This window comes from Zea mays, chromosome 1, assembly GCF_902167145.1.
Source record: "Zea mays cultivar B73 chromosome 1, Zm-B73-REFERENCE-NAM-5.0, whole genome shotgun sequence".
NCBI classification, from domain to species: Eukaryota; Viridiplantae; Streptophyta; class Magnoliopsida; order Poales; family Poaceae; genus Zea; species Zea mays.
In genome coordinates this window covers 193,272,930-193,344,782 of record NC_050096.1, presented here as the reverse complement: position 1 = coordinate 193,344,782, position 71,853 = coordinate 193,272,930, and the positions used below count along the sequence as shown (strand labels likewise).

The 71,853-nt window shown below is 46.5% G+C and overlaps 2 protein-coding genes, 1 long non-coding RNA gene and 1 pseudogene across 5 annotated transcripts; 2 read left to right on the top strand and 2 right to left on the bottom strand.

Annotated features, from left to right (window-relative positions):
- Positions 1 to 37,222: 37,222 nt before the first annotated feature.
- On the bottom strand, positions 37,223 to 38,173 carry LOC118476094 (uncharacterized). The gene is made up of 2 exons (XR_004855417.1): positions 38,023 to 38,173; positions 37,223 to 37,584 (listed from the first exon to the last, which is right to left on the bottom strand). It is a non-coding gene; the product is annotated as an uncharacterized lncRNA (long non-coding RNA).
- Positions 38,174 to 40,088: 1,915 nt separating this feature from the next.
- LOC103642143 (Pentatricopeptide repeat-containing protein mitochondrial) lies at positions 40,089 to 45,639 on the top strand. Of its 3 annotated transcripts, none has more exons than XM_020546609.1 (3): positions 40,089 to 42,291; positions 42,818 to 43,137; positions 45,142 to 45,639. In XM_020546609.1, exon 1 carries the CDS (start codon positions 40,368 to 40,370, stop codon positions 42,285 to 42,287), a length of 1,920 nt encoding a protein of 639 aa, XP_020402198.1. In that variant the 5' UTR covers positions 40,089 to 40,367; the 3' UTR covers positions 42,288 to 42,291; positions 42,818 to 43,137; positions 45,142 to 45,639. The 3 variants fall into 3 exon arrangements, with proteins under 3 accessions (XP_020402198.1, XP_035820090.1, XP_035820089.1); XM_035964197.1 differs by having other exon boundaries at positions 42,818 to 45,035; XM_035964196.1 differs by having other exon boundaries at positions 40,089 to 43,137.
- Positions 45,640 to 47,630: 1,991 nt separating this feature from the next.
- On the top strand, positions 47,631 to 51,730 carry LOC100274964 (Plant intracellular Ras-group-related LRR protein 4). The gene is made up of 3 exons (XM_008670882.4): positions 47,631 to 48,929; positions 49,835 to 50,748; positions 50,849 to 51,730. The coding sequence occupies exons 1-3, from the start codon at positions 48,254 to 48,256 to the stop codon at positions 50,990 to 50,992; spliced, it is 1,734 nt and encodes a 577-aa protein (XP_008669104.1). The 5' UTR covers positions 47,631 to 48,253; the 3' UTR covers positions 50,993 to 51,730.
- Positions 51,731 to 54,533: 2,803 nt separating this feature from the next.
- Positions 54,534 to 55,663, bottom strand: LOC109941778 (wall-associated receptor kinase 3-like; annotated as a pseudogene).
- Between the last annotated feature and the right edge of the window lie 16,190 nt (positions 55,664 to 71,853).

The following is a 71,853-nucleotide window of genomic DNA, read 5'->3' as shown; positions in this document are numbered from 1 at the left end:
TTGAAATTTTCTCCCCCTGTTTCAAATGCTTTTCCTTTGACTAAACAAATCCCCCCTCAATAAATTTCTACTCTTAGTGCTCAAGAGGGTTTTGAGATATCAATTTTGAAAATACTACTTTCTCCCCCTTTTGAACACAATAGGATACCAATTGAAAGTCATTAGTTTTAAAATTAGGTGGTGGTGCGGTCCTTTTGCTTTGGGCTCATGCTCTCTCCCCCTTTGGCATAAATCGCCAAAAACAGAATCATTAGAGCCCTTTGAACTACTTTCTCCCCCTTTGGTAAAAGACATATGAGTGAAGATTATACCAGAGACAGAGAGTTGCTTGGAGCGACGGCGAAGGATGAGTCATGGAGTGGAGTGGAAGCCTTTGTCTTCGCCGAAGACTCCAATTTCCTTTCAATACACCTATGACTTGGTTTGAAATGTTCTTGAAGACACATTAGTCATAGTATATGAAAGAGACATGATCAAAGGTATATTAATGAGCTATGTGTGCAAAATATCAAAAGAAATTCCTAGAATCAAGAATATTTAGCTCATGCCTAAGTTTGTTAAAGGTTTGTTCATCTAGTGGCTTGGTAAAGATATCGGCTAATTGATCTTTAGTGTTAATATATGCGATCTCGATATCTCCCTTTTGTTGATGATCCCTTAGAAAATGATACTGAATGGCTATGTTTTTAGTGCGGCTATGCTCAACGGGATTATCCGCCATGCGGATTGCACTCTCATTATCACATAGAAGAGGAACTTTGGTTAATTTGTAACCATAGTCCCTAAGGGTTTGCCTCATCCAAAGCAATTGCGCGCAACAATGGCCTGCGGCAATGTACTCGGCTTCGGCGGTAGAAAGAGCTACGGAATTTTGCTTCTTTGAAGCCCAAGACACCAAGGATCTTCCCAAGAACTGGCAAGTCCCCGATGTGCTCTTTATATTGATTTTATACCCCGCCCAATCGGCATCCGAATAACCAATTAAATCAAAGGTGGATCCCCTAGGATACCAAAGCCCAAACTTAGGAGTATAAGCCAAATATCTCAAGATTCGTTTTACGGTCGTAAGGTGAGTTTCCTTAGGGTCGGCTTGGAATCTTGCACACATGCATACGGAAAGCATAATGTCCGGTCGAGATGCACATAAATAGAGTAGTGAACCTATCATCGACCGGTATACCTTTTGATCTACGGATTTACCTTCCGTGTCGAGGTCGAGATGCCCATTGGTTCCCATGGGTGTTTTGATGGGCTTGGCATCCTTCATCCCAAACTTGCTTAGAATGTCTTGAATATACTTCGATTGGCTAATGAAGGTGCCCTCTTGGAGTTGCTTCACTTGAAATCCTAAGAAGTACTTCAACTCCCCCATCATTGACATCTCGAATTTCTTTGTCATGATCCTACTAAACTCTTCACATGTAGATTCGTTAGTAGACCCAAATATAATATCAACATAAATTTGGCATACAAACAAATCATTTTCAAGTGTTTTGGTAAAGAGTGTAGGATCAGCCTTTCCGACTTTGAATCCATTAGTGATAAGGAAATCTCTAAGGCATTCATACCATGCTCTTGGGCTTGCTTGAGCCCATAAAGCGCCTTAGAGAGTTTATAAACATGGTTAGGGTACTCACTATCTTCAAAGCCGGGAGGTTGCTCAACATAGACCTCTTCCTTGATTGGTCCATTGAGGAAGGCACTCTTCACGTCCATTTGGTAAAGCTTGAAGCCATGGTAAGTAGCATAGGCTAATAATATACGAATTGACTCAAGCCTAGCTACGGGTGCATAGGTTTCACTGAAATCCAAACCTTCGACTTGTGAATATCCCTTGGCCACAAGTCAGACTTTGTTCCTTGTCACCACACCATGCTCGTCTTGCTTGTTGCGAAACACCGATTTGGTTCCTACAACATTTTGGTTAGGACGTGGAACCAAATGCCATACCTTATTCCTAGTGAAGTTGTTGAGCTCCTCTTGCATCGCCACCACCCAATCCGAATCTTGTAGTGCTTCCTCTACCCTGTGTGGCTCAATAGAGGAAACAAAAGAGTAATGCTCACAAAAATGTGCAACACGAGATCTAGTGGTTACCCCCTTATGTATATCGCCGAGGATGGTGTCGACGGGGTGATCTCGTTGGATTGCTTGGTGGACTCTTGGGTGTGGCGGTCTTGGTTCTTCATCCTCCTTGTCTTGATCATTTGCATCTCCCCCTTGATTATTGTCGTCACCTTGAGGTGGCTCATCTTGTTGATCTTCTCCTTCATCAACTTGAGCCTCATCCTCATTTTGAGTTGGTGGAGATGCTTGCGTGGAGGAGGATGGTTGATCTTGTGAATTTGGAGGCTCTTCGGATTCCTTAGGACACACATCCCCAATGGACATGTTCCTTAGCGCGATGCACGGAGCCTCTTCATCACCTATCTCATCAAGATCAACTTGCTCTACTTGAGAGCCGTTAGTCTCATCAAACACAACGTCACAAGAAACTTCAACTTGTCCAGAGGACTTGTTAAAGACTCTATATGCCCTTGTGTTTGAATCATATCCTAGTAAAAAGCCTTCTACGGTCTTAGGAGCAAATTTAGATTTTCTACCTCGTTTAACAAGAATAAAGCATTTGCTACCAAAGACTCTAAAATATGAAATATTGGGCTTTTTACCGGTTAGGAGTTCGTATGATGTCTTCTTGAGGATTCGGTGTAAATATAACCGGTTGATGGCGTAGCAGGCGGTGTTGACTGCCTCGGCCCAAAACCGATCCGAAGTCTTGTACTCATCAAGCATGGTTCTTGCCATGTCCAATAGAGTTCGATTCTTCCTCTCCACTACACCATTTTGTTGTGGTGTGTAGGGGGAGGAGAACTCATGCTTGATGCCTTCCTCCTCAAGGAAGCCTTCAATTTGAGAGTTCTTGAACTCTGTCCCGTTGTCGCTTCTAATTTTCTTGATCCTTAAGCCGAACTCATTTTGAGCCCGTCTCAAGAATCCCTTTAATGTCTCTTGGGTATGAGATTTTTCCTGCAAAAAGAACACCCAAGTGAAGCGAGAATAATCATCCACAATAACTAGACAGTACTTACTCCCGCCGATGCTTATGTAAGCAATCGGGCCGAATAGGTCCATGTGTAGGAGCTCCAGTGGCTTGTCAGTCGTCATGATGTTTTTGTGTGGATGATGAGCACCAACTTGCTTTCCTGCTTGGCATGCACTACAAATCCTGTCTTTCTCAAAATGAACATTTGTTAATCCTAAAATGTGCTCAACCTTTAGAAGCTTATGAAGATTCTTCATCCCAACATGGGCTAGTCGGCGGTGCCAGAGCCAACCCATGTTAGTCTTAGCAATTAAGCAAGTGTCGAGTTCAGCTCTATCAAAATCTACCAAGTATAGCTGACCCTCTAACACTCCCTTAAATGCTATTGAATCATCACTTCTTCTAAAGACAGTGACACCTACATCAGTAAAAAGACAGTTGTAGCCCATTTGACATAATTGTGAAACGGAAAGCAAATTGTAATCTAAGGAATCTACAAGAAAAACATTGGAAATTGAATGGTCAGGAGATATAGCAATTTTACCCCATCCTTTGACCAAACCTTGGTTTCCATCCCCGAATGTGATAGCTCGTTGGGGATCTTGGTTTTTCTCGTAGGAGAACATCTTCTTCTCCCCTGTCATGTGGTTTGTGCACCCGCTATCGATGATCCAACTTGAGCCCCCGGATGCATAAACCTACAAAACAATTTTAGTTCTTGACTTTAGGTACCCAAATGGTTTTGGGTCCTTTGGCATTAGACACAAGAACTTTGGGTACCCAAACACAAGTTTTTGACCCCTTGTGCTTGCCCCCAACATACTTGGCAACTACCTTGCCGGATTTGTTAGTTAAAACATATGAAGCATCAACAGTCTTAAATGAAATACTATGGTCATTTGATGCACTAGGAGTTTTCTTCTTAGGCAACTTAGCATGGGTTGGTTGCCTAGAACTAGATGCCTCACCCTTATACATAAAAGCATGGTTAGGGCCAGAGTGAGACTTCCGAGAATGAATTCTCCTAATTTTGCTCTCGGGATAACCGGTAGGGTATAAAATGTAACCCTCGTTATCCTGAGGCATGGGAGCCTTGCCCTTAACAAAGTTGGACAATTTCTTAGGAGGGGCATTAAGTTTTACATTGCCTCCCTGTTGGAAGCCAATGTCATCCTTAATGCCAGGGCGTCTCCCATTATAAAGCATACTACGAGCAAACTTAAATTTTTCATTTTCTAGTCCATGCTCGGTAATTTTAGCATCTAATTTAGCTATATGATCATTTTGTTGTTTAATCATGGAAAGATGATCATGTATAGCATTAATATCAACATCTCTACATCTAGTACAAATAGTGACATGCTCAGTGGTAGATGTAGAGGGTTTGCAAGAATTAAGTTCAACAATCTTAGCACGCAATATATCATTTTTATCTCTAAGATCGGAAATTGTAATATTGCAAACATCAAGTTCTTTAGCCTTAGCAAGCAATTTTTCATTCTCAATCCTAAGGCTAGCAAGAGAAATGTTTAATTCTTCAATCTTAGCAAGCAAATCATCATTATCATTTCTAAGATTGGGAATTGAAACATCACAAACATTTGAATCAACCTTAGCTAACAAATTAGCATTCTCATTTCTAAGGTTGTCTATAGTCTCATGGCAAGTGCTTAGCTCACTAGATAGTTTTTCACATTTTTCTATTTCTAGAGCGTAAGCATTTTTAACCTTAACATGCTTTTTGTTCTCTTTAATAAGGAAGTCCTCTTGGGTATCCAAGAGATCATCCTTCTCATGAATAGCACTAATCAATTCATTTAATTTTTCTTTTTGTTGCATGTTTAGGTTGGCAAAAAGAATGCGCAAGTTATCCTCCTCATTGCAAGCATCATCCTCATCACTAGAGGTTTCATATTTAGTGGAGGATCTTGATTTTACCTTCTTCTTTTTGTCGTCCTTTGCCATGAGGCACTTGTGGCCGACGTTGGGGAAGAGAAGACCCTTGGTGACGGCGATGTTTGCGGTGTCCTCGTCGGAGGAGGAGTCGGTGGAGCTCTCGTCGGAGTCCCATTCCCGGCAAACATGGGCATCGCCACCCTTCTTCTTGTAGTACTTCTTCTTCTCCTTTCTTCTCCCCTTCTTGTCGTCGCCCTGTCACTGTCACTAGAAATAGGACATTTTGCTATAAAGTGACTGGGCTTGCCACACTAGAAATAGGACATTTTGTCGAGCTTGGAGGCATCGATGGGTGTTCGACTTGGAGTAGATTCCTCCTTTTCTTCCGTTGCCTTGAATGCGACCGGTTGTGCTTCGGACGTGGAGGGGCCGTCAAGCTCGTTGATCTTCTTTAAGCCTTTGATCATCAATTCAAAGCTCACAAAATTCCCGATTACTTCCTCGGGAGTCATTAGTGTATATCTAGGATTGCCACGAATTAATTGAACTTGAGTAGGGTTAAGGAAAACAAGTGATCTTAAAATAACCTTAACCATTTCGTGGTCATCCCATTTTTTGCTCCCAAGGTTGCGCACTTGGTTCACCAAGGTTTTGAGCCGGTTGTACATGTCTTGTGGCTCCTCCCCTTGGCGAAGTCGGAAGCGACCGAGCTCCCCCTCGATCGTTTCCCGCTTGGTGATTTTGGTCACCTTGTCTCCTTCGTGCGCAGTCTTTAACGTGTCCCAAATCTCCTTAGCACCTTTCAACCCTTGCACCTTATTATACTCCTCTCGACTTAGAGAGGCGAGGAGTATAGTTGAGGCTTGTGAGTTGAAGTGTTGGATTTGGGCCACTTCGTCCTCATCATAATCTTCATCCCCTATAGATGGTACCTGTACACCAAACTCAACGACATCCCATATACTTTTGTGGAGTGATGTTAGATGAAATCGCATCAAATCACTCCATCTAGCATAATCTTCACCATCAAACGTTGGTGGTTTGCCTAATGGGACAGAAAGTAAAGGCGTATGTTTAGGAATGCGAGGATAGCGTAGGGGGATCTTACTAAACTTCTTGCGCTCATGGCGCTTAGAAGTAATGGATGGCGCGTCGGAGCCGGAGGTGGAAGGTGATGAAGTATCGGTCTCGTAGTAGACCACCTTCCTCATCTTCTTTTTCTTGTTGCCACTCCGATGCGACTTGTGGGAAGAGGATTTCTTCTCCTTCCCCTTCCCCTTGTTGCGGGACTCTTCCGATGAAGCTTTCCCGTGGCTTGTAGTGGGCTTGTCGCCGGTCTCCATCTCCTTCTTGGCGTGATCTCCCGACATCACTTCGAGCGGTTAGGCTCTAATGAAGCATCGGGCTCTGATACCAATTGAAATTCGCCTAGAGGGGGGGGTGAATAGGGCGAATCTGAAATTTACAAACTTAATCACAACTACAAGTCGGGTTAGCGTTAGAAATATAATCGAGTCCGAGAGAGAGGGTGCAAAACAAATCGCAAGCGAGTAAAGAATGTGACATGCGGATTTATTTTACCGAGGTTCGGTTCTCGCAAACCTACTCCCCGTTGAGATGGTCACAAAGACCGGGTCTCTTTCAACCCTTTCCCTCTCTCAAACGGTCCCTCGGACCGAGTGAGCTTTTCTTCTCAATCAATTGGAACACAAAGTTCCCACAAGGATCACCAAACGATTGATGTCTCTTACCTCAATTACAAGTGAGTTTGATCTCAAGAAAGAATGAGAAAGAAAGCAATCCAAGCGCAAGAGCTCAAAAGAACACAACAAATCACTCTCACTAATCACTAAAGCCTTGTGTGGAATTGGGAGAGGATATGATCACTTTGGTGTGTCTTGTATTGAATGCTTAGCTCTTGTAAGTAGTTGGAAGGTGGAAAACTTGGATGATTTGAATGTGGGGTGATTGGGGGTATTTATAACCCCAACCACCAAACTAGCCGTTTGGTGGAGGCTGTTGTCGCATGGCGCACCGGACAGTCCGGTGCGCCAGCAACGTCACCTGGCCGTTGGGTTCCGACCGTTAGAGCTCTGTCTTGTGGGCCCGCCTGGCTGTCCGGTGGCGCACCGGACAAGTCCTGTAGATTGTCGGAGTGCCACCCGCGCGTGCTCTGATCCTCTACGTGCGCAGGCGCGCATTTAATGCGTTGCAGTCGACCGTTGCGCGCGAAGTAGTCGTTGCTCCGCTGGCTCACCGGACAGTCCGGTGTGCACCGGACATGTCCGGTGAATTTTAGCGGAGCGGAAATCCGAAGCTGGCGAGTTCAGAGTCGCTCTCCTCTGGGGCACCGGACACTGTCCGGTGGTGCACCGGACAGTCCGGTGAATTATAGCGAAGCGCCTCTGAGAATTCCCGAAGGTGAAGTGTTCAGCTTGGAGTCCCCTGGTGCACCGAACACTGTCCGGTGGTGCACCGGACAGTCCGGTGCGCCAAACCAGGGCACACTTCGGTTGTCCCTTGCTCTTCTTTGTTCGAACCCATTTCTTGGTCTTTTTATTGGCTTAGTGTGAACCTTTGGCACCTGTATAACTTATAGACTAGAGCAAACTAGTTAGTCCAATTATTTGTGTTGGGCAATTCAACCACCAAAATCAATTAGAAAATAGGTGTAAGCCTAATTCCCTTTCAACTTCTAAGCACCATGAGCACAAGAAGTTTAGTAAGATCCCCTTACGCTATCCTCGTATTCCTAAACATACGCCTTTACTTTCCGTCCCATTAGGCAAACCACCAACTTTTGATGGTGAAGATTATGCTAGGTGGAGTGATTTGATGCGATTTCATCTAACCTCACTCCACAAAAGTATATGGGATGTTGTTGAGTTTGGTGTACAGGTTCCATCCGTAGGGGATGAAGATTATGATGAGGACGAAGTGGCCCAAATCCAACACTTCAACTCCCAAGCCTCAACTATAATCCTCGCCTCTCTAAGTCGAGAGGAGTATAACAAGGTGCAAGGGTTGAAAAATGCTAAGGAGATTTGGGACACGCTAAAGACCGCGCACGAAGGAGACGAGGTGACCAAAATCACCAAGCGGGAAACGATCGAGGGGGAGCTCAGTCGCTTCCGACTTCGCCAAGGGGAGGAGCCACAAGACATGTACAACCAGCTCAAAACCTTGGTGAACCAAGTGCGCAACCTCGGGAGCAAGAAATGGGATGACCATGAAATGGTCAAGGTTATTCTAAGATCCCTCATTTTTCTTAACCCTACGCAAGTTCAATTAATTCGAGGAAATCCTAGATATACACTAATGTCTCCTGAGGAGGTAATAGGGAATTTTGTGAGCTTCGAATTAATGATCAAAGGCTCAAAGAAGATCAACGAGCTTGATGGCACCTCCACGTCCGAAGCACAACCGGTCGCATTCAAAGCGACGGAGGAGAAGAAGGAGGAGTCTACATCAAGTAGACAACCAATCGACGCCTCAAAGCTCGACAATGAGGAAATGGCGCTCGTCATCAAGAGCTTCCGCCAAATCCTCAAGCAAAGGAGGGGGAAGGACTACAAATCCCGCTCCAAGAAAGTTTGCTACAAGTGTGGTAAGCCCGGTCACTTTATAGCAAAATGTCCTATTTCTATTGACAGTGACAGGGGCGACGACAAGAAGGGGAGAAGAAAGGAGAAGAAGAAGTACTACAAGAAGAAGGGCGACGATGCCCATGTTTGCCGGGAGTGGGACTCCGACGAGAGCTCCAACGACTCCTCCCCCGATGAGGACGCCACAAACATCGCCGTCACCAAGGGTCTTCTCTTCCCCAACGTCGGCCACAAGTGCCTCATGGCAAAGGACGGTAAAAAGAAGAAGGTTAAATCCAAATCCTCCACTAAATATGAGTCCTCTAGTGATGATAATGCTAGTGATGAGGAGGATAATTTGCGTACCCTTTTTGCCAACCTAAACATGCAACAAAAGAAAAGCTAAATGAATTAATTAGTGCCATCCATGAGAAGGATGACCTCTTGGATACCCAAGAGGACTTCCTAATCAAGGAAAACAAAAAGCATGTTAAGGTTAAAAATGCTTATGCTCTAGAAGTTGAAAAATGTGAAAAATTGACTAGTGAGCTAAGCACATGCCATGATGTTATCAACAACCTTAGAAATGAAAATGCTAGTTTAATTGCTAAGGTTGATTTAAATGCTTGTGATGTTTCAATTCCCAATCTTAGAAATGATAATGATGATTTACTTGCTAAGATTGAAGAATTAAACATTTCTCTTGCTAGCCTTAGGATTGAGAATGAAAAATTGCTTGCTAAGGCTAAAGAACTAGATGTTTGCAATGCTACAATTTCCGATCTTAGAGATAAAAATGATATATTGCGTGCTAAGATTGTTGAACTTAATTCTTGCAAAACCTCTACATCTACCACTGAGCATGTCACTATTTGCACTAGATGTAGAGATGTTGATGTTAATGCTGTACATGATCACCTTTCCATGATTAAACAACAAAATGATCATATAGCTAAATTAGATGCTAAAATTGCTGAGCATGAACTAGAAAATGAAAAATTTAAGTTTGCTTGTAGTATGCTCTATAATGGGAGACACCCTGGCATTAAGGATGGCATTGGCTTCCAACAAGGAGGAAATGTCAAACTTAATGCCCCTCCTAAGAAATTGTCCAACTTTGTTAAGGGCAAGGCTCCCATGCCTCAGGATAACGAGGGTTACATTTTGTACCCTGCCGGTTATCCCGAGAGCAAAATTAGGAGAATTCATTCTAGGAAGTCTCACTCTGGCCCTAACCATGCTTTTATATATAAGGGTGAGACATCTAGTTCTAGGCAATCAACCCATGCTAAATTGCCTAAGAAGAAAACTCCTAGTGCATCAAATGATCATAACATTTCATTTAAAACTTTTGATGCATTTTATGTGTTAACTAACAAATCCAGCAAGGTAGTTGCCAAGTATGTTGGGGGCAAGCACAAGGGGTCAAAAACTTGTGTTTGGGTACCCAAAGTTCTTGTGTCTAATGCCAAAGGACCCAAAACCATTTGGGTACCTAAAGTCAAGAACTAAAATTGTTTTGTAGGTTTATGCATCCGGGGGATCAAGTTGGATCATCGACAGCGGGTGCACAAACCACATGACAGGGGAGAAGAAGATGTTCTCCTCCTACGAAAAAACCAAGATCCCCAATGAGCTATCACATTCGGGGATGGAAACCAAGGTTTGGTCAAAGGATTGGGTAAAATTGCTATATCACCTGACCATTCCATTTCCAATGTTTTTCTTGTAGATTCCTTAGATTACAATTTGCTTTCCATATCTCAATTATGTCAAATGGGCTACAACTGTCTATTTACTGATGTAGGTGTCACTGTCTTTAGAAGAAGTGATGATTCAGTAGCATTTAAGGGAGTGTTAGAGGGTCAGCTATACTTGGTAGATTTTGATAGAGCTGAACTTGACACTTGCCTAATTGCTAAGACTAACATGGGTTGGCTCTGGCATCGTCGACTAGCCCATGTTGGGATGAAGAATCTTCATAAGCTTCTAAGGGAGAGCACATTTTAGGATTAACAAATGTTCATTTTGAGAAAGACAGGATTTGTAGCGCATGCCAAGCAGGGAAGCAAGTTGGTGCTCATCATCCGCACAAGAACATCATGACGACTGACAGGCCACTGGAACTCCTACACATGGACCTATTCGGCCCGATTGCTTACATAAGCATCGATAGGAGTAAGTACTGTCTAGTTATTGTGGATGACTATTCTCGCTTCACTTGGGTATTCTTTTTGCAGGAAAAATCTCATACCCAAGAGACCTTAAAGGGATTCTTGAGACGGGCTCAAAATGAGTTCGGATTAAGGATCAAGAAAATTAGAAGCGACAACGGGACGGTGTTCAAGAACTCACAAATCGAAGGCTTTCTTGAGGAGGAGGGCATCAAGCATGAGTTCTCTTCTCCCTACACGCCACAACAAAATGGTGTAGTGTAGAGGAAGAATAGAACTCTATTGGACATGGCAAGAACCATGCTTGATGAGTACAAGACTTCGGATCGGTTTTGGGCCAAGGCGGTCAACACCGCCTGCTACGCCATCAACCGGTTGTATCTACACTGAATCCTCAAGAAGACATCATACGAACTCCTAACCGGTAAAAAGCCCAATATTTCATATTTTAGAGTCTTTGGTAGCAAATGCTTCATTCTTGTTAAAAGAGGTAGAAAATCTAAATTTGCTTCTAAGACTGTAGAAGGCTTTTTACTAGGATATGATTCAAACACAAGGGCATATAGAGTCTTTAACATGTCCTCAGGACTAGTTGAAGTTTCTTGTGACGTTGTGTTTGATGAGACTAACGGCTCTCACGTAGAGCAAGTTGATCTTGATGAGATAGGTGATGAAGAGGCTCCGTGCATCGCGCTTAGGAACATGTCCATTGGGGATGTGTGCCCTAAGGAATCCGAAGAGCTTCCAAATGCACAAGATCAACCATCCTCCTCCATGCAAGCATCTCCACCAACTCAAGATGAGGATGAAGCTCAAAATGATGATGGAGAAGATCAAGGAGTTGAGCCACCTCAAGAGGAGAGCATTGATCAAGGGGGAGATGCAAATGATCAAGACAAGGAGGATGAAGAACCAAGACCGCCACACCCAAGAGTCCACCAAGCAATCCAACGAGATCACCTCGTCGACACCATCCTCGGCGACATCCATAAGGGGGTAACCACTAGATCTCGTGTTGCACATTTTTGTGAGCATTACTCTTTTGTTTCCTCCGTTGAGCCACACATGATAGAGGAAGCACTTCAAGATTCGGATTGGGTGGTGGCGATGCAAGAGGAGCTCAACAACTTCACTAGGAATGAGGTATGGCATTTGGTTCCGCAACAAGCAAGACGAGCATGGTGTGGTGACAAGGAACAAAGCCCGACTTGTGGCCAAAGGATACTCCCAAGTCGAAGGTTTGGATTTCGATGAAACCTATGCACCCGTAGCTAGGCTTGAGTCAATTTGTATATTATTGGCCTATGCTACTTACCATGGCTTCAAGCTTTATCAAATGGACGTGAAGAGTGCCTTCCTCAATGGACCAATCAAAGAAGAAGTCTATGTTGAGCAACCTCCCGGCTTTGAAGATAGTGAGTACCCTAATCACGTATGCAAACTCTCTAAGGCGCTTTATGGGCTCAAGCAAGCCCCAAGAGCATGGTATGAATGCCTAAGAGATTTTCTTATCACTAATGGCTTCAAAGTCGGAAAAGCCGATCCTACTCTATTCACTAAAACTCTTGACAATGATTTGTTTGTATGCCAAATTTATGTTGATGACATTATATTTGGGTCAACTAACGAATCTACTTGTGAGGAATTTAGTAGGATCATGACAAAGAAATTCGAGATGTCGATGATGGGGGAGTTGAAGTACTTCTTAGGATTTCAAGTGAAGCAACTCCAAGAAGGCACCTTCATTAGCCAAACAAAGTATATTCAAGACATTCTAAACAAATTTGGGATGAAGGATGCCAAGCTCATCAAGACACTCATGGGAACCAATGGGCATCTCGACCTCGACACGGAAGGTAAATCCGTAGATCAAAAGGTATATCGGTCGATGATAGGCTCTTTACTCTAATTATGTGCATCTCGACTGGATATTATGCTTTCCGTATGTATGTGTGCAAGATTCCAAGCCGACCCTAAGGAAGCTCACCTTACGGCCGTAAAACAAATCTTGAGATATTTAGTTTATACTCCTAAGTTTGGGCTTTGGTACCCTCGGGGACCCACATTTGATTTAATTGGCTATTCGGATGCCGATTGGGCAGGGTGTAAGATTAATAGAAAGAGCACATCGGGGACTTGCCAGTTCTTGGGAAGATCCTTGGTGTCTTAGGCTTCAAAGAAGCAAAATTCTGTAGCTCTTTCTACCACCGAAGCCGAGTATATTGCCGCAGGTCATTGTTGCGTGCAATTGCTTTGGATGAGGCAAACCCTTAGGGACTACGGTTACAAATTAACCAAAGTTCCTCTTCTATGTGATAATGAGAGTGCAATCCGCATGGCGGATAATCCCGTTGAGCATAGCCGCACTAAACACATAGCCATTCGGTATCATTTTCTAAGGGATCACCAACAAAAGGGAGATGTCGAGATTGCATATATTAACACTAAAGATCAATTAGTCGATATCTTTACCAAGCCACTAGATGAACAAACTTTTAACAAACTTAGGCATGAGCTAAATATTCTTGATTCTAGGAATTTCTTTTGATGTCTTGCATACATAGCTCATTATTATACCTTTGATCATGTCTCTTTCATGTGCTATGACTAATGTGCTTTCAAGTATATTTCAAACCAAGTCATAGGTGTATTGAAAGGGAATTGGAGTCTTCGGCGAAGACAAAGGCTTCCACTCCACTCCATAAATCATCCTTCGTCGTCGCTCCGAGCAACTCTCCGTCTTTGGTATAATCTTCACTCATGTTTTTATTTGCCAAAGGGGAGAAAGTAGTTAGGAAAGGGCTTATATTTCACTCAAATCTGTTTTTGGCGATTCATGCCAAAGGGGGAGAAAGTATTAGCCCAAAGCAAAAGGACCGCACCACCACCTAATTTTAAAATACGATTTTCAAATTGGTATCTCATTGTGTTCAAAAGGGGGAGAAAGTAGTATTTTCAAAATTGATGTCTTAAAACCCTCTTGAACACTAAGAGGAGAAATTTATTGAGGGGGAGTTTTGTTTAAGTCAAAGGAAAGTATTTGAAACAGGGGGAGAAAATTTCAAATCTTGAAAATGCTTCTCGAAATCTTATTTCATTTATCTTTGACTATTTGCAAAAGTATTTTTAAAAAGGTTTACAAAAGAATTTGCAAAAACAAAACATGTGGTGCAAGCGTGGTCCAAAACGTTAAAAATAAAGAAACAATCCATGCATATCTTATGAGTATTTATATTGGTTCAATTCTAAGTAACCTTTGCACCTACATTATGCAAACTAGTTCAATTATGCACTTATACATTTGCTTAGGTTTGTGTTGGCATCAATCACCAAAAAGGGGGAGATTGAAAGGGAAATAGGCTTACACCTTTTCCTATTTGATTTTGGTGGTTGAATTGCCCAACACAAATAATTGGACTAACTAGTTTGCTCTAGTCTATAAGTTATACAGGTGCCAAAGGTTCACAAAAAGCCAATAAAAAGACCAAGAAAAGGGTTCAATAAAAAGAGCAAGGGATAACAAGTGTGCCCTGGTCTGGTGCACCGGACTGTCCGGTGTGCCACCGGACAGTGTCCGGTGCACCAGGGGACTCCAAGCTAAACTTCGCACCTTCAGGAATTCTCAGAGGCGCTTCGCTATAATTCACCGGACTGTCCGGTGCCCCAAGGGAGAGCGACTCTGAACTCGCCAGCTTCGGGAATCCGCTCCGCTAAAATTCACCGGATATGTCCGGTGAGCCAGCGGAGCAACGGCTACTTCGCGCGCAACGGTCGACTGCAACGCATTAAATGCGTGCCTGCACGCACAGAGGAGCAGAGCACGCGCGGGTGGCACACCAGACAGTCTACAGGACTTGTCCGGTGCGCCACCGGACAGCCAGGCAGGCCCACAAGACAGAGCTCCAACGGTCGGAACCCAACGGCCAGGTGACGTGGCTGGCGCACCGGACAGTGTCCGGTGGCGCACCGGACTGTCCGGTGCGCCCGTCGACAGCAGCCTTCACCAAACGGCTAGTTTGGTGGTTGGGGTTATAAATACCCCCAACCACCCCACATTCAAGTCATCCAAGTTTTCCACCTTCCAACTACTTACAAGAGCTAAGCATTCAATACAAGACACACCAAAGTGATCAAATCCTCTCCCAATTCCACACAAGGCTTTAGTGATTAGTGAGAGAGATTTGTTGTGTTCTTTTGAGCTCTTGCGCTTGGATTGCTTCTTTTTCTCATTCTTTCTTGCGATCATCTCAATTGTAATCAAGGCAAGAGACACCAATTGTGTGGGGGTCCTTGCAGGAAGTTTGGTTCCCAATTGATTGAGAAGAGAAGCTCACTCGGTCCGAGGGACCGTTTGAGAGAGGGAAAGGGTTGAAAGAGACCCGGTCTTTGTGACCACCTCAACGGGGAGTAGGTTTGCGAGAACCGAACCTCGGTAAAACAAATCCTTGTGTCTCACTTCTTATTCGCTCACGATTTGTTTTTGTGCCCTCTCTCTCGGACTCGTTTCTATTTCTAACGCTAACCCGGCTTGTAGTTGTGCTTAAGTTGTTAAATTTCAGATTCGCCCTATTCACCCCCCATCTAGGCGACTTTCAGGTATAACCTGTTGTCCGTTAGTCAACTTTGTAATATGGGTTATAATTGCTTATTCACAAATGTAGATGTGTCTGTCTTTAGAAGAAGTGATGGTTCATTAGCTTTCAAGGGTGTACTAGACGACAAACTTTATTTAGTTCATTTTGCAAAAGAGGAGGCCGGTCTAGATGCATGCTTAATTGCTAAGACTAGCATGGGCTGGTTGTGGCATCGCCGTTTAGCACATGTGGGGATGAAGAACCTTCACAAACTTCTAAAGGGAGAACATGTGTTAGGTCTAACAAATGTGACTTTCGAAAAAGATAGACCTTGTGCAGCTTGTCAAGCAGGTAAACAAGTGGGAAATGCTCATCACAGCAAGAACGTGATGACTACATCAAGACCCCTGGAGCTGCTGCATATGGACCTCTTTGGACCCGTCGTCTACCTTAGCATCGGGGGAAGTAAGTATGGCTTAGTAATTGTTGATGATTTTCCCGCTTCACTTGGGTATTCTTTTTGCAGGATAAAACAGAAACCCAAGGGACCCTCAAGCGCTTCCTAAGGAGAGCTCAAAATGAGTTTGAGCTCAAGGTGAAGAATATAAGGAGCGACAACGGGTCCGAGTTCAAGAACCTTCAAGTGGAGGAGTACCTTGAGGAGGAAGGAATCAAGCACGAGTTCTCCGCTCCCTACACACCACAGCAGAATGGTGTGGTAGAAAGGAAGAACAGGACGCTCATTGACATGGCAAGGACGATGCTTGGAGAGTTCAAGACCCCCGAGCGATTTTGGTCGGAAGCCGTGAACACGGCTTGCCACGCCACAAACCGGGTCTACCTTCATCGCCTCCTCAAGAAGACGTCATATGAGCTTCTAACCGGTAACAAACCCAATGTGTCATATTTTTTTTGTTTTTGGGAGCAAATGTTATATTCTAGTGAAGAAAGGTAGAAATTCTAAGTTTGCTCCCAAAGCTGTAGAAGGGTTTTTGTTAGGTTATGATTCAAATACAAAGGCGTATAGAGTCGTCAACAAATCATCAGGTTTGGTTGAAGTCTCTAGCGACGTTGTATTTGATGAGACTAATGGCTCTCCAAGAGAGCAAGTTGTTGATCTTGATGATATAGATGAAGAAGACGTTCCAACAACCGCAATACGCACCATGGCAATTGGAGATGTGCGGCCACAGGAACAGAAGGAGCAAGATCAACCTTCTTCCTCAACAATGGTGCAACCCCCAACTCAAGAAGATGAACAGGTTCATCAAGAAGAGGCGTGTGATCAAGGGGGAGCACAAGATGATCATGTTATGGAGGAAGAAGCACAACATGCCCCTCCAACTCAAGTTCGAGCGACGATTCAAAGGAATCATCCCGTCGACCAGATATTGGGTGATATTAGCAAGGGAGTAACTACTCGCTCTAGATTAGTTAATTTTTGTGAGCATTACTCTTTTGTCTCTTCTATTGAGCCTTTCAGGGTAGAAGAGGCCTTGCTAGATCCAGACTGGGTGTTGGCCATGCAGGAGGAGCTCAACAACTTCAAGAGAAATGAAGTTTGGACACTGGTGCCATGACCCAAGCAAAACGTTGTGGGAACCAAGTGGGTGTTCCGCAACAAACAGGACGAGCACGGGGTGGTGACAAGCAACAAGGCACGACTTGTGGCAAAGGTTATGCCCAAGTCGCAGGTTTGGACTTTGAGGAGACTTTTGCTCCTGTGGCTAGGCTTGAGTCAATTCGCATATTGTTAGCCTATGCCGCTCACCATTCTTTCAGGTTGTTCCAAATGGATGTGAAGAGCGCCTTCCTCAATGGGCCAATCAAGGAGGAGGTGTACGTAGAGTAACCCCCTGGCTTTGAGGATGAACGGTACCTCGACCATGTGTGTAAGCTCTCTAAGGCGCTCTATGGACTTAAGCAAGCCCCAAGAGCATGGTATGAATGCCTTAGATACTTTTTAATTGCTATTGCTTTCAAGGTTGGGAAAGCCGATCCAACTTTATTCACTAAGACTTGTGATGGTGACTTATTTGTGTGCCAAATTTATGTCGATGACATAACATTTGGTTCTACTAACCAAAAGTCTTGTGACGAGTTTAGCAGGGTGATGACTCAAAAGTTTGAAATGTCGATGATGGGCGAGTTGAACTACTTCCTTGGGTTCCAAGTGAAGCAACTCAAGGACGGGACCTTCATCTCCCAAACAAAGTACACGCAAGACTTGATCAAGCGGTTTGGGATGAAGGACGCCAAGCCCGCAAAGATTCCAATGGGAACTGACGGACACGTCGACCTCAACAAAGGAGGTAAGTCCGTTGATCAAAAAGCATACCGGTCTATGATAGGTTCCTTGCTTTACTTATGTGCTAGTAGACCGGATATTATGCTTAGTGTATGCATGTGTGCTAGATTTCAATCCGATCCAAGGGAGTGTCACTTAGTGGCTGTGAAGCGAATTCTTAGATATTTAGTCGCTACGCCTTGCTTCGGGATCTGGTATCCAAAGGGGTCTACCTTTGACTTAATTGGATATTCAGACTCCGATTATGCTGGATGTAAGGTTGATAGGAAGAGTACATCAGGGACGTGCCAATTCTTAGGAAGGTCCCTGGTGTCTTGGAGTTCTAAGAAACAAACTTCTGTTGCCCTATCCACCGCTGAGGCCGAGTATGTTTCCGCAGGTCAGTGTTGCGCGCAACTACTTCGGATGAGGCAAACCCTCCGGGACTTTGGCTACAATCTGAGCAAAGTCCCACTCCTATGTGATAATGAGAGTGTTATCCGCATGACGGATAATCCTGTTGAACACAGCCGCACAAAGCACATAGACATCCGGCATCACTTTTTGAGAGACCACCAGCAAAAGGGAGATATCGAAGTGTTTTATGTTAGCACCGAGAACCAGCTAGCCGATATCTTTACCAAGCCTCTAGATGAGTCAACCTTTTGCAGGCTGCGTAGTGAGCTAAATGTCTTAGATTCGCGGAACTTGGATTGATTCATAGCATCCATGTGTCTTATGTCTTTGATCATGTTCCGTTATGCATATTGTTGTTTATTTATGGTGCTCAAGTTGTACAAGCACTCCCCGGACCTCACAAGTCCATTTGCAAATGGTGCACATTTTTAGGGGGAGCTGTGCTACAACTTGACCCTTTGAGACTAACCATGTGCTTGAGTGTTCTTAAATTACTCTCAAAGGTGTATTGAAAGGGAAAGGTGGACTTGGACCATGAAAGACTTCCACTGCACTCCGATGAGAGGGTACCTAACTCCAAGTTCATCTCCATACTCTTATTGCCTTTTATTCTTATTTGAATATTTTGGTGAGTGTCACACCCGGTTTTGGAAGGCAAACCGAATGTGAACTATGTACGTGCCAGGATCAGAACTCACGTACACAGCGATTACATAAATGAACATCATTGCACAGTGCTCGAATAATAACATAAAAGAGTATTAACTTATTACATCACAGAGTCATAGACATCCACAAAGTCATCGTCTTAACAGTTAAATCAAAGTGCTAACGAAACGCAGTAAAGATAAGGCCTTCACAGGCAGCTGACTGGGGGTTGCCACCAACCCACACCTAGAAGTCGTCGTAGTCTTGGAACTCCTGGAAGTCTCCTTCCACGGCTTCACCTTCTCCTGAGCAGTGGTTACAATGCGGACAACCTGGTGTTTTATGGTAAAGCAAGGATGAGTACACATCAACGTACTCAGCAAATGTCCCGTTTGGCTGAAGTGGACTAGCTTTATGTGGGGTTAGGCTCAAGCAGTTGCTTTTAGTTGGTCAAGTATTTATCATTAGTAGAAGCCAGATTTTGGCATTAACCAACCCGTAAACCATTTCCTCATCGAGGAACAACTTCATCATAGTCGAACCAAAACCATAACATAATCCTTGTATCTCGAACCATCTGTATCTCTAATCAAAGAGGATCCCAAGGCTGCTCTTAACCGTGAGCACGGCTGATATACCAGTTTCACTACCCTCTGCAGAGGTTGCACACTTTACCCATGAGCCATGATTCCCTTTCTACCCGGGGAGAGCTAATCCCCATTGACCACTACCTAGGTGGTCCGGCAGGGCATCACTACGTAGCTTTTACAAAGATTCCCTAGAGGTCATAGCTGCCCGTTAGGTTTCTCCAGTTTGATAAACACAGTACCCCTCCCCGCAGGAGAGTGACTAACAAAGAGCAAAACGAAAGAACCTCGGCACTCAGCCTCGGCAGAGCAAGCACTGTGCCTGGACCCCATTGACGGCACAACAGCTAAGCAACTACACCCCTAGTTCCTCTAATTAATTAGCTAAGGGCATCCCATTTCACCCTCATGGTTGCACTGTTATCCCGGGTGGTCTCTCAACGAACAGGTCCTTACGGAGAGGTACTCAGGAAACGGCCTGAGCCCCCTAGAGTATCACAAGGTCATCAACATCATCGGGATAACAGTATCATAAATAGTCACATCATGTTCATTGATTAAGTTAAGGCAATAGCAGAGAGCTAACCATATCAACCCAGAAGGTCATCAAGGATAAAGTAAAGTGTAAAGCTAGTCAATCCTTAGGTTTCAAGTAAGTAATGCGGGGTGGTAAGTCATAAATAAATAGGACATAATGGGTCAGAGGACACTTGCCTTCACCAAACTGCTGATCAGGGACTTCCTCTGCAACCTCCTCGGGAAACACAGACTGCTCGTTGTCTACGTAAAGTAATCATTCACACTATGCACTTGGGAAGATAACAAACAAAAGCAACATACCAAACATATGCAGTAGAGAGATCACAAGTTCATGGTAGAAAAGGGATAGGCACTCTGGTGTTCCCTAGGTTTAGGGTAGAGGACTATACAAAGTGATTCTTTATCCACTAATCAGGTTTAAGTCAGTGGTGGGATTAAATCATCACATGGTTTTAAGCTCCCAAACCTAGGTGTTTAAGTCCCTAAACTTAAGTACTCCAACTTTTATTAAAGTCTACCAACATCTAATTATCTCAAATAGGGTTCCAATAACCTTAATCCTATCCTAATGATTAATCATTAATTGGTACATGGAAACAGCAGGGAAACATTGTTTAAATAGATAGACAAAACATCATGAGCATTTTGCAATTTGAAGCACCTAATTTGGAGTTCATATGACAAAGTTATGGATTTTACAAGTTTAGGGGTTAAAAATATACCCTAAATACCTATTTTGAATTAAATAAATGGCCCAGGGACCTAACTGAGAGAAACCAGGGACGGCGGGTTCAAATTCTAGAAAACCGGGGGTCTCTTTAAGAAAACGCGCGGGCGAAGGGGTATCGGGCTACTACGGCCGTCAGATCTAAGGCGAACGGCCAGGATTAGATCCTGCGGGCGGGCGCGCGAGCGCGCGGCGGCCTGGGCGGCTGACAGGCGGGGCCGGGCGGGCAGCGCGAGCACGCGGCTGACAGGCGGGGCCCAAACGGCAGCGCGGGCACGAGCGGGCTGACAGGCGGGACCGGCGGGCAGCGCGAGCGCGCGGGCGGGCTGACAGGCGGGGCCCAACTGGCAGGGAGGCGGGGTGTGGGGAAAGCAGGCCTGGGCCGCTGGATCTCCGGCGGACGGCCAGGATTAGGCTCGGCCTAATTAAAACGGGACCGCCCGATCTGGGACGGACGGTGGGGATCGGGTGGCCGGCTTGGGCTTCTCCTACGGCTAGCTGGGGCGGCGGCGCTCGTCCCCGCGGCGGAGGACTCGCCGGAGACGAGGGGCACGGGCGCTTGGCGGGTCTCTGGGGCGACCTGAGTGGCCGGGAAGGTCGGGGAGGGCACGGGGAATCCTCTGGTGGGGTCTGGGTCGGGGCAGGGGCACCGGAGGGGGGCGGTTCACGGCGGAGCGGCTCGGCGGCGGCATAAATCTACTCCGGCGAGGAATTAAACGCAGCGAAGAGCAAAACAAAGGTCGATAGGGGCGGGAGAGGTTCTTTACCTCAAGGCGGACTCCGAGGACTCCTCGGTGGCGGCGATGGCGCGACGGTGGCCCGGGGCGACGGTGGCGGACCTCCGCGGCTGCACGGAGGACGGCGGGTGAGCGCGGGCAGAGAGAAATAGGGAGGGGGAGAGGGAATTGGGGCGCGTCCCGGGTTGCGGACGCCGGGGCGAAGCTCACCGTGGCAACGGACACGGCGGAGCTCCAACGGTGGCCGGGAAACGAGCTCGGGACGGTGGGGATTTGTGGCGGCGGCGCTCTGGCGTGCGCGCAGCGAGGGAGAGGTGGAAGAGGGGTCTGCCGGTGCGCAAATGAGGGAGGGGGAGAGGGCGAGTGGGGCTCTGGGCTCAAGTGGCCAGGGGCGGGGCGGTTGCGAGCTCCACGCGCGACGTGGGCGCGGATAAGGCGGCCGCGCGCAGCTCGGGCGGCGGTTACGCGAGGACGACGGGGCTGACAAGCCGGGCCCGCGAGCAGAGAGAGAGGGGAGAGCGGGGGCGGGCGCGCGGAAGGCGGCCGCGCTGACGGGCGGGCCCGCCAGGGCAGAGAGAGCGGGGGAAAGAGAGGCGCGCGCGCGGGATGGGCTTAGTGGGCCGAAAGGCCGAGGGGGCGGCGGGGTTGGGCTTCTTTCCTCTTTTCTTTTATTCTGGAATTGTTTTCTCTTTTCTTTTTATTTTCTCTATTTGATTCAAATCCAAATAAACCACAAATTCAAATTAGACTTTCCAAGAATTATGCACCAAGCAAAAGTGAAATCTAGGGTTCAACATGATGCAACAATTCATACTCCCTTAGGGTTTAACCTATTAAACTATAATTACAAATAAAATAAGCACTTTTCTCCTATGGAAATGAAAAAGAAAAGAATGAGGAAGGATGAGAAAAGGGAAGTAACACCTGAATTTGTGAATATGAGCAAAGAAATTTTATACCCCCAAATTCAGGGTGTTACAAACCTATCCCCCTTAACAGAATCTCGCCCCGAGATTCAAGGTTGGTCAGCAAAGAGTTCAGGGTATTTGGCCTTCAGGTCATCTTCTCGTTCCCAGGTTGCTTCTTCCTCAGAGTGGTGACCCCATCTGACTCTGCACATTCTGATGGTATTCCTCCGGGTGACTCTGTCTGCAAACTCCAGAATCTGCGTTGGCTTCTCTATGTATGTCAGATCCTCCTGGACCTCCAAACCCTCCACTGGCAATTGTTCTTCTGGTACTCGCAGACACTTCTTCAGTTGCGACACGTGGAACACATTGTGCACTGCTGACAAACCTTCTGGTAGGTTGAGCTGGTAGGCCACTTCTCCACGCTTTGCTTGAATCTGATATGGTCCAACGTACCGGGGTGCTAACTTGCCTTTAACTCCGAACCTTCTGACTCCCCTGATAGGTGACACCTTCAGATAGACGTAGTCTCCCACTTCAAAACTCAGTTCTCTTCTCCTTCGGTCCGCATAGCTTCGCTGTCTTGATTGTGCTATCTTCAGATTCTCTCGAACCATTTTGATATTCTCTTCGGCTTCAAGCAAAATGTCGGGGCCAAACACCTGTCTCTCTCCAGGCTGGTCCCAATGCAGCGGAGTCCTACAACTCCGTCCATAAAGTGCCTGAAACGGCGACATCTTCAAGCTGGCCTGATAACTATTGTTGTAGGAGAATTCTGCATAAGGTAATCTTTTGTCCCATCCTGACTTGTCTTGCAACGCACAGGCTCTCAGCATATCTTCTAGGATCTGATTAGTTCTTTCAGTCTGACCGTCTGTCTGCGGGTGATAAGCTGAGCTGAAGTTCAAATGTGTGCCCAAAGCTTCTTGTAGCTGTTGCCAAAAATGAGATGTGAACTGCGTTCCTCGATCTGACACTATCTTCTTCGGCACACCATGAAGGCAGACTATCCGTGACATGTATAACTCAGCTAACGTTGCTCCAGTGTATGTTGTCTTCACGGGTATGAAATGGGCCACCTTTGTTAAGCGGTCCACAACCACCCAGATGGAATCATAACCGACCCGGGTACGAGGTAGGCCAACTATAAAATCCATCCCGATCTCATCCCACTTCCACTGAGGAATCCGCAATGGCTGCAACAATCCGGCGGGTCTCTGATGCTCTGCTTTGGTTCTTTGACAGCTATCACAGATGGCGACATATTCTGCGATCTCTCTTTTCATGCCATACCACCAAAACCTCCTTTTTAAATCCCGATACATCTTTTCACTTCCCGGGTGTATGGAGTAGGCTGTCTCATGAGCTTCCTTGAGGATCAGTTCCCGAATAGGTTTGAGGTCGGGAACACACAATCGGTCCTTGAACCATATTACCCCCTCTTCATCCTCCCGAAAGTCTTTGCCTCTTCCTTCTAAGACCAGCTGCCGGATCTTGTTGATGCTTTCATCGTCCTTCTGCCCTTCTTTGATCTCCCACTCTAGGGTGGGCTCTAATTCCACTGTTACTCCTTGCGTACTGTTCAGGAAGCCGAGGCTCAGTCTGTCGAACTCTTTGGCTAACTCATACGGCATCGGGTACGAGGCCAACATATTGACTTGACTCTTCCTGCTCAGAGCATCTGCAACAACATTGGCTTTGCCTGGATGGTAATGTATCTCTAACTCATAGTCTTTGATCAATTCCAACCATCTTCGCTGCCTCATGTTTAACTCTGACTGGGTGAATATGTACTTCAAACTTTTATGATCTGTGTAGATGTTGCACTTCTGCCCATAGAGGTAATGTCTCCAGGTCTTTAAAGCATGAACCACTGCTGCCAACTCCAGGTCATGTGTGGGATAATTTTTCTCATGGATCTTCAGCTGCCGAGATGAGTATGCTACCACTCTTCCTTCTTGCATTAGCACACATCCCAATCCGATGTACGAAGCGTCGCAATACACTGAGAATGACTTGTGAACGTCAGGCAGGACTAACACCGGAGCTGTAGTCAATCTATTCTTCAGTTCTTCAAATGCTTCCTGACACTTTTGGGTCCACCTAAACTCAACCTTCTTCGCCAGCAACGCTGTCATTGGCCTAGCAATCTTTGAGAAGCCTTCAATGAAACGCCTATAATATCCAGCCATTCCAATGAAGCTCTTGATCCCACGAACATCCTTCGGTGCTTTCCAGTTCAGGATATCTGCTACTTTCTTTGGATCCACTGCTAACCCATCTTGATTTATGATATGACCCAGAAATAAGACTTCATGAATCCAGAACTCGCATTTGCCCAGCTTGGCATACAACTGATGCTCTCGAAGTCTTTGCAATACCATCTTCAAATGCTTCACATGATCTTCCTCACTTTGAGAGTATATGAGAATGTCATCGATGAACACTACCACAAACTTGTCCAGATAATCCATGAACACACTGTTCATCAGGTACATGAAGAAGGCTGGCGCATTTGTCAAACCAAAGGACATAACTATGAACTCATATAACCCATACTTGGTGATGAATGCCGTCTTCGGTATGTCCGAGGGTCGGATTCTGAGTTGATGATAACCTGATCTCAGATCTATCTTCGAGAATACGCTGGCACCTCTGAGCTGGTCGAACAAATCTTCTATCCTTGGTAGGGGGTACTTGTTCTTGACAGTAACTTCATTCAAGGCTCTGTAGTCTATGCACATCCTTTTGGTACCATCTTTCTTCTCTACAAACAACACTGGGGCGGCCCAAGGCGAGGTACTTGGTCTGATGTAACCCTTTTCTAATAGCTCATCAATCTGCTTCTTGAGTTCCACCAATTCTGGTCCAGACACTCGATAGGCTCTTTTGGAAATGGGGGCGGTACCAGGGATAAGCTCTATGGCAAATTCAACCTTTCTCTCTGGTGGCATGCCCGTTAGCTTCTCAGGAAACACATCCGGAAAGTCCGACACGACCTTGATAGCCTCGAGCGGGTTAGGCTCCTTACTATCAACTGAAATCTGGTGACAGACTCCCTCCGCTGATTTAGGCATCCATAGCTCGGCCACTACCTCTTCTCCTGACGGGGACTTCAATGTTACGGTCCTCTTGTCACAACTAACATTTGCCTCATACTTCATTAACCAATTCATTCCTAGAATAATATCTATCCCGGGGGTGTCTATTACTATTAAGTCACTGGGGAATCCTATCCCCCTTATTTCCACCATTAAATTTGAGCATATTTTATCTGTTTGCACCTTGCCACCAACCGAATTAATCCTCATGGGCGGCATCATTGCCTCTACTGAGATGTTATGCAATTCTACCCAGGTTGCAGTGACAAATGAATGAGTTGCACCAGTATCAAATAGCACTTTTGCGGGATGAGATTCGACTGAGAACATACCTACTGCCACATCTGGTGCATCCTGGATCGCTTCGGCCTCCAAGTGGTTCACCTTCCCACGGTTGTACGCTTGGCTACGATTGCCTGCTGCCGGCTGCAGTACACCTTGCCTTGTTGGAGCATTAGGGTTGGTCTGCTGCTGTGCCATCTTCTTCAGGCACTGCATCGCCCAGTGGCCTTGTTCTCCACAGTGGAAACATCCTCTGCCTCCTCCTTGTGCTGGGGCTGCTTGGTTGCTCTGATTTGCTGCTGGGGCAGGAAGGCGAGGTGCCTGGTTGTTCTGGTTCTGATACTGATTACCTCCCTGCTGGCTGTGCTGACGATACTGCTGCTGCTGCTGCTGCTGTGGGTACTGCCTCTGAAACTGCTGCTGATGCGGACGCTGATTCTGATTCTGATATCCCTGTGGGTGACCAGGTCTGCCTTGCTGAGGTGAACTGCCTGAGAAACGTGGACGGCTGATGCTTCCGGACTGGGGTCCACTCATCTTGCGCTTCCGATCTTCCATATCCTTACGCTTCTTCTCAGTCATAACTGCTCTATCGATCAGGTGTTGGAAGGTTGGGAAGGTGTGGTTCATCAGCTGGTAATGCAGGGGATCCACCAAACCCCTCATGAACCTGTACTGCCTTTTAGCATCAGTGTTGACGTCTTCAGGTGCATAACGAGACAGTTGCAGAAACTTGTCTCTGTATTCACTAACAGACAGGGGTCCCTGCTTCAGAGCCAGAAACTCCTCCTTCTTCACGATCATCAGTCCCTCTGGAACATGGTACCTGCGGAAACTCTCGCTGAATTCTTCCCATGTGATGGCTTCGGGGTCAGCATGTGTGGCGAGGTAGGACTCCCACCAGGACTGGGCTGCTCCCCTTAGCTGACGGGGACCATACAGAACCTTCTCCCTGTCGTCACATTGGGCGGTGCGTAGTTCCCTTTCCACTGCACGCAACCAGTCTTCTGCATCCATGGGGTCAGCAGAATGGGCGAAGGTGGGAGGGTGCCCCCTCATGAACTCACCACGCTTATCCCGTGGCATCTGGGGCATCTGCACTTGCAACTGGGGTTGGGGTTGCTGTTGAGCTTGCTGCATGGCTGCCAGAGTCTGCCCAATGGCCTGCACTGCCTGAGTCTGCATCAAGAACATCTGCTCCACTGACATCGGGGGTGGCGGGGGAGGCTGCCTCTGGTGTTCCTCCTGCTGGTCGTGCTGCTCCTGCTGAGCACGCCTGTTGCATCGGCGCCTGTTGTCAGACATCTGTGGAAGACATTCATACATCAGCATTGATCTTACAATCCTTCAGCATAAGAAAAGAGAATACAGAATTCCTCATGACACTGAGTGAACAAAGAGCTTCACTGATCCTCATTATGATTCAACACAGCTTCTCAGATAAGAAGGAAAGTAGAAGTAAATGGTTTCCCAACTAAACAACTGACTTCATTAACATTACTAACTAGGCCTAACTGCAGGGGAAACCCACAGGTTGGCAACAGTCATTACAAAGATTCAAATCCAGCACAAGTTCATCATAGCAAGCATGAAAGCAACTGATAAGCAAACTAAACTAAATGGAAGCAACTGATAAGCAAACTAAACTGACTACCTAAGACTGAGACATCTGACTTAAGAATTATTACAAACTCCGACGCTAACGATCTAAGGATCCAGATCTATCCTGGTCTTGCAGACAGGGGAACCATAAGTGTGGTGACCACGTGGCGGCGAGCGGTATGGGTGCTGAGTCCCAACAGGAGCGGGGGAACCACCCTCCTAGTGATGGCGCTCTGCCAGCTCAGCACGCAACTCCGCAATCTCCGTTCGAGCCCTGCTCAGCTCGTCCAGAGAGTGATCCAGCTCAGTGTTAAGCACCGCGACTAGGTTGACTGTGCTGCTCAACCTAGGGTTACCCTCACCAACAGGTGAGACAACCACACTCTCTGTACTGCCAGTAGGGCGGCGGGGGTAGTACCGAAGGTTAAGACCGTCGGCCACGCCACCGAACAAAGAACAGTACTGAGAGAGTGCACGCCGTGCTGCATCCTGCATAGCCGCCTCTGCAGTGTCCCTCTCGGAGATGGAATAGTGCTCCGAAACGGCCTCCGCACCCCAGTGGTCATCCTCCGGACGGCGAACTAGGCAGGTAGCCTCCTAGCGGTCCGGGTACCTCCCGCGACTGTGCTGGTAGACTACACAACGATACTCGATCGACCAGGTGTGTCGGTCGAAAGCCTGGCGCAGCAAGGTGTCGAGTGCGTCGTGGAAGTGACAACCGCGAGCGGCGTCATGGGTGATGGGTCGGGCGACCCATCCTTCCGCCTCCTGCGGCTCAGAAGACTCCATGCTGTGGTCTGAGTCGTCGTCGTCGGGGTCTCCTCCAGGATCTCCTCCAGTAGCTCCTCCAACAGCCGGGGCGTCCCGCGGTGGTGCAGGGGGCACCTCCAGCTGGGCAACAGAGGAACGGGGCCTCACGGACTCCACCTCTCGCTGGGGTGGGGAGGAAGAGCCCTGCTGCTCTCTGTGTTGGCGCCGGCGTTCCTGCTCCTCACGCAGGCGGTGGTGCAGCCTCTCCAGGTGACTCGACTGACCGGACACGGTGCGGTGCAGAGGACGCTCCGCAAGTCGAGACGGCAGGAAAGGAATCACCGACTTACGTGCAGTGTGTCTAAGACGAGCCATCTACAAAAGACACCGTAAGCATAAGAGTAAGAGCAGAACTACTATGACAAGTGAATAAACCATAGACAGAATAAGATAAAAATTTTTAACAAGGTGTAATATAATATATATATATATATATGTATGTAGTAAAACATAGGGTTGGTCGAGGTGACCGACTTTTGAAGTAACATCAGAGGTCAAGGTGAGAGGGAAGGTCAATAGTCCTTAGTACGACCAGTGCTACTCTAGGTCAGCGGTCCTACAGTCAACACGGCTTTGATACCACTTATGTCACACCCGGTTTTGGAAGGCAAACCGAATGCGAACTATGTACGTGCCAGGATCAGAACTCACGTACACAGCGATTACATAAATGAACATCATTGCACAGTGCTCGAATAATAACATAAAAGAGTATTAACTTATTACATCACAGAGTCATAGACATCCACAAAGTCATCGTCTTAACAGTTAAATCAAAGTGCTAACGAAACGCAGTAAAGATAAGGCCTTCACAGGCAGCTGACTGGGGGTTGCCACCAACCCACACCTAGAATTCGTCGTAGTCTTGGAACTCCTGGAAGTCTCCTTCCATGGCTTCACCTTCTCCTGAGCAGTGGTTACAATGCGGACAACCTGGTGTTTTGTGGTAAAGCAAGGATGAGTACACATCAATGTACTCAGCAAATGTCCCGTTTGGCTGAAGTGGACTAGCTTTATGTGGGGTTAGGCTCAAGCAGTTGCTTTTAGTTGGTCAAGTATTTATCATTAGTAGAAGCCAGATTTTGGCATTAACCAACCCGTAAACCATTTCCTCATCGAGGAACAACTTCATCATAGTCGAACCAAAACCATAACATAATCCTTGTATCTCGAACCATCTGTATCTCTAATCAAAGAGGATCCCAAGGCTGCTCTTAACCGTGAGCACGGCTGATATACCAGTTTCACTACCCTCTGCAGAGGTTGCACACTTTACCCATGAGCCATGATTCCCTTTCTACCCGGGGAGAGCTAATCCCCATTGACCACTACCTAGGTGGTCCGGCAGGGCATCACTACGTAGCTTTTACAAAGATTCCCTAGAGGTCATAGCTGCCCGTTAGGTTTCTCCAGTTTGATAAACACAGTACCCCTCCCCGCAGGAGAGTGACTAACAAAGAGCAAAACGAAAGAACCTCGGCACTCAGCCTCGGCAGAGCAAGCACTATGCCTGGACCCCATTGACGGCACGACGGCTAAGCAACTACACCCCTAGTTCCTCTAATTAATTAGCTAAGGGCATCCCATTTCACCCTCATGGTTGCACTGTTATCCCGGGTGGTCTCTCAACGAACAGGTCCTTATGGAGAGGTACTCAGGAAACGGCCTGAGCCCCCTAGAGTATCACAAGGTCATCAACATCATCGGGATAACAGTATCATAAATAGTCACATCATGTTCATTGATTAAGTTAAGGCAACAGCAGAGAGCTAACCATATCAACCCAGAAGGTCATCAAGGATAAAGTAAAGTGTAAAGCTAGTCAATCCTTAGGTTTCAAGTAAGTAATGCGGGGTGGTAAGTCATAAATAAATAGGACATAATGGGTCAGAGGACACTTGCCTTCACCAAACTGCTGATCAGGGACTTCCTCTGCAACCTCCTCGGGAAACACAGGCTGCTCGTTGTCTACGTAAAGTAATCATTCACACTATGCACTTGGGAAGATAACAAACAAAAGCAACATACCAAACATATGCAGTAGAGAGATCACAAGTTCATGGTAGAAAAGGGATAGGCACTCTGGTGTTCCCTAGGTTTAGGGTAGAGGACTATACAAAGTGATTCTTTATCCACTAATCAGGTTTAAGTCAGTGGTGGGATTAAATCATCACATGGTTTTAAGCTCCCAAACCTAGGTGTTTAAGTCCCTAAACTTAAGTACTCCAACTTTTATTAAAGTCTACCAACATCTAATTATCTCAAATAGGGTTCCAATAACCTTAATCCTATCCTAATGATTAATCATTAATTGGTACATGGAAACAGCAGGGAAACATTGTTTAAATAGATAGACAAAAACATCATGAGCATTTTGCAATTTGAAGCACCTAATTTGGAGTTCATATGACAAAGTTATGGATTTTACAAGTTTAGGGGTTAAAAATATACCCTAAATACCTATTTTGAATTAAATAAATGGCCCAGGGACCTAACTGAGAGAAAACAGGGACGGCGGGTTCAAATTCCAGAAAACCGGGGGTCTCTTTAAGAAAACACGCGGGCGAAGGGGTATCGGGCTACTACGACCGTCAGATCTAAGGCGAACGGCCAGGATTAGATCCTGCGGGCGGGCGCGCGAGCGCGCGGCGGCCTGGGCGGGTGACAGGCGGGGCCGGGCGGGCAGCGCGAGCACGTGGCTGACAGGCGGGGCCCAAACGGCAGCGCGGGCACGGGCGGGCTGACAGGCGGGACCGCCGGGCAGCGCGAGCGCGCGGGCGAGCTGACAGGCGGGGCCCAACTGGCAGGGAGGCGGGGTGTGGGGAAAGCGGGCCTGGGCCGCTGGATCTCCGGCGGACGGCCAGGATTAGGCTCGGCCTAATTAAAACGGGACCGCCCGATCTGGGACGGACGGTGGGGATCGGGTGGCCGGCTTGGGCTTCTCCTACGGCTAGCTGGGGCGGCGGCGCTCGTCCCCGCGGCGGAGGACTCGCCGGAGACGAGGGGCACGGGCGCTTGGCGGGTCTCTGGGGCGACCTGAGTGGCCGGAAAGGTCGGGGAGGGCACGGGGAATCCTCTAGTGGGGTCTGGGTCGGGGCAGGGGCACCGGAGGGGGGCGGTTCACGGCGGAGCGGCTCGGCGGCGGCATAAATCTACTCCGGCGAGGAATTAAACGCAGCGGAGAGCAAAACAAAGGTCGATAGGGGTGGGAGAGGTTCTTTACCTCAAGGCGGACTCCGGGGACTCCTCGGTGGCGGCGATGGCGCGACGGTGGCCCGGGGCGACGGTGGCGGACCTCCGCGGCTGCACGGAGGACGGCGGGTGAGCGCGGGCAGAGAGAAATAGGGAGGGGGAGAGGGAATTGGGGCGCGTCCCGGGTTGCGGACGCCGGGGCGAAGCTCACCGTGGCAACGGACACGGCGGAGCTCCAACGGTGGCCGGGAAACGAGCTCGGGACGGCGGGGATTTGTGGCGGCGGCGCTCTGGCGTGCGCACAGCGAGGGAGAGGTGGAAGAGGGGTCTGCCGGTGCGCAAATGAGGGAGGGGGAGAGGGCGAGTGGGGCTCTGGGCTCAAGTGGCCAGGGGCGGGGCGGTTGCGAGCTCCACGCGCGACGTGGGCGCGGATAAGGCGGCCGCGCGCAGCTCGAGCGGCGGTTACGCGAGGACGACGGGGCTGACAAGCCGGGCCCGCGAGCAGAGAGAGAGGGGAGAGCGGGGGCGGGCGCGCGGAAGGCGGCCGCGCTGACGGGCGGGCCCGCCAGGGCAGAGAGAGCGGGGGAAAGAGAGGCGCGCGCGCGGGATGGGCTTAGTGGGCCGAAAGGCCGAGGGGGCGGCGGGGTTGGGCTTCTTTCCTCTTTTCTTTTATTCTGGAATTGTTTTCTCTTTTCTTTTTATTTTCTCTATTTGATTCAAATCCAAAAAAACCACAAATTCAAATTAGACTTTCCAAGAATTATGCACCAAGCAAAAGTGAAATCTAGGGTTCAAAATGATGCAACAATTCATACTCCCTTAGGGTTTAACCTATTAAACTATAATTAAAAATAAAATAAGCACTTTTCTCCTATGGAAATGAAAAAGAAAAGAATGAGGAAGGATGAGAAAAGGGAAGTAACACCTGAATTTGTGAATATGAGCAAAGAAATTTTATACCCCCAAATTCAGGGTGTTACAGTGAGGCAATGGGGTTTAAAGGGATGATCCCGTTTTGGTGCTTGATGCCAAAGGGGGAGAAATTAAGGCCAAAGCAAGAAATGGACCAGCTACCACTTGAGAATTTTGAAAATAGTAGAGTTAGAGTTTTTGTTTTGTCAAAATACTCTTATAGTCTCTTATTTGGTCTCTTGTGGGGAGAATGTTTGTTTATGGGAAAAGGGGGAGTTTTTGAATCATTGATCAATTTCTCGCGGAATACCTTTCTCTATGCCTCAACAAGTGAATTTGGCTTAGAGATAGAAAATTGAATTTGATTTGCAAAAACAAACCAAGTGGTGGCAAAGAATGATCCAAATATGCCAAATTTGAATCAAAACAAATTCTTGTTCTCATTTGCATTGATGTTGCACTTCTATATGTTGCTTTTTGTTGTGTTGGCATAAATCACCAAAAAGGGGGAGATTGAAAGGGAAATGTGCCCTTGGGCCATTTCTAAGTATTTTGGTGATTAAGTGTCCAACACAAATGGTTATGTGTTAAACTATGCCAAATGGTGGACAAAGTGCAAATCAATACAAAGGTATGATTCTAGACTTAGTACATTGGTTTTTGTGTACTAACATATTTGTCTAAGTGCTAGAATCAGAGAAAAGACAAATGGAAAAGACTTGGCTCGAGCAGCCAAGACTCTGCTCAGTCTGGGTGCACCGGACTGTCCGATGGTGCACCAGACAGTGTCTGGTGGTGCACCGGACAATGTTCGGTGCGCCAGGCTGTCTCTGGTGAAAAGGCTGCTCTCGGGAATTGAACGGCGGCGTACGGCTATAAATCACCGGACTGTCCGGTGGTGCACCAGACTGTCCGGTGAGCCAACGGTCGGCCACGCAATCCGCGCGTGACGCGTGGCCGAGCCAACGGTCAGAAGGGGCCACCAGACTGTCCGGTGCGCCAATGGCTCCAAATCTTCAACGATCGGCTGTGCCAGAATAGGAAAGAGATCTGCACCGGACAGTGTCCGGTGCACCAGTCGACAGAAGGCAAGATTTGCCTTCCTGGATTGCTCTCAACGGCTCCTAGCTGCCTTGGGGCTATAAAAGGGACCCGTAGGCGCATGAAGGAGAACACCAAGCACACTCTAAGCATTCTTGATCATTCACACTTCGTCTTTGCACACTCGTTTGACATTCTAAGTGATTTGAGCTCCGTTCTAGTGAGAACTTTGAGATATTCATTTGAGCTCAAGTCTTGGCCGTGTGTGTGCGTATTGCTGTGAACTTGTGTGTGTTGCTCATCCCATCCTTACTTTCGTGTTCATTTGTGATCATCTTTTGTAAGGGCGAGAGACTCCAAGTTGTGGAGATTCCTCGCAAACGGGATATAGTGAAAGGAAGAGAAACACCGTGGTATTCAAGTGAGTCTTTGGACCACTTGAAAGGGGTTGAGTGCAACCCTCGTCCGTTGGGACGCAACAACGTGGAGTAGGCAAGTGTTGGACTTGGCCGAACCATGGGATAAACCACTGTGCCTCTCTGTGTTGATCTTTTTGTGGTTATTGTGTTTCGCAAGAACTCCTCTCTAGCCACTTGGCTTTATTGCTCTAACACCTAATCAAGTTTGTGGCTTTAAGTTTCAAGTTTATACAGGATCACCTATTCATCCCCCCTCTAGGTGCTCTCAAGAGCATCTGTATGCTGACATCTTTACTTGCCCCCCAAGTGGTCTCCCTATGAAATACTTAGGGGTCCCGATTGATAACAAAAAGTTGTGCAAATCTTTGTGGGCTCCCATAGTAGAAAAAATTGAGAGTAAATTGGGCTCCTGGCAAGGTCGTTTCCTTAGTCTGGGAGGTCGATTAGTTTTGATTAACAGCAGTCTCACCAATGTCCCCCTGTACATGCTCTCTTTGTACAAATGCCCCAAAGGTGTGTTGAAAAAATGGATATTTTTAGAAAAAGATTATTATGGCAGGATGGCCATAATCATAAAAATATCACTTAGCTAATTGGAATTTAGTCTGTTCTCCCAAAAATATGGGTGATCTCGGTGTTCTAGATTTACAAAAAATGAATGAAGCACTGCTGGCGTAGTGGTTTTGGAGACTAGAAAATTCTAGTGGCTTGTGGCAGACTATTGTTCATCGCAAATATGTTAAAAATAAGCCTATTATTTCTGTGAAGAAAAAACCTTCTGATTCTCACTTCTGGAAAGGTATCCTCTCAGTTCGAGACAAATAATATAATTACTGCAAAAAAGTATTGGTAATGGAAAGAGCTCTAGTTTCTGGAAAAAACATCTGGTGTGGCACTGAAAAATTGGCTGATAAGTATCCTAACTTGTTTGAGTTCGCTTATGATAAGGATATCACAGTTCATAATGTCATCTCCTCCAACTTTCAGTCGCTTACGTTTAGAAGAAGACTAATTGGCGATTTAGGAGAGGCTTATAATGACCTCATTACCCTTTGCAGTGATGTCTTGCTTTCTGGAGAAGATGATACTTCGGTGTGGCTGTTGGGTAGCAAAGGTTTTTCAGTGAATTCCTTGTACAAAGAGATGAAGAATTCTTTGATTGATGTTCCCTTGAATTTTCTGTGGAAAACCACGCTACCTCATAAGATTAAGGTGTTTTTGTGGTTGGTCAGAAATAAGAAGATTCTGACAAAAGATAATTTATTTAAAAGACACTGGCAAGGGAATCTTGACTGTATTTTTTGTGGACTTCTGGAGTCCATAAACCATTTACTTTTCATTGTCCAGTGGCCAGGTTTATTTGGAGAATTGTCCAAATTGCCTTTAATCTGACCTCTACTCCCAAAGATACAGCTGATCTTTTCGGTCCCTGGATTAACAGTTTCTATAAAACTGAAAAAAATTGGTTCTCTTCGGGTGTGGTGCTGCCCTTTGGGCAATTTGGCGAACTCGAAATGATTGTTGCTTCAATGCTAAGCTGATCGATGATCCATCTAATGTGGTTTTTTTGTTGTTACTGGATTGACGTTTGGTCTATTCGGCAGACAAAGAGGGGAAAAACTGGTGGAGCAAGGAAGCCGCAAAATCCGAAAGATAACAAGTGACATCTACAACAAAGTCCATGGTTGGAAGCCGGTCGATAGGCGCCTTCAGTGACATTTTGGCTGCTGATGCATCTTTCTAAGTTCTGTCCTGTTTGATGTATTCAGCTTATCTTCATCGTTAGATAAAAACTTAGCTATGGTCGTCACTGCTGGTGGCTGGTCCAGACTGCTTTTGATTTGTCTCTAGTTTATCACTTTGGCTGTTCGTCAGTCACTTGGAGTCTGTCTCTCAAGTATTTCTGGAATACTGCGTTTCCTTATTTGGGCTTAATCCTTGCGTAGCTGATAATTGTGGTAGTCTTGTCGGCTTTTGGCTGTTGGTTAAGGTTGTGGCCTTGTAAAAACCTTTGTCCGGTTACTATTTCTTAATGAAATAGGGGTGTCCCCCTCTGTAAAAAAACAATTTTAGTTTATATATTTGATAATTTGGGGACAAAAATAAAATAACATGGAGGGACTAAAATTAGTCCTTAGAAACCAAATACTCCCATAATCTATCGGTTTGAACTTTGTAAAAATCTACCCAAACAAATTATCCTTACACCTATAATCTTTACTAAACTATCTAAAACAACTTATCTATCTCTATATTCAATCTACACTCAACAGTGCAGTCTACAGTGTAAGACATGTATTTTGGATAACCATGTGAGTAAACTATTAAATACAATTTAAATCAACCAAATAAATTACACACCTTCAAAATCAACAGTTTAAATGGTTGAATAACAATCTCCATTATTTAAATCCCTCACCCACGATGCAGCCGTCCCCTTCTTTTACTAATGCCATCGCTGTCGTCAACGACTTCTCTCTAAAATCATAGTGTCTCACGAGTATGATATTAATTATTTAGAGCTAGTTTAGAAACTTAAATCCCCTTTATAATTCTTAGAAATTAAGTGGGAAAATGAGCTAATTTTCCATTCAATTCCTGAAAATCTTGGAGGGGTTTTAGTTTCCAAACTAACACTTATAGACGGGTTTGGTGAACAGGGGAATGGAGAGAATCCATTGCTACTCCATGGATTCCCTTCATTTATAGGGTATTTGGTTTGAGGAATGAGTTAGTCCATCATCTTCTCATTCCTCACTATTTTTGTTTGGTTTGTGGAATGGAATGAGTTGATCCATCACCACCTCATTCCTCATAGTTAGTTAGTTAGTACTAATATGAGGAATGGGGTCATCCCACCAAATTTGAGGAATGAACCCATGATGTACCACCTCAAATTGAATGTTGTGATTCCTTAAACCAAACACACCCTTACTTATCCACCAAATCAGTCCTATAGTAGGTTTTTTCCTTTTCTTTCAAACTAGACTGAAATGTTTTGTACCAGGTTAAGGCTAACTGCAACGCTGCCCCCTTGGCAGCCCCCCCTTGCATGGCGCCTGTAGGGGGCACTCTACGGCCACAGCGCTGCCCCTACAGCGCCCCCTACGCGCCAGCTCCCTTCTCTCTCCCCCAGATATAGCGTGTCACTATTCATCCCCAAACACTGTGTTGTGGGTCCACGAGTAATTGTTAGTAGATAAAAATTGATAGTTGATATAAAAAATGATATTTTATAGTTGTAGTGGGATATAGGGGGAGTATTTAGGGAGAACCGCTGCGGGAGATGAAAAAATAGGGGGGAAAAGTGATATAGGGGGGAAAATTTAGGGGTAACGGAAGGCTATCCGCAAGCGTTACCCCTAAATTTTCCCTCCTATATCACTTTTTTGGGTCACATCATCAACATTTCACCCCTATATTTTCATCTCCCGTAGCGGTTCCCCCTAAATACTCTCCCTATACCCCACTATAACTATAAAATATCATTTTCTATATATACTACCATTTTTTTATCTACTAACAATTACTTGTGGCCCCACAACACAGTGATGTAGGGGATGAATAGTGATCTCCTTGATCTAGGGGACTCGCGCGCCCACCCCTACGGCTGCAACGCGTAGGAGGCTCTCTAGCGTCAGCCGCTGCGGGCGTAGAGGCCGCCTACGCAGGGAAGAGGACGCGGTAGCGCAAAGCGTTGCGGATAGTTAATAGGTGATGACCGGAACCGGGTCCTCTCAATTTGACAAACATAACTTCACTGAATTTAGCTTCATCTCAGCGGTTGGACTCAATAAAGTACACTATAAAGTGGTGCCAACACTCCAGCCAATAAAAAAAGGTGCCAACACTATAGAGAACTTAAAAAAGACGCCAACAATCCAGGCAACTAAAAAATGCGCCAACACTCCAGGCAACTCCTGGTCTCCCTCTCCTTTTGTTCTCTTGGTCCCCTCCATTTCTTGTTCCTTTTCTTCCTACTCGCAACACTCCAAGGTCCCTGGTTCCTATCCTCCTTCTCTTCTCTTGGTCCCCTCCATCTTATTCTCTTGGTCCCCACTCTCTTGTTTTTGCTTTTGTGAAAGGCAAATAGCTACTGCCACCTGAATGGAACCACAAAAGTAAGTCAAAATCAAACTTTTTCCATCAAATCATCTGGTTTTATTTGGCAACTAAATTTTGGTGCAAGTTCTTTTATGAGCAAGTAAACACCAAACTTAGAACTGCATTGTGTTTTTTCTTGTAGAATGGAGAATCAACCTTCTTGGGTGCCAAGTATTGGTATGAAATTTAATAGTGTAGAACAGGCATGGAATTTATGGGTTTCCTATGGTGGTATGGTAGGATTTGATGCAAGAAAACAATATAACAACAAAAGAAAAACAGATGGAGTATCCACTTCAAGCAGATTTGTGTGTGCAAAGGCTGGTTTTAGAGAAAAAGATCCAAGAGATCATCTAACAAAGCATCCTCGGGCTGAAACAAGAACTGGTTGTAAAGTTCGAATGAGCATTATATTAAACAGAGAAGAGGGAAATTACCAGTTAAATGATTTAGTACTTGAACATAACCATATTCTTCAACTTCCTGAAACATGCCACCTAATTCCTTCACAACGGAAAATTTCAAGTGTGCAAGCTTGTCAAATTGATATGGCAGATGATTGTGGAATTAGCCCTAAAGATGCTCATGAGTTAGCTAGTAGACAAGCTGGTGGTTCATGTAACCTTGGTTACACAAGAATTGATCACAAAAATTATTTGAGGACAAAAAGACAAAGAAATATGATGTATGGAGAGGCAGGAAGTATGATGAAACAGAATCTTCTTTCAAATGGTTGTTTGAAGCATTTCTAGAAGCACACAAGCAAAAGCATCCAAGAACTATCTATACAGATCAAGATATGGCAATGAAAAATGCAATATCAGTGGTATTTCTGGAATCTTGGCATGGCTTGTGTTCATTTCACATTATGCAAAATGCTATAAAACACCTAGCTCGCACAGGAAGAGATGAATCTAGTGCCTTGGCTGAGTTAAGTGCATGTATGTATGAATATGAGGATGTGAACACATTTGAGAAAAGTTTCAGCACCTTGAGAAGTAAAGTGAAAAATGATACTTGGTTGGGTGGTCTCTACCAACAAAAGGAGAAATGGGCTGAATGTTACATGAAGAACGTATTCACTCTTGGAATGCGAAGCACACAATTAAGTGAAAGCCTAAACAAAGATATGAAAGATGTTTTAAAATGTGATTTGGACATTGCTAGGTTTTTCACTCATTTTGAAAGGGTGGTTGCAAGCAAGCGAGATAAAGAGTTGGATGCTGAATACAACTCAAGAAAGAAATTGCCACGAATACATGTGAGAACACCTATGTTGATACAAGCAAGCAACATGTACACTGCATGTATTTTTGAAGCCTTTCAAGTTGAGTATGAAAGATCATTGGCAGCATATGCTAGACCAATGGAAAAACCTAATGAGTTCACTATGGGGGTTGTTAAGGTTGTGGATGGAAAAACCATAATGGAAAAGGAATACAAAGTTGAATTTGATCCTCCGAATGAAATGGTTTGTTGCAGCTGCCGGCAATTTGAAAGAGTTGGAATAATGTGTTGTCACGCTTTAAAGGTTCTTGACATGATGAATATTAAGGTATTGCCTGAGCACTACATTCTAAAGAGATGGACTCGTGAAGCAAGATGTGGTTCTATACAAGATATTCGTGGAGACAATGTTATAGAAAACCCAAAAATTGATGCAACAAGACACTACCAAAATCTTGCCCGCAAGTTCCTGTCACTTGCTTCTCGTGCAGCTGACTATGAAGAAATCTATTCATATATTGATAATGTACTCGATACTCTACATAGAGATGTTGATGAAAAGATAAAAAACACTCCAAATGAGTTGGCTAACCAGCCTAAGGAACAAACAACAATTGCAATACCTGAAGAGTACTCTCACATCACTGGTTTAAAGAAAAAGGTTGTTAAGAAGAGGACTTCAAGGCGGCAAAGAACATGGTATGAAAAGTTGCATAGAGCATCACAAAGACAAAGACAAAGAAGCCAAAACATGCCCGAAGACAATCCTAGCGTGTTTGAGGGCTTTGGATCTTTTACTAGCTTTACTGAGCTATTACTGGTAAATATCCACCTATGACTAATAAGATTGATCACACTTTATTATTACTTATCATTTGGTTTATCTTATGGTGTAGGGTGGTCTAAACTCACAAGGATCAAGCTATAATGGAGGAATTAGTTGATTTGTCAATCTAATTAGCTTCTGAGATCTTTTGCTAAGACTTGAATCAGACATGTAATTCATTTTGAATTAGACATGTAATGCACTTATTAGTCTAAACAAAACTAGTTATTTAGGAAGCATTACCAGGTTGACAATGGAGAGCATCGTTGATGTCGGAGGCAGGGCGCTGCTGTTTGGGGTCGGGGGAGGCCGCCGCCGTTGGGACGTGTGGGAGGACGCCGCCGTCGGGACGCGAGGGAGGACGCCGCCGTCGGGACGTGTGGGAGGCCGCCGCCGCCGGGACGCGAGGGAGGACGCCGCCGTCGGGATCCAAGCCAGGGCGCTGCTGGGTTTGGAGGTCGGGCGCCGCCGGGGCTGGGAGATTGGGTGCCGTACTCGTCGAGCGCTGTTCTGCGTTGGTATTCCGATGGGAAGTCTCTGGATGGATTCTTTTTTGGCCTTGAGCAACGTGTGTGGCTGAGATTGAGTCTATTTGAATGAACGCTTGAGATTAGGTGAAATTCAGGAGATACTTCCCTGCAGTTGAGAAAGTAAATTCAGGGGACCCGGTTCTGATGACCAACTCGTTGTTCAAGCGCCTCCCTCGCGGGTTCTGCTGTAATACGTGTGATGAACTCCTTGTTCAAACGCCTCCCTCGCAAGCGCGTTGCCGCCACTCGCCGGAGCAGCCGCCGCGTCCACGCGCAACCGCGCCCGCACCCTTCCCTCACTACGTTCTCCCGCCTCTGCGTAGAGGGGCCGCTCCCAGCCGCGCTCGCGCTGCTCTCCGAGCTCGCCGCGGCGGGGCTCCGCGCGGACCCCGTCTCCCTCACCCGCCTCGTCAAGCTCTGCGTGCGCCACGGCACGGCAGACCACGGCCGGCTCATTCACCGCCACGTCGAGGCGCACGGGCCGCTGCCCCACGACGGCGCCGGCGGCCTCTTTGTCTCCAACTCGCTCGCCTCGATGTACGCCAAGTTCGGCCTGCTCGACGACGCGCTCAGGATGTTCGACGGAATGCCGGTGAGGAACGTCGTCACCTGGACGACCGTCGTCGCGGCGCTGGCGAGCGCGGACGGGAGGAAGCAGGAGGCGCTCAGGTTCCTCGTGGCCATGCGGAGGGACGGGGTGGCGCCCAACGCCTACACGTTCTCGAGCGTCCTCGGCGCGTGCACCACGCCGGGGATGCTCACGGCGGTGCACGCGAGCACCGTCAAGGCAGGGCTGGACTCGGACGTGTTCGTGCGGAGCTCGTTGATCGACGCATACGTGAAGCTCGGGGACTTGGACGGCGGGAGGCGTGTGTTTGACGAGATGGTGACCAGAGATTTGGTCGTTTGGAACTCGATCATCGCTGGTTTTGCGCAGAGCGGAGATGGGGTCGGTGCGATCGAGCTGTTCATGAGGATGAAGGATGCCGGATTCTCGTCTAACCAGGGCACCTTGACCAGCGTCCTGCGGGCGTGCACGGGGATGGTCATGCTTGAAGCGGGGAGGCAGGTGCATGCCCATGTGCTCAAGTATGACAGGGACTTGATCCTGCACAATGCGCTCCTAGACATGTACTGCAAGTGCGGGAGCTTGGAGGATGCGGATGCCTTGTTCCACAGGATGCCACAGAGGGATGTGATCTCATGGAGCACCATGGTATCTGGTTTGGCGCAGAATGGGAAAAGCGTGGAGGCATTGAGGGTTTTTGACCTGATGAAATCTCAAGGTGTGGCACCGAACCACGTAACGATGGTTGGAGTACTCTTTGCCTGCAGCCATGCTGGTCTGGTGGAAGATGGCTGGCACTACTTTAGGTCCATGAAGAGGCTCTTTGGCATTCAACCTGAGAGAGAGCACCACAACTGCATGGTCGATCTCCTTGGCCGAGCTGGGAAGCTCGATGAAGCCGTGGAATTCATCCATGGTATGAGCCTCGAGCCAGATTCAGTCATCTGGAGAACGCTCCTAGGAGCTTGCAGGATGCATAAAAACGCCAGTCTTGCAGCATACGCAGCCAGAGAAATACTTAAACTGGAGCCTGACGACCAAGGCGCTCGTGTGCTGTTGTCGAATACATATGCAGATCTGCGGCAGTGGACAGATGCTGAGAAGCCATGGAAAGCGATGAGGGACCGAGGCATGAGGAAAGAGCCAGGGCGAAGCTGGATCGAGCTGGAGAAACGTGTCCATGTGTTCATCGCTGGGGACCTATCACACCCGTGCTCCGACACCATAATTCAGGAGCTGAACCGGTTGATCGGAAGGATCAAGTCTCTTGGTTATGTTCCCCAGACAGAATTTGTGCTGCAGGACCTCCCGACCGAGCAGAAAGAAGACCTGCTGAAGTATCACAGCGAGAAGATGGCGATAGTGTTTGGGACGATGCATGCGGTGGATGGGAAGCCTATCAGGATCATGAAGAACCTGAGGATCTGTGGCGACTGCCACGCGTTCGCGAAGCTTGTCTCCAAGAGCGAAGGCAGGGTGATCGTCATCAGGGACCCTGTTCGGTTCCACCATTTCCAGGATGGAGCTTGCTCATGTGGTGACTACTGGTAGCCAGGTACTGATGTTGTTCTGTTTCCAGATTGGTTTCACTTATGGGTGACAATGGGATCTAATTTTTACACTATAAAGTTTAAATATAGGATCGTACTATATTTTATTAATTTTTGAATTAAAATTAATTTAGAATTGTATCAAATTATGAAGAACCATTTGAATCGTGATCTATTACCACTCACTCACTTGATGAGGTTGTGGCCTTGTGGGTATTGGTTACGGCAACCATATCTGTATGCTTAGATCCTTATGGAGGAGGATGCAGAAATGTCATCTCTGTTCACTAGTGCGTGCGGTAGTGTCTATAGTTATTTAGATGCTATTTATTCAGAAAAGAGCTAGAAAAGAATGCTGTCTTCTAGTCTAGTCTCTAGTAAAAAAAGAGTAAAGGAAAAAAAGAAGATTAATTAATTTTAAAAAGTAGAAACAAGGTAAGTAAAGGGAGGAAACAGAAGTCATGGCCCATGAAGGCTCCACTGGGCCACCTCTCCTCGCTGGTCCACTTCATCTACGCTGCATCGCAACAGGCACAAACGCCCCGAAACAAACGACACCAAAGGTTCCCGGTGCCGTCCACCGACCACCGGTGACACGGCGCCCATAGCAAGAGTTCAGGAGGAGCGCGGAGCCGTTGCTGGTGGTAGCGGTGTCCGTGAGGCGCGGCGAGATGTCTGTGCGGATAAAGGCGGTGGTGGACAGGTTCGTGATGGAGCTCAAGGAGGCACTGGACGCGGACATCCAGGACCGCGTCATGAAGGAGCGGGAGATGCAGACCTACATCGCGGAGCGCGAGCGCGAGGTCGCCGAGAGGGAGGCTGCGTGGAAGGCCGAGCTCTCCCGCCGCGAGGTAACGTGTACCCGACCCATCCTTCCCTCCTGCTCAATTCTCTGTTCCATACATCCCGCATCTTGTCCTGCACTGCCAGCTGTTCCGTGGTCACGAACACGGAACCTATTGATGCTGAAACTGCTTGGGATTTGTTTCTTGTGGTCTGTGGACCGTATTGATGATCTGATCGCTGACGCATTTCCAATTCTCGCTGGAAATATGGTTGAGATGACACTGAACCTGCATCTGCACTGCAGAGTTTCTTTCATGAATTGATGGCAATGCCCTTCATTTTCTTCTGATGCTGAACAAGCACATTGCACAGGAGACTTCCTATCCACCCCTATCCCACTCTATTTCAAACTACACTGCAAAACAGTGTTTTACACGGCGATATACAAGCTCTGCTAAGCCGTAAGAGTTATTCCTTGCCTTTCACTCTAGTTGTCACCGAAGGCAGCGAGGGGAATAAAGCTGGCGTGTTTCAGTTCCGTACAGAGTATAGAAACCATAGAAAGGTGATAGGCCGGGTGAAGATAAGAATATATAAGAGTTCCCACTTGTCTGCAAAGCACATGCACTGATTCCTTTGGGTAGTGCTAACCCATACTACACAAAATGTTACATTAAATATCCACTGGCTTATATTTCAAAATTTGAATATCCATTTTGACTTCTTAACACATGAACAATAGTACAATATGGATATGCAACTTCTTCATGACTTGAGGCAATAAGCAAATTCGACTGCAAGACTCAACCTTTGAGCGTAGATGCAAGTCAGCCTTAATTATCCGATGGTCGATGATGCCATTTAAAAGTGATTAGTGATGCTGTGTTGTTAAACACCCCCCCCCCCCCCCCCCCCCAACACACACACACACGAAGGGTCTACATCAGTGCTGGAAATAGAGCTGTAGGTTGTCCTAACTGTTTAGCTGTTCACCCATTAATGTGAATGAAACAACGCAAGGCAAGAAAGTGACCTGTGACCCTGTATCGTGCAGTAGAGGAAACAACTCCCACATGGATGATGGATAACAGTAGGCGTGGGCTGGAACTAGGAAGAGTTTCTTCGACTCCTGTATTGGCCAGGTTGGCGGATTGGATGAGAAAGTATATAGAGATGAGTGTTTGGGGCTTTGGGCCCTGCTAGGTAGGGAACAGGGATACAACAATCTTGTTTTGCGTGGAGTCTCTACATTACATGCACCCATACTGATTCGTTGCTCTGTTTCCAGCTTATAAGGATGTTGTTGCGTAGTGTGTGCTGATACATTGGAGACTAAAGTACTGGGAAAGGTGAAAGTGCCTTTAGCTGAGTTAGTTAGATGGTCTGATTAGTCTCTTCAGGTCCTGAGTTTGATTCTCCGTGGGAGCGAATTTCAGGCTATTGTTTGAAAAAAATCTCTTCATCTGTCCCAGTCAAAACACAAGTCTAATGTCTAGTTTTGATCGCGGTCGTTTCTCACATGGACTATAGTGTCGTTGTGTATGGGTGCTTCTTGCTATAATGACCAGGGGCTATCTTATCCCTTATGTCGAGTTCTTTTTAAGCAACGAAAGGGGTAGTGAATTAGAGCCAATCAATTTGTCGTGGTGACACTGATTGCAAAACAGCATATGCTGCCAGATTGTGGTCAACAAACTATATATTAGTCTATACATTGGATGAGCAGCAATCAAATGAGCAAGATGGATGTCATAATCATCAACAGACCAGATTTACGTTTGGAAGCTAAACCTAATCTTCCTGCACTCATGACGACACCGAGTTACTGCTATCATGCAAAAAGGCCACGATGGACTGGTGTGGTGTTCGCTTAGCAAATGGAGATCTTTATCATGCACTGTAATCAAGCTGTCCACTTCCTCCGACACAGCAACATCCTTACCTGAATCCATCAATCCTCTAGGTAAAGTGAAGAAAGAAAATCGATGCAGGTAGTGCAGTGGGCTGTGAAATCAACATTTGTCTGGGACCCCGCGCGGTTTGACATGTTCGTTTTCGGTTTCCGGCAGGCTGAGATCGCGAGGCAGGAGGCGAGGCTGAAGGTGGAGAGGGAGAACCTGGAGAAAGAGAAGAGCGTCCTCATGGGGACGGCTTCGAGCCAGGATAGCCAAGACGGAGCGCTGGAGATCACCGTCAGCGGCGAGAAGTACAGGTGCCTCCGGTTCTCGAAGGCGAAGAAGTGAGAGGTTGAACCAGGACGACACAGTCACTCAGGGTCAGGGGGGGGTAGTGGTACACCGAAATCTCAGTTTGGAGGCTAGTGTAAGAGTATCTGTCAATCTGGCACACAGGCTGTCGCTGTACGTGCTGGTTTGATGCTCACTGCGTCGTGCGTCCTCATTGATGATTTAACGATAGGGTCATTGAACCAGCGCACAACCTGAGAAAATGGTTGCGCTGTCCGTCCTGGGGTCACGGTAGCATGAACCTCAGAACTGATAACCTCTGTTTCGGACGGATACAATCGGGTTGAATGGGAGCCTTTCGTGTGCATGTGGAAGGTAAAATCCTGCGGTCTCTGTGTCTGGAACATGCTTGTTGCCTTGTTGGAACGAAAAGGGGAGTTTCGGCTTCACTGCACTGGCAACAATACGGTGCATGGGACTGGGACGTTATCTCGAACGAAGAGCACGTTGGGCCCCAGGTTTTACAGCGTCGGTCCTGTCCTATCATATCCTATCCTGACAAGGACCGTTACCTGAAAAGGCAGAGGTGGTCTGTCGAAGCGTGTGATGTGATCACCTCAACCGCCTGCCTGCCCTATCCCTACCCAACGTTGCCAATCCATTGACGACCACCGCAGAAACCAAACCAGCGGCAGCAGTAATACTACTATTCAAACACGTCACCCTGTTACTCTTTTGCCAAGTGATTAAGAAGCGAGTCCAGGATGGAGATGCGGGTAGTACACTACTAGGCGTCTTCAGATGAGATGAGAATGGAGACTGCGTCTGCTGTGCTGGGTGCTCTCATCTGCACGAACAAACACATCTCCCTGTCGTCCGGATGCGGCGGCAGCCATGTGCACGCCACGGCTGCCAGCCACCGCGACGCACTCACCCCGTCACCCGCAGTCCTCAGATACGAAAACTATCCTGCACTCGCACTGCACTCGCACCGCACCATGGTGGTGTGTCTGCCATGTGGGCCGGACGCGTCGTCGGACCCACATGGCGCGTGCCGAGGGATAACCCGTGGGCGCGCGCCGACGTGCTGCTGGCCAGCCCAGCGGTGGAGCGGTGGCTGGCTGGCCCATGCGCCGCTGCCGGACAGCGGTTCGAGGAGGCTTCCGCTCGCACGTGGACCCGCTGCCTTGCTGGTCCGGCCCGCGGCCCTTCGCCTTTGCCAGGGCAGGATCAAAAGGCCTCGAATTACCTAGCGGTGGTGCAGCAGGGTCATCACCGAGACACCGATGAACTCCGATCCACTCAGAGCTCAAGCTTCGTCGAGTCGAGAGATTCTCTCCGGACACTAGGACTCGACGGAGGAAGGTGTCGTCGATAGATGGTTATTAACTAACTAACTAACTAACTAACTAATCACTCACCCCACTTTTACCTTGACAAATGACAGTGCAGGGAGAATTTAATTAATTAATTAATTAATTAATCAACCACCGGGCAGCGCATGAAACCTGGTGGTATCTTGTTCCTCGGACGCCGTTAAACAACGTGCGATTCATGCAAGCTATACTTCTACAGTTCTACTAGTAGCATAGAGACGCCAATCGCCACCAGATCTACAACTAGGGGGCGTTTGGTTACTTGTATGGGTGAGCCTGACTCGTATCTAGTGAGCCTGGCTCAGACTGGACTGGCTGAGTGCATGCAGTATAGCGTGTTTGGTTGTGTGTATGTGGCCAGTCTGGTTCACAAGAGATGTTGTTTGGTTGCTTGCATGAGTACATGGTGCATGAGTTAAAAAAATTGTTAAATAAATTAAAAAATCTATTAATAGACACTAATTATATGGTAAATTGCTTAATAGATACTAATTACATGTTAATATACACTAATTATATATTAATCTTAATCACGTAATTTTTTTATTTGAAATATATATAGTATGAGTGGTCTAGTTTCGTTCGCAAAAATGTCAGGAACGCGGATATGAAATCGGTTCGGTGATTAAATCTTTTAATTAGACGATATAATGAAAAAACCAATTAAAAACGTGTCTCGATATGCGTGCACGAGTAAAGAGCTGGCTGAGCGGAGCCTGGCCGCGCGCGTGCGGCCGCGCGATGTGTTTCTGCCGGGCCTGGCTCGCGGCGCTTTAAGTTCCGTGCTAGCCTGTCTCGTGCGATACAACGAACCAAACAAACAATACTTTTTGCATAGATGCAGCTGCACCACCGGAGAAGGCAACCAAACGCCCCCCTACGGTATCCCGTCCCACGGGCGAACGAAGGCGGTAGCCGAGCAGCGACGATACTGGACGTCACTGGACAGGGACAGCACATCACATCACCCTCTCTGTCTGTCTCTTCCCTTGCCCGAGCAGGCCTCCCGGCTTCATTTCTACCTACGTGACCCCAAGCGCCGAGCCCGCTGATCAATCCATTTCCCATTTCCCCATCCCGAGACCAGGGCCAGGCACGCACCAGGAACCACCCACGGCGGCCACCGCCCCCGCCCACCCGCGCGATCGGTCCGCCCCCTGCGCATTGCGGCAGACCTACCTACCTCGGTGAGCCGTGCCCGTGGGCGAACCACCCCTCCCAATCCCACCTCCTCCCCACCGGACCGGCAATTCGGCGGTGTCCGAGCCGCCCCGTCCGTCCACCCCGCGCTGTTGGATCGGGCCACCGCCGCCGAGAAAAAAAAAGCTGCCTTTTTATCTCCTTCGGCCCGGCGGGCGCGCCGAGCTGTGATCCGGCGCCGCACACCTGGGCTCTGGTGGTTCCGGTTCTTATCCGGAAAGGGGGGGCGGCATCCGAGGCGGGGCGCCACGGGCGCCACGTGACGAGCGGTTGGCGATGGCGACGACGGGCGCGGGAAAGCGCAGCGGCGAGGCCCGCGCGCCGAGGCTTACATAAGGAGGATCCCGACTGCCCGTACCGTACCGTCGCGTGGGAAGGGACCGAGGCGCGGAGATCTGGGCTGTTCCTGAGCCGCCGGGATGGGGACCGCGCTCGACGCGGCGGCCTTCGGGTCGGTGGACGGCGTGGTGGGCGAGATCATGCGGCTGCACCGCGCCCTGCCGGCGCGCCCGGCGCCGGAGGAGGCGGAGGCCGCCGAGGCGCTGGTGCGCGCCGCCGACCGCGAGGAGCGGGCGCGCCTCGACGCCGCCGCGCGCTTGCGCAGGCCGCCCGCCGTGCCCGACGAGCTCTTCGGCGTCGCCCTCGAGATGCACCGCGCGCTCGCCGCCTTCCACTGCCGCGAGCAGAAGCGCGACGCCGCGCGCCTCCTCGAGCTCGACGCGCTCCACGGCCTCTTCGACGACCTCATCCAGCGCGCGTCGCAGTGCGTGCCGTCCAGCTCCGGCTCCAGCTCCACCCGCGCCGCGCCCCGCGTCGCCGCTGCGACCACCGCTGCCGCCTCGTCTTCCTTCGCAGCCGCGTCGTCATCGGCGGTGGCCGCTGACAGCGGCGCTCACCGCTACTCGTCGATGGAACCTAATGGGTTCAGCGCGCCGAGGATGGTGACCGGCATGGGGCGCGTCTCCATGGACGACAGCTACGTCAAGAAGGCCAAGGCCGCAGTGTGGGACGACAGGGTTGTGGCGTCGAGCTCCCATATGCCGCGAGGAGCAGTTTCTGCAAACTCCGTGGCGACTCCTGTGGACGGCGGCTATGGTGAGCCCATTCTACCTTCAACTGCTCTGTTTCCAAATTTGTGATTTCAGTGGAGTGCTTACATGCGCCTTCATGTAAATTGCTGCTACGATTTAGAGCTCTACCGAGTTAAACTTGAAGCATATGCATTGTTCTGTTGTGCAATGTTTTCAGATCGGCGATCAGCTTCTGATCGCCAGAGGACCGATCAGAGCGATTAGAGCGATTAATCGGACGATCAGTCCGATTAATCGGCTTCTGATCGGTTGATCAGAGCTCCTGATCGTCCAGGGCTGGGAAAACCGACCAGAGGTCCAGGCATCAGAAATTCAGCATTCAGCATTCAGATTCAGCAGTTCAGCACTTTAGCTAAACACTAGAAATAATGGGTATAGGCTTAAAGGCAAAGACCCTAGAAATAAAATAGTCTGCTACTGTTATGCTACTAAACTAACAAGGCTCATTGGCTCAATGTAGCCTGCTCTCTTACCATGCCACAGCCACACATTATATATGTTATATAAAGAACCAAAATGAAAAAGTAGCACGAAAGAAATGGGACAGCTTCACAGTTCACAGAAGATGCATGCAGTGAGTGGGCCGAAATGAAGTAACGAAGCAGGCCAAACTGATCGTCCGCGATCTAGTCGGACGACTAATCGCGATTAGTCGTCGACTAATCGGACGATCAGGTTTCTGATCGCCCTGATCGCGTCGGTACTCCTTATCGGATGCGTGATGACGATCAGTCGATTAATCGCCGATTAATCGCGATTAATCGGACGATCAGAAAACACTGAGTGTTGTGTATGAGACAAAATGGAATTTGCTTAGCTATCAACTAGTCCTTGATTTGTGATAATTGCTTGGCCGTTGGAAGTATGTATGTATTTATTGATTCTTTGCTTCATGATTGGCTTTCGCAGGAGATGACAACCAGAAATTGACCCTCATTAAGCTAGCTAGCATGATTGAAGTGGCTGCAAAGAAAGGCGCTCGCGATCTCAACCTGCAAGGCAAACTCATGAACCAGATCGAGTGGCTCCCTGATTCAATTGGAAAGCTCACTGGACTTGTCACCCTTGACATTTCGGAGAATCGGATCTTGGCCTTGCCGGAAGCAATTGGGATGCTTTCTTCTTTGGCCAAGCTTGACCTTCACGCTAACAGAATTGCTCAGCTTCCCGAGTCGATTGGGGATCTTTCCAACCTGATATATCTCGACCTTAGGGGCAATCAGCTTGCATCATTGCCGGCCAGTCTTGGTAGGCTGGTGAAGCTTGAGGAGCTTGATGTGAGTGCAAACCATCTTACCTCACTCCCCGACTCAATAGGAAGCCTTACACGCCTGAAGAAGTTGATCGCCGAGACAAACGACCTTGATGAGCTGCCATACACTATCGGCAATTGTGTGTCACTGGTGGAACTGCGGGTAGGATACAACCACCTCAAGGCCCTCCCGGAGGCCGTCGGAAAGCTAGAGTCTCTGGAGGTCCTCTCTGTGCGATACAACACTATTAGGGGCCTTCCAACAACAATGGCATCTCTCACAAAGCTGAAGGAGGTTGATGCAAGTTTTAATGAGCTCGAGTCTATTCCCGAGAACTTCTGCTTCGTCACTTCTCTTATCAAACTAAACGTCGGGAATAATTTCGCTGACCTGCAATCCCTGCCTCGTTCCATTGGCAACCTTGAGATGCTGGAAGAGTTGGATATAAGCAACAATCAGATTAGGGTGCTTCCTGATTCTTTTGGAAACCTGCAGCGTCTCCGTGTGCTCCGCGCAGAAGAGAACCCTCTCCAAGTGCCACCAAGAGATGTAGCTTTAAAGGGAGCTCAGGTGATATTCTTTGCTTTTCTTGAACTTACTATACATATGCTAGTGACCATCTGTGGCGAGTTTTGTTCATTATTGTTTGTCCCTTTCTCTTCTTTCGTAGGCCGCTGTTCAATACATGGCTGAATATGTTGCCAAGAAAGCCACAAGGTCACAACCGATGAAGACAAAGAAGACCTGGGCTCAGTTCTGCTTTTTCTCCCGGCCTAACAAAAGAAAGCACGACCGAATAGACACCGCGTCGTGATTCACTGTGAGACTGATGAACATTAAGCTGCTGTTTCCTCAACTCTACACTTCTGAAGAGAACTATCGGGTGCATCGCCTTCGATCGCTACCATTGTGTTGTATGGGTCAACAAGATGTGATGCCCAGAAGCTTTTCCTTGGACAATGCTGCAGCCTGCAGCTTCTAACCTGTAGAACCAAGATGGTCAGGTTTCACCGAACCTACTCACTCTTGTTTCCACCAGGCCAACTCAACTCTGAATGACCGCTGGAAGAGTCCAAGTCTTACTTCAGCTTAAGAATCTAGAAGTGGTTTAGTCTCTCGGCCTTTTTCGTATGATCGAGAGCAGCTGAGAAGAGAACTGGAAGATTGCTGAAGTTCGGTTTGCCCTGCAGTGCAACTTGTCAATATTATACGTAATATACATGCATCCGGTGAAACTAAGACCTTGGTTATTACTAGGATTTGCTTTCAGAGATCATTTTTATTTCTCTATATTTGAGCGTATGTTCTTTGAAACTTCTAAGTTAGAACTAAAATCCTGCAAGATACCAGATGTGCTGGATTGAAAACGACTGCAGTCGAATCCTTTTTGTGTGGCTTAATATTTATTTAGTGCATTCTGAGAAGTTTCTGTTGTAACTAGTGTACTAGAATCTTTCTGAAGAGATTCATAAAACACAGTATTTTGCATGTTTTTCTCTGATAAATTGTAACGTGGGCTATTACAAGCAGCTACTCGGAGCATTTCAGGAAATTTCTTGTTTTCTGTGTATTTTTGTATGAAAATGGACTGAGTCGCGTGGAATTCATATTCAATTTATACGAAAACTGGACGTTTCAAGGTGATCTAGTTAACATATCCAACATTAGGTTTCAGACGGTTCGGTGTGGATGGCATATGAATATGATCCGGTGTTTGTGCAATCCGACATCTGAAGGACACAGCACATGGCATCGTTAAGTTCGTTCAGTAACTTTCGGAGCCGGAACCGGACAGCAAAGAGGGGCAGAGCCGCAGAGGGCTCGATCCCTCAAGTGACCCGCAGGGATCTTGTGTCTTGAATCATCCGGACCCCTTCAAGTTTGCAACATCAGTGAGCAGTGGCGTGGCCCCACCGGTGAACCGGCCACCTGATGATGCTTTCGTCCAGGACGCAGCAGCCACTGCTCATCCCTCCTGTTCACGACGGCGACATCTTCGTGGAGACGAGAGGACACGGAAGCTTGCAAAGCCTTGCCTTTGCATGCCAGCTGCGTCCCACACAGATCCATGCATGTCGGCTCTGTTTCCTTGAGGCCTTGTTTGTTTGTGTCGGATTGTACTCGGAATCGTTCCGGCTAATCAAAGTTTATATAAATTAGAGAAGCAATCCGGTTAGGAATCGTTCCGACCCATCAATCCGATACAAACGAACAAGGCCTGATTGGTCCTGACCTGATTTTTTAGCGCCATGGATCTGGCTGGCTGTGGCCCCCAACATTATAGTTTGCTGGTGGGCTTACGGAATTCTGGCAGGAATTGTAATCTAAGCAATGGCCAGTAATCCTGAAAGTCGCCATAGATTTGAGCTTTGCTTGTTCGGTTAGCTCTCAATCCATGTGGATTGAGTGAGATTGGATGAGTTTAAATCCCAAACAAGTCAAACTTCTTAATTTTTTCCAATCTCATCCAATCCATATGTATTGGTAATAACCGAACAAGGCCTTAGCAAGTCCAAAAGAAGGTAGGAGTTGTTGGAAAAACAACCAGAAGGTTCACCGGCTTCTTATCTCTATAGATTATAACCGCAACAGTCCGAACCGGCTTCTTATCTCTATGGATTATAACCGCAACAGTCCGAACCGGCTTCTTATCTCTATGGATTATAATTGCAACAGTCCGAACGGCTTTAATCCAGCCGCATCCATACGAGTTTCAGCAGTTCTGCTTTCTCGAGAAAAACAAACAAACTCCACATTATTACAGGACTAGGCTACACTTATTAGGACATGTACAACTCTGGCACATCTGCACGGTACTCCAAGCAATATAATATAATGGATGTGTCTAAAATCTGTCTTACTATATCCATTACCCCAATCAGAACATTTAATAAATTAAATTGACCAATCGGCTAGTGCGCTGTCTCGAGCATAGAGCCAGTACACAGTGTCTTCATCAAAATACGTGTCTTGAGTTTTTTTACATTTACTCCCTTAGACATATTCGAAGACACTATACATGCCCTTACAAGAACTCCACACACAAACATTCAAATAAACTTAAACTTGAAAATTCATATAGGATATGATGCTGACAACAAGATTTCCTCTTCCATAGTGTATTGTGAGAGCACCTAGAGGGGGGTGAATAGGTGATCCCGTAAAAATCAACTTTAAACAAGACAAACTTAGTTTATAATAAATGTTAGTAGGATTAAAACCAAGTTGATATGAATAGAGACAAAGAGAAAAGAACTCTTCACTTGATTGTTACTTTAAGATATGTATTAAACTTATGAACAATAGTGCAAGTGAATATGTGAAAACTCTATGCAAGAAAATAATCACAGTAGAAAGATGCACAAGTGACACAGTGCTTTTATCCCGTGGTTCGGACAATGCCTACTCCACGTTGTGGTGACCTCCTTCGGTAAAGGATTGCACTCAATCCATCTCAAGTGATCCAAAGATCAAACTTGAGTACCACAGTTTTCTCCCTTTTCTCAAGAATTCCCTTTGTGAGGAATCTCCACAAGTTGGAGTCTCTCACCCTTACAATATTGATCACAAGTAAGCCACAAGAGTAAGGGAGGGAATAGAAACACACACAAGAGCGAGAGTTGTAGCAACAACACGCACACAAGACAAGAACGAGCACACGAAATAGCACACAACGGAGTTACAGCTCAAAGAAGTGCTTGAATCTCTATCATAGTGAACCAAATCCATGTTTGCGAAGTCCCGACGTTGTAGAATGTTCAATGGGTGCTTGGTGTACTGCTCCATGTGCCTAGAGGTCCCTTTTATAGCCCTAAGGCAGCTAGGAGCCGTTTGAGTTCCATTTGAAAGGCTATGGTTGCCTTCTGTCCATGGGCACCACCGGACAATGAACAGTGCGCGATTCCCTTCCTTGTTTGGCGAAGCCGACCGTTGCAGCCACCGGCCCCGTGGCACATCGGACAGTCCGGTGCGACCTGGTGACTATTGGCGAAGTCCATGTGTCGCCCGCTGATCACGTGGCCGACCGTTGGCGTGGGCGCGGCTGACACACCAGATAGTCCGATGAATTTTAGCCATGATGCCCTCAACTTTTGCCGAGAGCGGCCAGTTCGCCGGGGTGCCAGCCTGGGCACCAGACACTGTCCGGTGCACATCGGACAGTCCGGTGCACCGCAGGCTGGTGCAAGTCTGGCTTGCCTTAGCCAAACATCTCCAATTTGATTTCTCTCACTTTGAGAAGGTTCCTAGCACTTAGTATAATAATGTTAGTACCAAAAACATATTACTAAGGCTAGAATCATACCTTGCTTTTCCATTTGCATCTCTTTAACTCTTAGCTCAATAAAGTCATAACTCTATGTGTTGAGCATCTAATCACCAAAACAATATAGAAATAGTCTGAGGGCACATTTCCCTTTCATATTGCCGGCTTGCTTCATTGCCAACCAATTCAATTGTCTTGATGTGACCCCTTATTCGATTAGTATGGTATCTCCTAGACGATTTATTGAACGGAAGTTGCCTCTTTTTAAAAATTAAATTCTCAAGTATCATATCCACTTATCTCATTAGTGGCCACTCTTCTCCCCTCAATTTGGTACACGATGTGGCAAGTCTGGCTACATCTAGGATTTCTCCATCCTCTCTTCCATAACCTGAGCATCTATTATGTCATATGGTCTGCCTTCTATGAGTAGTGATGTAAAATGTGTAACAAGATAAGCACTGTTGTCAGACCGATAGAAAAATGGTTTTCTTCTTGTTAGCAATTCTACAAGAACAACACCAAAACTATAAACATCGCTCTTATTAGTTAACATGTTTTATAGTACATGGGATCTAAGTAACCAATTGTTCCTTGAATGGCCGCAGCCACTCCGGTTTGATCAATTCTGATGTACCTTGAAGCACTAAAATCCGGTACCTTTGCCGTTAAATTGTCATCAAGTATGTTCATGATTTTAATATCTCTATGGCAAAATGGCATTGATGCAACATAATGTAGGTAGGATAGTGCTCGAGAAACTTCAAGTGCAATTCTCAGTCCATTAGCCCATGATAATGATATTGGTCCTTCAACATGAAGATGATGATAAAGGGTTCCATTTGAAATGAACTCATAAATTAGGAGTGGAACTTCTATCTCAAGGCAACATCCTAAGAGCTTAACCACATTTCTATGGTTCACTTGAGAAAGAACAACAACTTCATTTATGAATTCATTGATTTCTCTTTGTACTACAATCTTCGATTTCTTAATTGCCACAACATTGAGATCTAGATTCCCTTTAAAACCAGTACCGTTCCCTCCACCACCAATCACACGCTCTCTATCAAAATTGTTTGTAGCTTTCTCCAACCCCCTTAAGGTAATAATCATCCTCTCACTGATGTTTGCATTTTGTGATATCCGTTGTTGTAACAATCAACCATGATTTTGCTTGAAAGTTTTTTCTTTAATTTTTCTTGTCTTGATCTTACGCATTATGGAGGGACCGATGAGTGCTAGAACCAAGAAACATATGCCAGCCTACTCCAAGCCCAATACTTAAACCTGAAGTGTAAAATGATGGATCAAAATTCTTGAAGTTTGATTAGAAAAAACATTATTAATTCCATTTCAAGGTAAGTTCTCTAACTTTGATCAAATTTATAGGAAAATATAGTAACATATAAAATGTCAGATACATTAACTACCAAGACATGTTTCATTGTTGACTAATGAAATTAATTTTATATTATATGTTTGTGTACAATCTGAATAAATTTTACTTAGGATAAAACTAAAATTCATTGCTTTACAGCAAAAAAGGAGTAAACATGGTGGACATAGTGGCTTGTTACCTGCAGATGAATCATCGACACATCTCCCATCCATCATAGGGTTTCCATAGGTCCCATGTTGACTAACCTGAGAATTGACAGTGCATAAGACAGTCCCTAAGGACTATTATATATATATAGGCAGTGGGTCTGGGCCTAATGGGCCTTAACACCCCTCCTCAAACTCAAGGTGGAAATGGAGGATCTGAAGCTTTGAGTTTGATCAAGTGAAACTGATGTTGTGCTCTTGTTTGTGCTTTGGTGAAGAAATCTACCAACTGAGATTCCGAGGGCACATATTTAAGATCAATAGTCTTCTGCTGACAATGAGATCGAGTAAAGGATGCATCGACACCAATGTGTTTAGTAAGTTCATGCTTCACTGGATCATGAGAAATCTGTATAGCACTCATATTATCACATAACAAAGGTGTAGAAGTGTCATAAGAGACACCAAGATCATTCAAGAGCCAGCGCAACCAAATAATTTCAGAAGTGGTAGTAGCAAGAGCCCAGAGCTCGGCTTCAGCACTAGAACGAGATATGGCCGTTTGCTTCTTGGATTTCCAGGCAATAGGTGAGGATCCAAGAAGAATACAGTAAACTGTAGTAGAAGAACGATCAACAGAATCACTTGCCCATGTGGCATCGGAATAAGCATGAAGCTGAAGTGGGCTATCAGAGGCATAGAGTAAACATCTTGATCTTGTCCCGCGTAAGTATCTAAGCACACGAAGCAAATGACCATAATGAATTGAGGTCGGTGTGGATACAAATTGGCTCAAAATATGAACAGCATGAGCAATATCAGGTCTGGTGATGGTGAGATACACAAGGCTACCCACAATATGGCGATATCGAATTGGGTCTGCTAGTGGTGTACCATCCTTCGGACGAAGTTGTAAATGAATATCCATTGGTGTCGCAACTGTGCGTGTATCAGTAAGTCCAGAGCGATCAAGAAGATCTTGTATATATTTGGACTGAGATAGGTAAAATCCTTTTGGAGTCTGCTGAACTTCAATGCCCAAGAAATAGCTAAGAGGACCCAAATCAGACATCTGAAATTCCTTACTAAGATGCTTCTTTACATGAGAAATATGGTCTGAGCTGTCACCTGTAATCAGCATATTATCCACCTATAATAAAAGTAAAGTGCGGCCTTTTGGAGACATGAACAAACAAAGCAGGACCATGTTCACTTGAAGAAAAACCAGTAGCTGTGATGACAGAGATGAATCTCTGAAACCAAGCACGAGGCGCTTGTTTCAGACCATACAATGCGCGACGAAGACGACAAACATGCGCTGCGGGGGAATTAACCCCCGGAGGAGGATGCATGTCACACCCGGATTTCGAGGCACCAAGACCCGGGCGCGAACATCATCACCAGGTGTGCTGGGACCAAGTCTCACACATATGATGAATCATGGCACAGGATCGAATGTCACATTTTACTATATAACAGGAGTTCTATAAAAAATAAATAAATATTTACATTATAAGGAGACAACGGTCCAGCAACCCAAAGTTGACTGGGAGACGACGGCCTAGATCTCTCACGAACTCATCGCAGCATCCTCCTTGCGCCTCATCCTGCGGTACCTGTTCTTGACCTGTGGGGGGGTGTGAGACAGCAAGAGTGAGCTCACATACGTTCATCGCTCAACAAGTTGTGGGGAATAATGTGCATGAACTCGCCAAAGGTGGGAGCTCACGTGAAGTGTAAGGCTTACCAAAGAGGATGGTTAGAGCTGAGCATTGCTTTTAAAGTTGATCAAAATTTTATTAGCAGTTACTAAGTATAAGTAAATACCAACCCAATTAAGTAGTAGAACAAAAATAATATCATCACCTGCGATGCAATGCATATGACAAATTGAATTTAGTTCCATAAATTAATCATCAGAGAGTCCTGAGCTGCTCATGACCGTGAGCTCGGCTAGTATACTAGTTTTACACTCTGCAGAGGTGGTACCCTTTACCCACAAGTCATGTTACCCATTTGCCAAGGGATCGCGACTTCCCATACACCTCTACCGAGGAGGCGAGGCAGGGTAACACTACGAGGCCTTTACAAAGTTCCACTAGCTTCAGAAAACCCGCTACAGTTTATAGGAAGCTCCAATGCAGGGTTCTTGCCTGACCGCCATCGCAGCTGAAAGGGAATTAGGCTTACACCTAGTTCCTAAATAATTTTGGTGGTTGAATTGCCCAACACAAACAATTGGACTAACTAGTTTGATCTAGTGAATAAGTTATACAGGTGTCAAAGGTTCACAACAAGCCAATTAAAAGACCAAAGTTGGGTTCAAAATAGAGAGCTAAAGGCATCCCGAGAGTCTCCCTAGTCTGGCGCACCGGACTGTCCGGTGGCGCACCGGACAGTGTCCGGTGCACCAGGGGACCGCGCGCAGAACTCCTCAGCCTCGGGAATTTTCAGAAGCCGGCGTGCTATAATTCACCGGACTGTCCGGTGTACACCGGACAGTGTCCGGTGCTCCAAGAAGACGCGGCTCTGGAACTTGGCAGCCTCGGGAAATCATAACGGCTGCTCCGCTATAATTCACCGGACATGTCCGGTGTACACCGGACTGTCCGGTGTAACAGCGGGGCAACGGCTACTTCGCGCCAACGGTCGCCTGCAACAGCAATTAATGCGCGCCAGAGCGCGCAGGCGTCAGGCACGCCCATGCTGGCGCACCGGACACTCTACAGTACATGTCCGGTGCACCACCGGACATCCAAGCGGGCCCAGAAGTCAGAACTCCAACGGTCAAATTGTAACGGCTCTGGTGACGTGGCTGGGGCACCGAACTGTCCGGTGCACACCAGACTGTCCGGTGCACCATCGAACAGACAGCCTCCACCAAACGGCTAGTTTGGTGGTTGGGGCTATAAATACCCCTAACCACCCCACATTCAAGTCATCCAAGTTTTCCACCTTCCAACCACTATACAAGAGCTAGCATTCATTGCAAAGCACACCAAAAGAGATCAAATCCTCTCCCAACTCCACACAAACCCTTAGTGACTAGAGAGAGTGATTTGTAGTGTTCATTTGAGCTATTGCGCTTGGATCGCTTCTTTTCTTTGGCATTCTTTCTTGTGATCAATCACTCACTTGTAATTGAGGCAAGAGACACCAATTGTGTGGTGGTCCTTGCGGGAAGTTTGTTTCCCAAGTGATTTGAGAAGAGAAGCTCACTCGGTCCGAGGGACCGTTTGAGAGAGGGAAGGGTTGAAAGAGACCCGGCCTTTGTGGCCTCCTCAACGGGGAGTAGGTTTGCGAGAACCGAACCTCGGTAAAACAAATCCACGTGTCACACTCCTTATTCGCTTGCGATTTGTTTTGCACCCTCTCTCGCAGACTCAATTATTATTTCTAACGCTAACCCATCTTGTAGTTGTGATTATTTTTGAGAATTTCAGTTTCGCCCTATTCATCCCCCCTCTAGGCGACTTTCAATTGGTATCAGAGCCCGGTGCTTCATTAGAGCCTAACCGCTCGAAGTGATGTCGGGAGATCACACCAAGAGGGAGATGGAGACCGGCGACAAGCCCACTACAAGCCAAGGGAGCACTTCATCAGAAGAGTCCCGCACCAAGAGGAAGGAAAAGAAGAAGGACTCCTCCAAACGGAAGGAGAAAGGATCTTCTTATTCTCACCACAAAGAGAAGAAGGAAAAATCTTCTTCCCACAAGTCGTATCAGAAAGGCGACAAGCACAAGAGGATGAGGAAAGTGGTCTACTACGAGACCGACACTTCATCAACATCAACCTCCGACTCCGATGCGCCGTCCGTAACTTCTAAGCGCCAAGAGCGCAAGAAGTTTAGTAAGATCCCCTTACACTATCCTCGTACACCTAGACATACTCCATTACTTTCCGTTCCATTAGGCAAACCGCCAACCTTTGATGGCGAAGATTATGCTAGGTGGAGTGATCTAATGAAATTTAATCTAACCTCACTCCACAAAAGTATATGGAATGTTGTTGAGTTTGGAGCACAGGTACCATCCATAGGGGATGAAGACTATGATACGGACGAGGTGGCCCAAATCGAGCACTTCAACTCTCAAGCTACAACCATACTCCTTGCGTCTCTAAGTAAGGAGGAATACAACAAGGTGCAAGGGTTGAAGAATGCAAAGGAGATTTGGGACCTACTCAAGACTGAGCACGAGGGTGATGAACTCACCAAGATCACCAAGCGGGAAACGATCGAGGGGGAGCTCGGTCGCTTCCGTCTTCGCCAAGGGGAGGAGCCACAAGATATGTACAACCGGCTCAAAACCTTGGTGAACCAAGTGCGCAACCTCGGGAGCAAGAAGTGGGACGACCACGAGGTGGTTAAGGTTATTTTGAGATCACTCATTTTCCTTAACCCTACTCAAGTTCAATTAATTCGTGGTAATCCTAGATATACACTAATGATTCCTGAGGAAGTAATCGAGAATTTTGTGAGCTTTGAATGTATGATTAAAGGCTCAAAGAAGATCAACGAGCTTGATGAGCCCTCCACGTTCGAGGCACAACTGTGGCATTTAAGGCGACGGAGGAGAAGAAGGAGGAGTCTACACCGAGTAGACAACCAATTGACGCCTCCAAGCTCGACAATGAGGAGATGGCTTTAATCATCAAAAGCTTTCGCCAAATCCTCAAGCAACGGAAGGGGAAGGACTACAAATCCCGTTCCAAGAAGGTTTGCTACAAGTGTGGTAAGCCCGGTCACTTTATTGCTAAATGTCCACTGTCAAGTGACAGTGACAGGGATAACGACAAGAAGGGTAAGAGGAGAGAAAAGAAGAGGTACCACAAGAAGAGGGGCGGCGATGCCCACGTGTGTCACGAGTGGAACTCCGACGAGAGCTCCACCGACTCCTCCTCCGACGACGAGGACGCCGCCAACATCGCCGTCACCAAGGGACTCCTCTTCCCCAACGTTGGCCACAAATGTCTCATGGCAAAGGACGGCAAAAAGAAGAAGGTTAAATCCAAATCCTCCACTAAATATGAGTCTTCTAGTGATGATAATGCTAGTGATGAAGAGGATAACTTGCGTACCCTTTTTGCCAACCTTAACATGGAACAAAAAGAAAAGTTAAATGAATTGATTAGTGCTATTCATGAAAAAGATGACCTTTTGGATTCCCAAGAGGATTTTCTAATTAAAGAAAACAAGAAACATGTTAAGGTTAAGAATGCTTATGCTCTAGAGGTAGAAAAATGTGACAAATTATCTAGTGAGCTAAGCACATGCCATGACACTATTGCCAACCTTAGAAATGAAAATGCTAAATTAATTGCTAAGGTTGATTCTCATGTTTGTATTGATTCAACTTCCAATTCTAGAAATGATAATGTTGATTTGGTTGCTAGGATTGATGAGTTGAATGTTTCTCTTGCTAGTCTTAGAGATGAAAATGAGAAATTGTTTGCTAAGGCTAAAGAATTAGATGCTTGCAATGTTACAATTTCCAATCTTAGAGATAACAATGAAATTTTGCGTGCTAAGATTGTTGAACTTAATTCTTGCAAACCATCTACATCTACTATTGAGCATGTGTCTATTTGTGATAGATGTAGAGATGTTGATATCAATGCTATTCATGATCACATGGTATTAATTAAACAACAAAATGATCATATAGCAAAATTAGATGCAAAAATTGCCGAGCATAACTTAGAAAATGAAAAGTTTAAATTTGCTAGAAGTATGCTCTATAGTGGGAGACGCCCGGGCATCAAGGATGGCATTGGCTACCAAAGGGGAGACAATGTCAAACTTCGTGCCCCTCCTAAAAGATTGTCTAATTTTGTTAAGGGCAAGGCTCCCATGCCTCAGGATAACGAGGGTTACATTTTGTACCCTGCCGGTTATCCCGATAGCAAAATTAGGAAAATTCATTCTAGGAAGTCTCACTCTGGCCCTAATCATGCTTTTATGTATAAGGGTGAGACATCTAGTTCTAGGCAACCAACCCATGCCAAGTTGCCTAAGAAGAAAACTCCTAATGCATCAAATGATCATGATATTTCATTCAAAACTCTTGATGCATCATATGTGCTTACTAACAAATCCGGCAAGGTAGTTGCCAAGTTTGTTGGGGGCAAACACAAGGGCTCCAAAACTTGTGTTTGGGTACCCAAAGTTCTTGTTTCTAATGCCAAAGGACCCAAAACCGTTTGGGTACCTAAAGTCAAGAACTAAAATTGTTTTGTAGGTTTATGCATCCGGGGGCTCAAGTTGGATCATCGACAGCGGGTGCACAAACCACATGACAGGGGAGAAGAAAATGTTCTCCTCCTACGAGAAAAATCAAGATCCCCAAAGAGCGATCACATTCGGGGATGGAAACCAAGGTTTGGTCAAAAGTTTGGGTAAAATAGCTATATCTCCTGACCATTCCATTTCAAATGTTTTTCTTGTAGATTCCTTAGATTACAATTTGCTCTCCGTTTCGCAATTATGTCAAATGGGCTACAACTGTCTATTCACTGATATAGGTGTCACTGTCTTTAGAAAAAGTGATGATTCAATAGCATTTAAGGGAGTGTTAGAGGGTCAGCTATACTTGGTAGATTTTGATAGAGCTGAACTCGACACTTGCTTAATTGCTAAGACTAACTTGGGTTGGCTCTGGCACCGCCGACTAGCCCATGTTGGAATGAAGAATCTTCATAAGCTTCTAAAGGGAGAACACATTTTAGGACTAACAAATGTTCATTTTGAGAAAGACAGGACTTGTAGCGCATGCCAAGCCGGGAAGCAAATTGGCACTCATCATCCACACAAGAACATCATGACTAGTGACAGGCCACTGGAGCTCCTACACATGGACCTATTCGGACCGATCGCTTACATAAGCATCGGCGGGAGTAAGTACTGTCTAGTTATTGTGGATGATTATTCTCGCTTCACTTGGGTGTTCTTTTTGCAGGAAAAATCTCATACCCAAGAGACCCTAAAGGGATTCTTGAGACGCGCTCAAAATGAGTTCGACTTAAGGATCAAGAAAATTAGAAGCGACAATGGGACGGAGTTCAAGAACTCACAAATAGAAGGCTTTCTTGAGGAGGAGGGCATCAAGCATGAGTTCTCTTCTCCCTACACCCCACAACAAAATGGTGTAGTGGAGAGGAAAAATCGAACTCTATTGGACATGGCAAGAACCATGCTTGATGAGTACAAGACACTGGATCGGTTTTGGGCCGAGGCGGTCAACACCGCCTGCTACGCCATCAACCGGTTATATCTACACCGAATCCTCAAGAAGACATCCTATGAACTCCTAACCGGTAAAAAGACAAATATTTCATACTTTAGAGTTTTTGGTAGCAAATTTTTTATTCTTGTCAAAAGAGGTAGAAAATCTAAATTTGCTCCTAAAACTGTAGAAGGCTTTTTGCTAGGATATGACTCAAACACAAGGGCATATAGAGTCTTTAACAAGTCCTCAGGACTTGTTGAAGTTTCTTGTGACGTTGTGTTTGATGAGACTAACGGCTCTCAAGTAGAGCAAGTTGATTTTGATGAGATAGGTGAAGAACAGGCTCCGTGCATCGCGCTAAGGAACATGTCCATTGGGGATGTGTGTCCTAAGGAATCCGAAGAACCTTCACATGCACAAGATCAACCATCTTCCTCCATGCAACCATCTCTACCAACTCAAAATGAGGACGAGGCTCAAGTTGATGAAGGAGAGGATCAAAGAAATGAGCCACCTCAAGATGACGATAATGATCAAGAGGGAGATGTGAATGATCAAGACAAGGAGGATAAAGAACCAAAGCCGCCACACCCAAGAGTCCACCAAGCAATACAACGAGATCACCCCGTCGACACCATCCTCGGTGACATTCATAAGGGGGTAACCACTCGTTCTCGTATTGCACATTTTTGTGAGCATTACTCTTTTGTTTCCTCTATTGAGCCACACAGGGTAGAGGAAGCACTCCAATATTCGGATTGGGTGGTGGCAATGCAAGAGGAGCTCAACAACTTCACGAGGAACATGGTATGGCATTTAGTTCCACGTCCTAATCAAAATGTTGTTGGAACCAAGTGGGTCTTCCGCAACAAGCAAGATGAGCATGGTGTGGTGACAAGGAACAAAGCTCGACTCGTGGCCAAGGGGTATTCACAAGTCGAAGGTTTGGATTTTGGTTCTCTAAGGCGCTTTATGGGCTCAAGCAAGCCCCAAGAGCATGGTATGAATGCCTTAGAGATTTCCTTATTGCTAACGGCTTCAAGGTCGGCAAAGCCGATCCTACTTTATTCACTAAAACTCTTGACAATGATTTGTTTGTATGCCAAATTTATGTTGATGATATCATATTTGGGTCTACTAACGAATCTACTTGTGAAGAATTTAGTAGGATCATGACACAGAAATTCGAAATGTCTATGATGGGGGAGTTGAAGTATTTTCTAGGATTCCAAGTCAAGCAACTCCAAGAGGGCACCTTCATTTGCCAAACGAAGTACACTCAAGACATTCTAACCAAGTTTGGAATGAGGGATGCCAAGCCCATCAAGACACCCATGGGAACAAATGGGCATCTCGACCTCGACACGGGAGGTAAATCCGTCGATCAAAAGGTATACCGGTCGATGATTGGTTCATTGCTTTATTTATGTGCATCTCGACCGGACATTATGCTTTCCGTTTGCATGTGTGCAAGATTCCAATCCGACCCTAAGGAATCCCACCTTACGGCCGTAAAACGAATCTTGAGATATTTGGCTTATACTCCTAAGTTTGGGCTTTGGTACCCTCGGGGATCCACATTTGATTTGATTGGTTATTCGGATGCCGATTGGGCGGGGTGTAAAATCAATAGGAAGAGCACATCGGGGACTTGCCAGTTCTTGGGAAGATCCTTGGTGTCTTGGGCTTCAAAGAAGCAAAATTCGGTTGCTCTTTCCACCGCCGAAGCCGAGTACATTGCCGCAGGCCATTGTTGCGCACAATTGCTTTGGATGAGGCAAACCCTGCGGGACTACGGTTACAAATTAACCAAAGTCCCTTTGCTATGTGATAATGAGAGTGCAATCCGCATGGCAGATAATCCCGTTGAGCATAGCCGCACTAAACACATAGCCATTCGGTATCATTTTCTTCGGGATCACCAACAAAAGGGGGATATCGAGATTGCATACATTAATACTAAAGATCAATTAGCCGATATCTTTACCAAGCCACTTGATGAACAATCTTTTGCCAAACTTAGGCATGAGCTCAATATTCTTGATTCTAGGAATTTCTTTTGTTAATTTGCACACATAGCTCATACGTATACCTTTGATCATGTCTCTTTTCCATGCTGTGACTAATATGTTTTCAAGTCTATTTCAAACCAAGTCATAGGTGTATTGAAAGGGAATTGGAGTCTTCGGCGAAGACAAAGGCTTCCACTCTGTAACTCATCCTTCGCCGTCACTCCTAACAACTCTCCATCTTTGGGGGAGAAAAGGACTTCGCCTTTGGGATAATCTTCATTAGTTTATTTATGACCAAAGGGGGAGAAAGTACTTCGTGGGCTCTAATGATTCCGTTTTTGGCGATTCATGCCAAAGGGGGAGAAAGTATGAGCCCAAAGCAAAAGGACCACACCACCACCAATTTCAAAAACTTAGTTTTTCAAAAGAGTATTTTCAATTGGTATCTTATTGTGTTCAAAAGGGGGAGAAAGTAGTATTTCAAAATGATATATCAAAACCCTCTTGAACACTAAGAGGAGGATCTCATTTAGGGGGAGTTTTGTTTAGTCAAAGGAAAAGCATTTGAAACAGGGGGAGAAAATTTCAAATCTTGAAAATGCTTTGCAAAATCTTATTCATTTACCTTTGACTACTTGCAAAAGAACCTTGAAAAGGATTTACAAAATAATTTGCAAAAACAAAACATGTGGTGCAAGCGTGGTCCAAAATGTCAAAAACAAAGAAACAATCCATGCATATCTTGTAAGTATTTATATTGGCTCAATTCCAAGCAACCTTTGCACTTACATTATGCAAACTAGTTCAATTATGCATTTCTATACTTGCTTTGGTTTGTGTTGGCATCAATCACCAAAAAGGGGAAGATTGAAAGGGAATTAGGCTTACACCTAGTTCCTAAATAATTTTGGTGGTTGAATTGCCCAACACAAACAATTGGACTAACTAGTTTGATCTAGTGAATAAGTTATACAGGTGTCAAAGGTTCACAACAAGCCAATTAAAAGACCAAAGTTGGGTTCAAAATAGAGAGCTAAAGGCATCCCAAGAGTCTCCCTAGTCTGGCGCACCGGACTGTCCGGTGGCGCACCGGACAGTGTCCGGTGCACCAGGGGACCGCGCGCAGAACTCCTCAGCATCGGGAATTTTCAGAAGCCGGCGTGCTATAATTCACCGGACTATCCGATGCTCCAAGAAGACGCGGCTCTGGAACTTGGCAGCCTCGGGAAATCATAACGGCTACTCCGCTATAATTCACCGGACATGTCCGGTGTACACCGGACTGTCCGGTGTAACAGCGGGGCAACGACTACTTCGCGCCAACGGTCGCCTGCAACAGCAATTAATGCGCGCCAGAGCGCGCAGGCGTCAGGCACGCCCATGCTGGCGCACCGGACACTCTACAGTACATGTCCGGTGCGCCACCGGACATCCAGGCGGGCCCAGAAGTCAGAACTCCAACGGTCAAATTGTAACGGCTCTGGTGACGTGGCTGGGGCACCGGACTGTCCGGTGCACACCGGACTGTCCGGTGCACCATCGAACAGACAGCCTCCACCAAACGGCTAGTTTGGTGGTTGGGGCTATAAATACCCCTAACCACCCCACATTCAAGTCATCCAAGTTTTGCACCTTCCAACCACTATACAAGAGCTAGCATTCATTGCAAAGCACACCAAAAGAGATCAAATCCTCTCCCAACTCCACACAAACCCTTAGTGACTAGAGAGAGTGATTTGTAGTGTTCATTTGAGCTCTTGCGCTTGGATCGCTTCTTTTCTTTGGCATTCTTTCTTGTGATCAATCACTCACTTGTAATTGAGGCAAGAGACACCAATTGTGTGGTGGTCCTTGCGGGAAGTTTGTTTCCCAAGTGATTTGAGAAGAGAAGCTCACTCGGTCCGAGGGACCGTTTGAGAGAGGGAAGGGTTGAAAGAGACCCGGCCTTTGTGGCCTCCTCAACGGAGAGTAGGTTTGCGAGAACCGAACCTCGGTAAAACAAATCCACGTGTCACACTCCTTATTCGCTTGCGATTTGTTTTGCACCCTCTCTCGCAGACTCAATTATTATTTCTAACGCTAACCCATCTTGTAGTTGTGATTATTTTTGAGAATTTCAGTTTCGCCCTATTCACCCCCCCCTCTAGGCGACTTTCAGCAGCAAAATCAACCAAGGACCTCCCTACACTGACCACTCCCCTACTGCCCTTGCCCCTTTCGGGTAAGGTAGTCCTCCACTACCTTTCCTAATTAATCAGCCAAGGGCGTCCATAAACCCTTGTGGTGGCACGTGTTTCTCAAGTTAAGCTCTATGTTCCAATTAACATTAATGATCTTGACATGAACATAAATAGAATAACAAAATAACTGGAACATAGATATGATAAATAAGTATCCCAAATCCATGTAAAGCAATAGCAAACTACCCAAGTGATTCAGGGGTAAACAAGGTAATGAGATAAACAATCTAGGGTAACCTATTGGGTCCCATCAAAATTAACCTATGCATGAATAAATGATATTAAGGAACATTATTGGGTAAAAAGTGGTCAAGGGCACAACTTGCCTGGCACTTGAGATTCCAGGTACCAACTTGCTTTTCAGATGACACGTGTCCTCACGCTAGTCGTAGCAATATAAACAAACATGGTATAGATAAAATTAACATCACATCAAACATAAGTACAAACTGAATAATAATGATCTACGCGTTGCTATGAGACTCACACAACTTGAACGGATCAAATCGGAGTTAAAACGGAGGAGTTATGATTTTCTAAAGATTCTATGTGTTTTGTACAAGATTAAATAGGATATAAATTTTAATGTGACTTCTATGTCAAAACAGTGGTACTAAATGATAAACAATAATATTATAAAATTATAGAAATTGAAATGGATTGATTTGGATTTCATATGGATTTTCTAGAGATTATACAAATTCTAACATTTATTTTTGCCTTAAAAATACATTTCCAATTAAATTCCCCTGATTTTAAGACTCTCTGGACTAGGCGCATAAAAACATAGAATAGCAGGGGCTAACTCGAAATATTTCCCAGACTCAGGCGTATCCCGCGGGGGACGGCGGGTTGATTCAAATGTTTGCCAGGGTCTCTTTAGCAAAACGTACACGCGAAGGGGCACCCTCTAATTAGAGCCGTTGGATCAGGAATGTGTGCCCCAGATTACATCGGAGCGGCCGCGAAACGGTACGCGTCGAGAACCACCGGATCCCAATCCGACGCCCCAGATCTAAATTTTCTAACTCCAATCTCGGCCGGTTATCCCCGGATCAACGGTTCTCACGGACCCGAGTGAAACGGTCATCGACAGTCTAATCTAGACCGCCCCGTGGGAGATCAACGGACCACCATCCATCGTCTCCAACCCATGCCCAGACGCGGCGGCGCTGGGCAACCGCGCGGCGGCACTCGCCGACGAGCAGCGCGCGAGGCGCCCAGGGGTCTAACCCTACCAGCACTAGTTCTATGCATCCCGGAGAACAAGGCGGGAAAGATGGCCGAGGTCTTACCGACGCCGCTGACGAGTCGAGGTAGGTCCACGGTACAGCGCGAGTTCGGCGACGGGCTCCACTCCGGCGAGGAATTCCCAATCCTTCAATGCACCTCCGGCCCCACTTCGGCACAGTAGCGCACCACACAACCAGGCGAGTTGCCTAGACCCCGCGATTACCCTGAATCGACGACGGGCTAGTGATTCGACGGCGGCGCAGTCAAGTCGACCCAAGGTCGCCGCTCCCCTTCTCCCTCTCGTTTCAGGTTCAGTTCTCTACGCGATTGATTCGGTCACAGGCATGCGGCGTGACCGGTTGGTTTATAAGTACGACGCGGCCACAGGATCCGGGCACCACCTTGACCGAGGATTTCGCGAACAGCGCCACCATCCGCGTGAAGCTCGGGCGAGCTGTTGACGACGCCCAAGCCTGACGTGCGAGCCCCAGCTGTCAGCGGGGAAAGGAGTGAGTGTGCGCGCGAATAACGGATGCCAGTGGGCCCCTGATGTCAGGGCGGAGCACGCGGAGGGGGGGGGGTGAAGGGCTTGGCCGCGCGGTGGAGTTAATGGGCCGACCGTAAGTGAAATCGGCCCAGGTAAGCACAGTATCTCTTTTCTTTTTCTTATTTATTTTTTTTCTGTTTTGCTTTTCCTTTTTAGTTTGAAATTCAAATTTGAATTCAAACAGTGCTGTGAATCTTGTATTCTAATTAATGTACAGAATAGGCATAGTGGTATAGAAGGGTTTTAATTATTTGTATGTATTTATTTACTTCATTTTATGTAGTATCCTTCCTATTTTTCTCCAAATCTCAATTTCCAAATTTAGGTTTAATGCATGTTTCTACCTTACTATATTTCTTTATCATTATCTTCAGGAGTGAATGCACAAACAAATAAAACCCAGCATGATGCATAATTTTTGGTGGCATATTTTTTTTATTAATTATTTGTTTTTGAACATGGTGTTCACATGTGATGATAAGTGGATTCAACACACACATAAAATATAGGAAATATAATTTTTCTTCTCCTTTTATATTCTCTTACCTATTAGGTGTTACAATGCATATAAACTTCTTCATGTAGATCTCCATTGATAAAAGCGTTCTTGACATCCATCTGGGATATAGTCCAAGAGGATGAGGCTGCAACTGCAATCAAGGTTCGTACAATGGTCATATGGGCAACTGGTGCAAAAGTCTCATCATAGTCAAGTCCTTGAGTCTGTTGGAAACCACGAGCCACAAGACGATTTATACCTCTGAATAGAACCATCTGATTTTATCTTAACTTTGAAGACCCATTTACAAGTGATAGGAACAACATGCGAGGGTAAAGGAACTATATCCCATGTGCCAGTGCGCTCAAGAGCAGCCAATTCATCAATCATAGCAAGCTGCCACTCAAGAATCCCAGAAGCCTCCTGATAAGTAGTTGGTTCAACAATTGCCACACCAGCGCGTGGAAAACCATAGCGATCTGGAGGTTCAATGGTACTACGGTCACGAAGACGATATCCCTGATTAAAAACATCATTAGACTCAGTATTGTTAGTACAAGAATCAGGTACAGGATCAGTATCAGGACCAGCCATAGGAATAGAGCAGGAACGACGAATGTAGGTTTGGGTGATAGGTGGTTTGGAAGAGTAAGATGGCGTGGAGATGGAAGGTGGTGTTATGGGAATAAGAACATCAGGTGTGGATGTGGAAGATGATGGTTCAGATGAAAAATCAGGAATGGAAGGAAGACACATGAAAGAAGTGGATTTTGTGGGATAATAGGATGGATGAGTGGACTTGTTGTAAAAAAGGGCGATTTTCATTGAAACTCACATCTCTAGATATTCGAATACGACAAGTAGATGGATCATAACAACGATAACCTTTGTGTTCAGGACTGTATCCAAGAAAGACACACTCGACAGATTGAGCAGTCAATTTAGTCCGTTCACGTGGGGGTAACAGGACATAACTGAAGGTCGCCTAGAGGGGGGGTGAATAGGGCGAATCTGAAATTTACAAACTTTAAGCACAACTACAAGCCGGGTTAGCGTTAGAATTAAATGCGAGTCCGAAAGAGAGGGTGAAAACAAATCACAAGCGAATAAGAACGGATGACACGATGATTTGTTTTACCGAGGTTCGGTTTTTGCAAACCTACTCCCCGTTGAGGTGGTCACAAAGATCGGGTCTCTTTCAACCCTTTCCCTCTCTCAAACGGTCACTTAGACCGAGTGAGCTTCTCTTCTCAATCAAACGGGACACTAAGTCTCCACAAGGACCACCACACAATTGGTGTCTCTTGTCTTGGTTACAATTGAGTTGAACACAAGAAAGAATGAAGAAGAAAAGCAATCCAAGCGCAAGAGCTCAAATGAACACAAGTCTCTCTCTCACTAGCCACTAATTGATTGGAATGATCTTTGGACTTGGGAGAGGATTTGATCTCTTTGGTTGTGTCTTGTATTGAATGCTATAGCTCTTGTAAGGTGTTTGAAGGCTGAAAACTTGGATGCATTGAAGTGTGGTGGTTGGGGGTATTTATAGCCCCAACCACCAAAAGAACCGTTGGTGAGGGCTTCTGTCGCATGGCGCACCGGACAGTTCGGTGCGCCATCGGACATTGTCCGGTGCGCCAGTCACGTCACCCGGCCGTTGGATTCTGACCGTTGGAGCTTCTGACATCTGGGTCACCGGACAGTCCGGTGGTACACCGGAAAACCACTGTTCACTGTCCGGTGCGCCTTCTGGCTCTGCTCTAACTTCTGCGCGCACTGTAGCGCATTAACTGCCCTGGTAGACGACCGTTGGCGCTGTAGTAGCCGTTACTCCGCTGGCACACCGGACAGTCCGGTGCTGCACCGGACAGTCCGGTGAATTATAGCAGAGTGGCTCCCAGAATTCCCGAAGGTGGCAAGTTTGAAGTCGGGTTCCCTGGTGCACCGGACACTGTCCGGTGGTGCACCAGACAGTCTGGTGCGCAAGACCAGGGCACACTTCGGTTGTCTTTTGCTCTCTTTATTTGAATCCTTTCTTGGTCTTTTTATTGGTTTGTTGTGAACCTTTGGCACCTGTAGAACTTATAATCTAGAGCAAACTAGTTA

Bases quoted from the DNA above. Each gene is read 5' to 3' on its own strand.
- LOC103642143 (XM_020546609.1), top strand. From the start codon at position 40,368: ATGAACTCCTTGTTCAAACGCCTCCCTCGCAAGCGCGTTGCCGCCACT.
- LOC100274964 (XM_008670882.4), top strand. From the start codon at position 48,254: ATGGGGACCGCGCTCGACGCGGCGGCCTTCGGGTCGGTGGACGGCGTG. The intron at 48,930-49,834 runs GTGAGCCCATTC...TGGCTTTCGCAG, and splicing joins TCCTGTGGACGGCGGCTATG to GAGATGACAACCAGAAATTG. The intron at 50,749-50,848 runs GTGATATTCTTT...CTTCTTTCGTAG, and splicing joins TAGCTTTAAAGGGAGCTCAG to GCCGCTGTTCAATACATGGC.